The sequence below is a fragment of the Schistocerca americana genome, chromosome 9, assembly GCF_021461395.2.
Source record: "Schistocerca americana isolate TAMUIC-IGC-003095 chromosome 9, iqSchAmer2.1, whole genome shotgun sequence".
NCBI classification, from domain to species: domain Eukaryota; kingdom Metazoa; phylum Arthropoda; class Insecta; order Orthoptera; family Acrididae; genus Schistocerca; species Schistocerca americana.
The window spans coordinates 100278610-100350698 of NC_060127.1; the positions used below are offsets into that span (position 1 = coordinate 100278610).

The 72089-nt window shown below is 43.0% G+C and overlaps 1 long non-coding RNA gene across 3 annotated transcripts; it reads right to left on the minus strand.

Moving 5' to 3' along the window:
- Positions 1 to 23790: 23790 nt before the first annotated feature.
- LOC124551040 lies at positions 23791 to 59772 on the minus strand. Of its 3 annotated transcripts, none has more exons than XR_006967756.1 (3): positions 59694 to 59772; positions 33724 to 33940; positions 23791 to 26289 (listed from the first exon to the last, which is right to left on the minus strand). It is a non-coding gene; the product is annotated as an uncharacterized LOC124551040 (long non-coding RNA). The 3 variants fall into 3 exon arrangements; XR_006967758.1 differs by having other exon boundaries at positions 33712 to 33940; XR_006967757.1 differs by having other exon boundaries at positions 33703 to 33940.
- Between the last annotated feature and the right edge of the window lie 12317 nt (positions 59773 to 72089).

Genomic DNA, 72089 nt, shown 5'->3' on the forward strand with positions numbered 1-72089 from the left:
TTTACCGTATCGCGACATTGCTCCTCGCGTTGGTCGAGATCCAATGACTGTTAGCAGAATATGGAATCGGTGGGATCAGGAGGGTAATGCGGAACGCCTCGTATCACTAGCAGTCGAGATGTCAGGCATCATATCCGCATGGCTGTAACGGATCGTGCAGCCACGTCTCGATCCCTGAGTCAAGAGATGGGGACGTTTGCAAGACAACAACCATCTGCACGAACAGTTCGACGACGTTTGCAGTAGCATGGACTATCAGCTCGGAGACCGTGGCTGCAGTTACCCTCGACGCTTCTTCACAGACAGGAGCGCCTGCGATGGTGTACTCAACGACGAACCTGGGTGCACGAATGGCAAAACGTCATTTTTTCGGATGAATCCAGATTCTGTTTACAGCATCATGATGGTCGCATCCGTGTTTGGCGACATCGCGGTGAACGCATTTTGGAAGCGTGTATTCATCGCCATACTGGCGTATCACCCGGCATGATGGTATGGGGTGCCATTGGTTACACGTCTCGGTCACCTCTTGTTCGCCTTTGAATAGTGGACGTTACATTTCAGATGTGTGCGACCCATGGCTCTACCCTTCATTCAGTCCCTGTGAAACACTACATTTCAGCAGGATAATGCACTATCGCCTGTTGCAGGTCCTGTACGGGACTTTCTGGATACAGAAAATGTTCCACTGCTGCCCTGGCCAGCACATTCTCCAGATCTCTCACCAACCAGAAAACCTCTGGTCAATGGTGGCCGGCAACTGGCTCGTCACAATATGCCAGTCACTACTCTTGATGAACTGTGGTATCGTGTTGAAGCTGCTTGGGCAGCTGTATCTGTACACGCCATCCAAGCTCTGTTTGACTCAATGCCCAGGCGTACCAAGGCCGTTATTACGGCCAGAGGTGGTTGTTCTTGGTAGTGGTTTCTCAGGATCTATGCACCCAAATTGCGTGAAAATGTAATCACATGTCAGTTCTAGTATAATATATTTGTCCAATGAACACCCGTTTTATCATCTACATTTCTTCTTGGTGTAGCGATTTTAATGGCCAGTAGTGTATTTCAGAGTGCGGACTTGTGGTACTTGTGTGATTTCCGTGGCTTCTGCAGTGAAGACGTAGTACGCGATCAGAAGCCAATATCTCGCGAGCTACGTTGTTGTTCATAACTAATTACCTGAATTAGGAATCTATTGTTTCCCTGTTATTCAAATTATATTTAATGTAATTGCTGGACCATCGACACCAATAAGTGTTTTGCAGAAATATACCACATTCTCAAAAGTACTTCTACTATCGTACTCATCATTTAAAATCGTTAAGATAGTACCTGTAGATTTTATTTAATTGCAATCTTTCATTTATAAATTTCTATATTAATTCGCAATTGCCCAGTGATAGGAACCTTCGACCATTCAATTCATGTGTATATTCTATCGTATACTGTAGACTCAGCAGTATTTGGCTTCTAATGCGGCATCTACGTATCCCAGCCCCTAGACAATGAAACCAGCCAAAACTTTTAATATTGCAACTCTGAGTCGGAGGGTACGTAGTTGAGGGCCACCACCTCACATTCATTTTTTTTCTTTTGTGGAAGCCCACACATTACAGTAGGTACATATGTCATTCTGTTTGGAACTTAACAAATGTATGATGCATATAATTAGTTTATAAATAACATAGAATCAGAAGATGGAGCCCATTTTATCGCGACTATTACTTTGAACATCCCGTCACTTCTGCTTACAATGATCAGCCAAAAGATCATGACTACTGTCCACCGCGTCGTTGGATGCCACCTGGTGGCTTTGAGGGCACGTGACACGGTAACTAAAGTGTGTATCTCGATAACGGCGAAACTGGTCGAATGTTCACGTGCTACTGTCATGTGCATCTGCGGAAACAAGTAGGTCAGTGTAAGTACCACTAGGAGCTAATTGGTTGTACGTCCAAGAGTCTTCTCAGAACATGGGGTTCGGAGGCTTGTCTGCTCTGTAAAGTAGGATAGATGGTGATCTGTGGCATCTCTCCCGAAAGAGCACAATGCTGGTGCAAGCACAAGTGTTTCAGAGCACACCGTTCATGGTACATGTTGAACGTGGAACTCCGCAGCAGGTCATCCTACGGGTTCACGTGTTGACTCAACGACATCGTCAATCATGACTGCAGTGGGCTTGGGACCATCGAGATTCGACGGTCGATCAATGGAGACGTGTCTTCTCTTTGGGTGAATCACAGTTTTGCTACACTAAGTCAATGGTCGTCTGCGCAAACGAAATACCGTCATCGAGGTGAGTGACTGCTCGAACGTAGTTTCGTGAGAGCAGTATTATGCTATGAGAGACATTCTCACGCGCTTGCATGGGATCTGTGATAATAATTGAAGACACGCTTTCCCGACAACGATGTCATCTTTTGGCAGTATAACTATCTGTGTCTCGGGGGGAGTCGTGATACAGGGTTTGAGGAGCAGCACAGTGAACGCACATTGATGTCTCGACGACCAAATTCGCCTGATGTAAATCCTATGGAATCCATCTTGGTGCGGCCATCCTGATTTAGGTTTTCCATTATTTCCCTAAATCGCCTCAGGCAAATGTCGGGTGGTTTCTTTAAAAGGGCACTGCCGACTTCCATCCCCATCCTAATCCGATGAGACCGATGACCTGCGGTTTGGTCTCCCCCCCCCCCCCCCCCAACCAGTCCAATCCAAAATCCACCTTGGTCGCTATCGAGCACCATCACCGTGTACGCATATCAGTGGTCCGATATTTACGTGAATTACATGGCCTGTGCTTAGACATCTAATTCCACATACCTCCACAAACAGGCTGGCCGGTATGACCTAGCGGTTCTAGACGCTACAGTCTGGAACCGCACGACCGCTACGGTCGCAGGTTCGAAGCCTGCCTCGGGCATGGATGTGCGTGATGTCCTTAGGTTCGTTTAAGTAGTTCTAAGGGACTGATGACCTGAGAAGTTAAGTCCCATAGTGGTCAGTGCCATTTGAACCTCCACAAACCTACCAACAAACTTAGGATCCCTGATGCGTAGAATCAGTGATGTATTTCGTTCCAGTGAGTGACGAACAAGCTATTAACCCTGAGTACTGCAGACGTGATATGCCGCTGCGCTCCACCTTGCCGCGGGGCCAGCGGACGTTGTTTGCCGCTGAAGTGGGCTTTCCCGTGGGCCATGCAGACGGCATTCGCCGCGCGGCCTGGCCGGCGCTTTAGTCCTAACGACGGCTTATACCGCAGCAGGTTCCACTGCATGTGCGCCTGCGGACGTCAATAGCCGCTCAGGACTGAATGCCGGCCCGTACCAATTTCTTTTGTCCCGTGCACTCCCTGGGATGGATGTACCGTACTTATTGTTCTGTGCTGCTGTCACTGCTATCTGGGAAACACTCTGCTGGGGATTTCGCAGTTGCTGTTCAACATTCGTGTTAGGTGGTTCATGTGATCTGCATTCTGCTTCTGTGGCTAAAGCTATCTGCCGTTTCATCAGGATTTTTAGAGTACTGTCACTTTTGAGTTCCACAGACAAATGGCACATCGGCGTCGTAGCACTGACGAAGAGATACTGATACCTTCCCGTCTCCTCTATATCTTTTTATTTATTTATTTTTTTTACTCAATCTCCCTTCTACAATAACCTCATTCTCAATCTTCGCATACGCATTTAATTGCTGCTTATTAAAAGTGATTTTCTGATTATTTCGACGAAACATAGAATCTGTCGTCGTCGTCGTGGCCCTCAGTCGTTATCTGCAATAACCCAAAAATGTTCCTTACCTTTTTTTACTGTTAATGGATCGCCATCTGATTGCTACAGCGAACTGCGACATGAATATACTTACTCTGTTTTACTATACTCTATTAACTTGGCTGGGTGTTGTGTGCTGTCCTTAGGTTAGTTAGGTTTAAGTAGTTCTAAGTTCTAGGGGACTGATGACCATAGATGTTAAGTCCCATAGTGCTCAGAGCCATTTGAACCATTTTTTCTATTAACTGCTGGTGGGCTGTCATAATAAGTGGCTGTATTTATTACCAAAGCTGGCGTTATTCTTTAATAGCAAAGCTGAAGTTATTCTTTAATTAATTTGACTGAAGTTACGTAATTCATAGTTACACTTTTTCTTGACAACAAGAAAATTTTAGCAAAGTTTTACGTTGATGGTTTTTGAAATGGATTATAATCAGTAATGCAACATTGCTGGCAAAAATTAATTATATTCTGAAAACGCTTCAAATATTTACTGTTGGTAATGAAATGATTTTACAAACGTTCAAATGGGACTTACTTATTACAATAATCTTACAACTAGCATTGCGCAAACATACCTTCAGTAGTCTTGAGTTTCGCAAAGAAAATAATTCAATAATATTAGTTCCTCTTATGATAATAGTTAGTTGGTGTCTCTGTACATCCGTTTATAATCTCTTGTAAATTATAGCTGGTGGCTGGCAGGCACACCGCTCCTCTCAACCTCTCGCTTCAGACCTGCTACCGACTCGCTTCACATCTCGTTTACTACTGACTTCCTACGAACGCTAAAGTGCGGTCTCTCCTGCCAACAATGCTTTCTGGTGCAGACAATCCCTGCTACCATTACAAAATGTATCAATGCGCGGTCTTTCCTGCTCTTTCCTAAAAATGTATCCATACGCGGTCTCTCCCACCCTTTTTAAAATTATATCAATTTGCGGTCTCTCTTGCCAACAATAATTTGGTGCAGTCATTCCCTGCTACCACAATTATTTCCAACTTGACAAATATTAATTATTCCTACTTAATCCTATTAATAAAATATAAAAATCTTTCATAAATTGTGGTTTGACAATAGACAATAGAAATATACACTTCTTACAATACTGACAAATGGTTCAAATGGCTCTGAGCACTATGGGACTTAATTTCTGAGGTCATCAGTCCCCTAGAACTAAAACCTAACTGACCTAAGGACAGCACACACATCCATGCCCGAGGCAGGATTCGAATCTGCGACCGTAGCAGATACTGACAAGGAGTGACAATGACGGTGAGTGTGGCATCTTCAATGAATGTAGTGACGAAGAAGGTTCATCAGAAGATTCTCTCAGCAATGCACCGCCACGTACTTCACCTAGTAGAGCTCGCCAGGACAGTTCTTCTTCACATTCTGAAAGTGAAGACGAATCGATCCATAAAAGGTCACGCCATAGTGAGAATGAGAAATTTGATTGGCAAAAACGTGACTTCAGTCCAGCACTTCATGCATTTGATGACTCATCTTCAGGACGTAATTGCGAACTAGCGCCTGATTCAAGCGCTCAATCCTTGTTCGTGCTATTTCTATCAGAAGATCTTTTGAAATTTGTAGCACTTGAAACGAACAGTTTTTTCACTTTCACCATGGGTAAATACGCCGGAATCAGTTCGTTCTCAAGTATCCACCTGGAAATGTATTGCTTCATTGGTATTTGGCTCTTCATGGCTCGTGTTAAAAAGTTGAGCATAAAGGAATACTGGTCCATAGATGTACTTCTGAGTACTCCAATTTATGGCGAAATTATGTCCCGTGACCGTTTTATGTTACTTTTGAGAATGTTGCATTTTAATGACAACTCGGCCAATCCTGGAGATGACAGTCTGTTTAAACTTAGGACAATAATTGATACAGTTCGTGTGGTGTTCTGCAGTGCATTTAATCCAGAAAACTCTGTTGATGAAAGCCTGTTATTGTTCAAAGGTCTCTTATCTTTTAAACAACACATTCCTTCGAAATGAAGTAGATTTGGAATCAAAACATTTGTGTTGTGCGACTGTAAAACTGGATACATCTTGGATTTCTTTGTATACACAGGCAGAACTACAGAGATTGAAGACCATAATTTGGGGAAATCTGGTGATATTGTGGCAGCATCAATGAAGCCATACCTTGAACGTGGACATTGAATGTCGACAATTGGTATACAAGTCCAGTCTTGTTCCTCTGGCTACACAACCAGAGAACAGTAGCATGCGGTGCTGTACGTAGGAACAGGCGCGACTTTCCGAATTAGATTATATTAGATTAGTACTTGTTCCATAGATCATGAATACGACACTTCGTAATGATGTGGAACGTGTCAGGTTAATGAAAGGTGTCTATACAAGATATTACATTACACAAAATATTACAAGACACTCAATAATTTTTTTTGCGGAAGTTGGGAAATTACCCACTTACTATATCCAAAAATTCATCTAATGAGTAGAAGGAGTTGCCTTTCAGAAATTCTTTTAATTTCCTTTTAAATGCTACATGGCTATCTGTCAGACTTTTGATGCTATTAGGTAACTGACCAAAGACTTTTGTGGCAGCATAATTTACCCACTTCTGAGCCAAAGTTAGATTTAACCTTGAGTAGTGAAGATCATCCTTTCTCCTAGTGTTGTAGCTATGTACACTGCTACTACTTTTGGATTCGGATTGTTAATAACAAATTTCATAAGTGAATATATATATTGCAAGGCTACAGTGAAGATCTCTAGCTCTTTAAATAAGTGTCTGCAGGATGATCCTGGATGAGCTCCAGCAGTTATTCTGATTACACACTTTTGTGCAATGAATACCCTTTTGCTCAATGATGAGTTACCCCAGAATATGATGGCATACGAAAGCAGAGAATGAAAATAGGCGTGGTAAGCTAATTTACTCAGATGTATATCGCCAAAATTTGCAATGACCCTAATAGCACAAGTAGCTGAACTCAAACGTTTCAGCAGATCCTCAGTGTGTTTTCTCCAGTTCAACCCCTCATCAATGCATACACCTAGAAATTTTGAATATTCTACCTTAGCTACCGATTTCTGATCGAAGTCTATATTTATTAATGGGGTCATTCCATTTACTGTGTGGAACTGTATATACTGTGTTTTGTCAAAGTTTAATGAGAGCCCATTTGCAGAGAACCACTTAATGATTTTCTGAAAAACATCGTTTACAATTTCGCCAGTTAATTCTTGTCTGTCGGGTATGATAGCTATACTTGTATCATCGGTAAAAAGTACCTGCTTTGCATCTTCGTGAATATAGAATGGCAAGTCATTAATATATATTAAGAACAGCAGAGGACCCAAGACCGAACCTTGCGGCATCCCATTCTTGATTGTTCCCCAGTTTGAGAAATCGCCAGTTTTTTGCGTATTATGTGAAGCTATAAAAGAAACTGAAACGAGGAGAAACTGAGTTTATGTCAACTGACGCAATGCTTGCCATCAAGTGGTGCGAAAAAGACAGAAGTGTTCACGCTGACTACCTGCAGCACTTGACACTGGAAAGACAAACATGATGACTCGCGAAAAAGTAATGAAGCCGCAATGTGTTGTTGATTACATTTCAAATATGGGAGCAGTAGACCACTCCGATATGCTATTAAGCTCTGTTTCATCTGTGCGTAAATCTGTTAAATGGTACAAAAAGTTTTTTTTTCATGTTGTGGACCTTTGTGTTTTGAATGCTCACACTCTTCACAGATCTGTGACAGGGAGCAAAATATCATTAGCAGATTTTCATTTATGTCTGGTACGAGAACTTGTGGAAAAATTTACTACAGAAAGGAGAAGAGATAGGAAAGGAAGACGCTGTGACAACGAGAATCCTCTTCGCTTTACTGGGAGGCACTTTCCACATGTCATTCCGAGTGACCAGTCCAAGAAACGCGGACCATAGTGTAGATGTGCAGTCAGCTCGAAACAGAATGTGCGTCGAGAAACGAAATATGACTCGTCGAGAAACGAAATATGACCGCAAAACATGCAATGTACCTTTGTGCACTGACCCATGTCTTGAAACGTACCGCACAAATAAGAACTTTTAGCCAAGTTGTTACAGCTGGAAGATGAAATGTTCTCACTTCTGAAAAAAAAAATTCTTGAAAATTAAAATAATAAAAATAATTACAAAAATAAAAAAAAAAATATTTTTAACTTCGCCATTGCCGGTCCAAAGCCCGGATGAGAAAGAAGGATGGGAAATATAACTGTGAAAAAAGACGGAATTATACGAGCTTGAAGAGCCTCTCCAGATGAATTACTTTGCTGACAAACACCTTAGGTACGAATAAGTGAAACATCCAGTGTGTGCTGACAAACACAGACTGGATCCTTCAAATGTTCGCACAGAAGGGGCAAAAATAAAAACTCAGTACAAATTTATGGTTTCTTCCTTAACTTCTTGGTAGAAGTTAAACCTTAAACTTAGTGCAAGTATCAGAATCAAACAAAAAATTCTAGCATTATTATTACTACAAAATTGTAGCCTGGGTTGCGGTAAAAGACTGTGACAACCACATTATAGCTGTTAACAAAACCATAGAAGATGGATAGCTATCGATATTCTATGGTTTTATTAACAGCTATAATTTGGCTGTCACATTCCTTTTTGACATGGTTGTTTGAAAAAGGGCTTCGCCCGAAACTAGTCGCCGCTTGAATAAATATCTTTTACCGCAACCCAGACTACAATTTTCTAGTAATATTCAGTAACGGATTGCTGTCCCATTTTACCAAGACACTGGATATGTAAGAAAATTCTAGGCTTACACTTGGAAAGGGCGTCTCGGCACACGTTGGTCAGTTGCACACACGCGCCCATTTCTGAAGCACAAAAGGTCATTAGCAATTAAAGGTGACTTTTAATTAGGTAGTTTAGAAACTTGAGTATTTCCTTATCTATTTCTTAAACAAAAGTTATAAATCATTGTTTATTTCTACTGTACAATAACAATTGCGTCCCATATAAAACCTATTCAGAAATGTTGAATTTTTTATTCTGAAGTTTCCTTGGGGATAATTTATTTGGTTAATGCTCTCAAAATATAGTGATTAGCTTCGAAAGTGTGTCTCGGCATCCAGACACTTCCCTCAAAGGCTGTTTGAGGGCGAATTATTGCGCTAGTACAGAAATACGCGAAGGAAATTGCGCCCCTCCTTCCAGCAGTGTACCGTAGGTCTCTAGAAGAGCGTGGCTTTCCAAAGGATTGGAAAAGGGCACAGGTGATCCCCGTTTTCAAGAAGGGACGTCGAACAGATGTGCAGAACTATAGACCTATATCTCTGACGTCGATCAATTGTAGAATTTTGGAACACGTATTATGTTCGACTATAATGACTTTTCTGGAGACTAGAAATTTACTCTGTAGGGTTTCGAAAAAGACGATCGTGTGAAACCCAGCTCGCGCTATTCGTCCACGAGACTCAGAGGGCCATAGACACGGGTTACCAGGTAGATGCCGTGTTTCTTGACTTCCGCAAGGCGTTCGAAGCAGTTCCCCACAGTCGTTTAATGAACTATGGACTATCAAACCAATTGTGTGATTGGATTAAAGAGTTCCTAGATAACAGAACGCAGCATGTCATTCTCAATGGAGAGAAATCTTCCGAAGTAAGAGTGATTTCAGGTGTGCCGCAGGGGATTGTCGTGGGACCGTTGCTATTCACAGTATACGTAAATGACCTTGTGGATGACATCGGAAGTTCACTGAGGCTTTTTGCGGATGATGCTGTGGTATATCGAGAGGTTGTAACAATGGAAAATTGTACTGAAATGCAGGAGGATCTGAACGAGTTGACGCATGGTGCAGGGAATGGCAATTGAATCTCAATGTAGACAAGTGTAATGTGCTGCGAATACACAGAAAGAAAGATGCCTTATCATTTGGCTACAATATAGCAGGTCAGCAACTGGAAGCAGTTAATTCCATAAATTATCTGGGAGTAGGAATTAGAAGTGATTTAAAATGGAATGATCATATAAAGTTGATCGTCAGTAAAGCAGATGCCAGACTGAGATTCATTGGAAGAATCCTAAGGAAATGCAATCCGAAGACAAAGGAAATAGGTTACAGTACGGTTGTTCGCCCACTGCTTGAATACTGCTCAGCAGTGTGGGATCCGTACCAGATATGGTTGATAGAAGAGCTAGAGAAGATCCAACGGAGAGCAGCACGCTGCGTTACAGGATCATTTAGTAATCGAGAAAGCGTTACGGAGTCTTCTACTGGAGTTTAAAGACTCTGCAGGAGAGACGCTCAGTAGCTCGGTACGGGCTTTTGTTGAAGTTTCGAGAACATACTTCCCTCCTACGTAATTTCGTGAATAGACCATGAGGATAAAATCAGAGAGATTAGAGCCCACACAGAGGCATACCGACAGTCCTTTCCATGAACAATACGAGACTGGAATAGAAGGGAGAACCGATAGAGGTACTCAATGTATCCTCCGCCACATACCGTTACGGGGCTTGCAGAGTATGGATGTAGATGTAGATGTAGAAGAACGTCAACGTTCGGTCGTTACGGATTCTACAGCGTTTACGCTGCAAGTTGCGTACAAAAATCTGATAATTAAGTATCAGTATGCCAAATAAAACACAGATGTATACTGAGACCTTATGATGATTCTCAAGCACTAATTGCAAATGAAAGAAAGCCTTTGATGAGGAGTTACATGTTAGCCGCACAAGCAGTTTCAGTGTACATTAGGTCTGTTGAGCAATTCATCTCCAGATTGAAAGCTACGGAATAAGTATTCAGATATCCTACGTTTACCAGGTGTACTGGTATGAAATGAGCGTTTTTTTGTGAAAATGAAACACCGATTTTGAATTGAAAAGTAAAAATATAGAGTACTGACCATTGCTTTCTACAAATTTTGACCACCTTTCTGGCAGTTTGTGGACACCTCGGCAACAGAAATGTTCGTCTTTTGAAGCAAACCAATCAGACACCCAATTTTCGACTTCTTCGTAGGAATCGAAGTGTTCCTCAGCCAATGCGTATCCCATAGATGAAAACAAATGGTAGTCGGAAGGGGCCAAGTCTGGCAGATACGGCGGGTGGGGTAGCAGCTCCCAGCCAAGTGTTTTGATTGCATCCTGAACCAGTTTTGCTTTGTGTGCAGGTGCATTGGCGTGTAAAAAATTACTTTGCCATGTCTTCTGGCCCATTCTAATCTTTTTTCGATCAATGCGTAGTTTAAATTGATCATTTGTTGTCTGTAGCGATTAGTATTCACAGTTTCACCGGGTTTTAGAAGCTCATGATACTCCACACCTATCTGATCCCACCAAACACAGAGCATTGTCTTCCTGCGGAATCGATCTGGTTTTGCAGTCGATGTTGATGGTTGTGCCGGATTAACCCATGATTTTTCCCGCTTAGGATTCTTAAAATAAATCCATTTTACAACGCAAATAACAATTAGATGCAAAATTGATTTTCTTTCATATCTTTGAAGCAAAATTTGACAAATGGTTTTTCGGTTTTTCATCTGTCTTTCACTCAATCCATGTGGCACCAATTTTCCACACTTTTGGATCTTTCCCATAGCTTTCAAACGGTCAGAAATTGTTAGTTGTGCAACATTCAGCATTTCTGCCATTTTCTTCTGACTCAAAGTATCATCTTCATCCAATATTGCTTGCAATTCGGTGCCTCCGAACTTTTTTGGTGGTCTTCCACGTTCTTCATTTCTTACACCAAAATCATTATTTCTGAACCGTTGAAACCATCTTTTGTATGTTGCTTCTGATAGAGCATGATGACCATATGCCTCGACAAGCATTCGATGCGACTCTGCAACACTTTTTTTTTCAAATGAAAACAAAAAATTAATGCTTTCCGCAAATCATCACTTTCTGGTAAAAATTCGACATTGTTAACACGACGAGAACATATGATGTTGTTTCTTCCATGACTTGATGTATACTAAATATCTTTGACAGATGTCATACCCACCAAAAAAAAAAAATTAAGGCTCGTTCACAACAAATGTTCCCTATCGACATATTTGTATCCTAACGCTCATTTCATATGGTATTTGTAACGTCTGCGATCATACTAAGTGCGAGACTGCCACGACCGCCGTGGTTCCAGAAATACTCAGGCCAGGGTGAGAATGGCCGGGCGGAGAGCTCAGGCACACACAGTAGTCGAAGATATCGAAATAGACGACAGAGCGATAGAGAAACAATTAAAATCGCTTAAAAGAGGAAAGGCCGCTGGAACTGATACCAGTTCGATTTTACACAGAGTACGCGAAGGAACTCGCCCCCCTTCTTGCAGCGGTGTAAGTAGGTCTCTAAAAGAGCGTAGCGTTCCAAAGGATTGGAAAAGGGCACAGGTCATCCTCGTTTTCAAGAAAGGACGTCGAACAGATGTGTACAACTATAGACCTATATCTCTAACGTCCATCATTTTGGAACACGTATTATGTTCGAGTATAATGACTTTTCTGGAAACAAGAAATCTATCGTCAAAATATCCACGGGTGTGCTGCCGGTCTACAGTGTCCAAAGGGCACAATATTTCGGCGATCATACATGTCGCCATCATCAGGTGAACTGACGGACTGAGCTCCTGTGAACGCGCCGGATCTCCGTGCCGGCGCGTTCACAGGAGCTCAGTCCGTCAGTTCACCTGATGATGGCGACATGTATGATCGCCGAAATATTGTGCCCGTTGGACACTGTAGACCGGCAGCACACCCGTGGATATTTTGACTATCAAATACGCCGGGAGAAACTCAAGAATCACAAGAAATCTATCCTCTAGGAATCATTATGGGTTTCGAAAAAGATGATCGTGTGAAACCCAACTCGCGCTATTCGTCCACGAGACACAGAGGGTCATAGACACGGGTTCCCAGGTAGATGCCGTGTTTCTTGACTTCCGCAAGGCGTTAGATACAGTTCCCCACAGTCGTTTAATGAACAAAGTAAGAGCATATGGACTATCAGACCAATTGTGTGATTGGATTGAAGAGTTCCGAGATAACAGAACGCAGCATGTCATTCTCAATGGAGAGACGTCTTCCGAAGTAAGAGTGATTTCACGTGTGCCGCAGGGGAGTGTCGTAGGACCGTTGCTATTCACAATATACATAAATGACCTTGTGGATGACATCGGATGTTCACTGAGGCTTTTTGCGGATGATGGTGTGGTGTATCGGGAGGTTGTAACAATGGAAAATTGTGCTGAAATGCAGGAGAATCTGCAGCGAATTGACGCATGGTGCAGGGAATGGCAATTGAATCTCAATGAAGACAAGTGTAATGTGCTGCGAATACATAGAAAGAAAGATGCCTTATCATTTAGCTACAATATAGCAGGTCAGCAACTGGAAGCAGTTAATTCCATAAATTATCTGGGAGTACGCATTAGGAGTGATTTAAAATGGAATGACCATATAAAGTTGATCGTCGGTAAAGCAGATGCCAAACAGAGATTCATTGGAAGAACCCTAAGGAAATGCAATCCGAAAACAAAGGAAGTAGGTTACAGTACGCTTGTTCGCCCACTGCTTGAATACTGCTCAGCAGTGTGGGATCCGTACCAGATAGGGTTGGTAGAAGAGATAGAGAAGATCCAATGGAGAGCAGCGCGCTTCGTTACAGGATCATTTAGTAATCGCGAAAGCGTTACGGAGATGATAGATAAACTCCAGTGGAAGACTCTGCAGGAGAGACGCTCAGTAGCTCGGTACGGGCTTTTGTTAAAGTTTCGAGAACATACCTTCACCGAAGAGTCAAGCAGTATATTGCTCCCTCCTGCGTATATCTCGCGAAGAGACCATGAGGATAAAATCAGAGAGATTAGAGCCCACACAGAGGCATACCGACAATCCTTCTTTCCACGAACAATAGGAGACTGGAATAGAAGGGAGAACCGATAGAGATACTCAAGGTACCCTCCGCCACACACCGTCAGGAATGTGGACGTAGATGTAGTCCGTGGAAGTGGCTGCCAGCGCAGGTACACAGATTAGGAGACCCCAAGGGCAGCCTTGACATGGTCAGCAGCACTCAAAGGGTTAACCAGGTGGTCATAATGTTATGTGTATAGCACAAGCTTCAAAATGCTGATCACCACAAAATCGGAGGGTGTATGTCTTCTCATAAAGTTCAACTATGGCTTCCACTTATCTTCTCAGAGTAGTTTGTGTGCTCCCCGGATAACTACACTACTGGCCGTTAAAATTGCTACACCAAGAAGAAATGCAGATGATAAACACGTATTCACTGAACAAATATATTATTCTAGAACTGACATGTGATTACATGTTCACGCAATTTGGGTGCGTAGATCGTGAGAAATCAGTATCCAGAACAACCACCTCTGACCGTAATAACGGCCTTGACACGCCTGGGCATTCAGTCAAACAGAGCTTGGATGGCGTGTACAGGTACAGCTGCACATGCAGCTTCAACACGATACCACAGTTCACCAAGAGTATTGTGACGAGCCAGTTGCTCGGCCACCATTGACCAGACGTTTTCAGTTGGTGAGAGATCTGGAGAATGTGATGGCCAGGGCAGCAGTCGAACATTTTCCGTATCCAGAAAGGCCCGTACAGGACCTGCAACATGCGGTCGTCCATTATCCTGCTGAAACGTAAGGTTTCGCGGGGATCGAATGAAGGGTAGAGCCACGGGTCGTAACACATCTAAAATGTAACGTCCACTGTTCAAAGTGCCGTCAATGCGAACAAGACGTGACCGAGACGTGTAACCAATGGCACCCCATACCATCACACCGGGTGATACGCCAGTATGGCGATGACGAATACACGCTTCCAATGTACGTTCAGCGCGATGTCGCCAAACACGCATGCGACCATCATGATGCTGTAAACAGATCCTGGAGTCATCTGCAAATATAACGTTTTCCTATTCGTGCACCCAGGTTCGTCGTTGAGTACACCATCGCAGGCGCTCCTGTCTGTGCGTCGAGGGTAACCGCAGCCATGGTCTCCGAGCTGATAGTCCATGCTGCTGCAAACGTCTTCGAACTGTTCGTGCAGTTGATTGTTGTCTTGCAAACGTCCCCATCTGCTGACTCAGGGATCGAGACGTGGCTGCTCGATCCGTTACAGCCATGCGGATAAGATGCCTGACATCTCGACTGCTAGTGATACGAGGCCGTTGGGATCCAGCACGGCGTTCCGTATTACCCTCCTGATCCCACCGATTCCATATTCTGCTAACAGTCATTGGATCTCGACCAACGCGAGCAGCAATGTTGCGATACTATAAACCGCAATCGGGATAGGCTAGAATCGGACATTTATCAAAGTCGTAAACGTGATAGTACCCATTTCTCCTCCTTATACGAGGTATCACAACAACGTTTCACCAGGCAACGCCGGTCAACTGCTGTTTGTGTATGAGAAATCGGTTGTAAACTTTCCTCATGTCACCACGTTGTAGGTGTCGCCTCCGGCGCCAACCTTGTGTGAATGCTCTGAAAAGCTAATTATTTGTATAACACAGCAATTCTTCCTGTCGGTTAAATTTCGCGTCTGTAGCACGTCATATTCGTGGTGTAGCAATTTTAATGGCCAGTAGTGTATAAATTCTAACATACCATTCTTCACATGGACAAAGCGAAACGAAACAAAACTTCACAACCACTCGTACTGTCACACACCGCTGGCAACCAAACAGGCGGACATACTGTGTGCATGAACCGCAGGCAATCCATCAGGTTGCCTGGGATTTCCATGCGAGCAGCGATCAGCGACCGATCGGTGCGATTTGCCCACACGCGTGCGATCTACAGAGCGATCGGGTCGCCCTAGAGACGAATTTCTGCGATCCGTCGCTCGTCTGTGGGGCCCTTTAGAGATAAGTTCAGAGTTTTCGTCTTTTTAATGTTTATCGCGACGAAATTGTTTTCACTTTCCACTTTTCTTTAAACTTCCGATATAAGAATTTGGAGACCTGAGGAATACTTAACATTACACCAATCAAGTTTAAAATGGTTCAAATGGTTTTAAGCACGATGGGACTTAACATCTGAGGTCATCAGTCCCCTATACTTAGAACTACTTAAACCTAACTAACCTAAGTACATCACATACATCCAGGCCCCAGGCAGGATTCGAACCTGCGACTGTAGCAGCAGCGCGGTCAATCAGGTTTAAAAGAGAAACCGTATCTAAAGTGCACCAATGTACACAGTCATTGAGCGGCCGAAAATCACACTGTAGCATTCATAATAGCAAACGGTAATATTTAGCAGAATAACTTAATACTTGAAAGTTACACTCGTTGTATTCAGAGAAAAATTCCCCAAACCCTGTCTCATACGAAGAATATTGACCCCAGAACTGACACATGTTCAGTGTGTGACAAATTTAAAGCCAACTGTTCTAATCTTGATTCACCGGTGAAAGACGAGAAAGATGCATTGCCGATACAAACTCTGAATAAGCAGAAACAACATCCAACTACTTAAGGAGAACTACGTTAGATTAAAGCAAACTAGACAGCCAACAGAACAGGAAGCAGTTTAAAAATAAGTTTGGTGAGATTTGTGCTGAAGGACCCAGAACTGGTCAGTTTGACTGTGGGGGAAGCAAAATTGAAGAGCAGACATCAGCGTCCCGTGGGGAAGAAGATCAGGTTGGACACTGACAGCTTCATGTTAGAAAGATACGAGAAAACTGTTAAAAATTCTCTTTTCCGAGATTAAAATCGTTTGTCCAGGAAATCTGCGATTAAGAAGCAATCTGTCTGCATTACCAGACGAATCTTCCACTTCCTAATATTTCAACCAATGAAGTATATTACCACAGGCAGCCGTCATTATATTCATTCAGTATTCATTTGCTTTCTTCTGGGAAATCTGTATTTTATACATATGAGGAAAAACTTCCAACAAACGACATTATGAAGTGTGTTTACTGTAGTGGTCTTTCTATTCAGAAATTTTGCTTGACTGTGCGCGAGCTGAGTGTATTCTGTCACGGACCAAATTAAAACAGCTGAAGGTAATGTTTTGGGAAACTAAGATAGCGTCAAGTTTTTGACGTCATGACAACTCTCCTTACTTTTACCTCCATGATAAAATTACAATATGTTACAGCACCGCTAACGATGACAGTCTTTATTTGCGAGGTAAAAAAGGCTCTCTCCATTCTGGCTCTTCTCGCTTTATTACTATTAGTGTTTATGTATTTTATTTTATTTCATTTGCTTTGGTAATGCTCACCACAGTATTTATCATGGAGGTAAAAAATGTATCTACCTCCATGGTATTTACATTTCTTTCCAAAGGAACTTCGGTTATTGTGGATGACACACGCGGGCTATGTATGTCTGTGATGACAACACAGAGTGTATTTAGATATTTATACTCTATGGATGACACAGGACGGTAATGCTCTTTGCACAACAATTTCCGCAAAAGTGATGTCATTTTGACGTCACGCGCATGATCGGCTTTAGACTTTGTGACAAGGAAAAATGTGAATCTTATTGCTCCTCGATTAACTCGCAGCAATTTCAGCTGTTCTCTAAGGTTCCTGTCTAACCACACACTCGGATACCGCCACATATTGGAAAATAAAGAGTCAAATATTTGTGAAAAGGCAGAATATGAATTTTATTGCAGCTCGTTTCAGCCGCAGCGATTAAAACTGTACTCTTAGGTTCCTGGCTAACCAGACACTCGAAAGGCGCCACATATTTGCAAACAAACAGCGAAATTTTTGTGACAAGGAAGAATATAAACCTTATCGCTGCTCGTTTCTCTCACAGTAATTTAAGCTGTCCTCATGCGTTCCTGCTTAACCACGCACTCGGAAATTGCGAAATATATGTTTTTCATCCTTAGTTCTCAGTTCTGACGGAATGCAAATAACATTGAACACTGCAGAATATACTTGTATTATAAGAAAGCCCCAGAAAGCATTAACAAAAATTTCATGTAGTGGGATGCAAACCTACACTAGCACATTGTCTCCTGTCTTGGTTATCATATTCTGTCTTGAAGACTTACATCTTTGATACGGTTTTTTTTGTCGTCGGTCTTCTGATTGTGTAATTGGGCTGTTTAGGTTTTTATGTTGGTAACGCCACGTAGCGCTCTATATGAAAATCACAGACTGTGATGTGTGATGTGTGAAGTGTGTGAAGTCTGTGGCTGGTTTGCATTGTTGGAATATTTGCTATTGTAGTGTTGGGCAGTTGGATGTGAACGGCGCGTAGCGTTGGGCAGTTGGGGGTGAGCCGCCAGCAGTGGTGGATGTGGTGAGAGAGATGGCAGAATTTTGAGAGCGGACGATCTGGACGTGTGTCCATCAGAAAGTAAATTTGTAATACTGGATGTCACGAACATTGGCGCTCGCTGTATTGCAGTAGTTCGAGTAACGAAGATTTTTGTGAGGTAAGTACTTCATGAAAGGTATGGGTTATTGTTAGTCAGCGCCGTTTCTTTTGTAGGGAGTATTGAAAGTCAGATTGCGTTGCGTTAAAAATATTGTGTGTCAGTTTAGTGTTGATCAGAATAAGTAAAGAGAGAAATGTCTGAGTACGTTTAGTTTTGCTCAGCGGTTTGAAAATCAAATAACGTAAGAGGTTTATCAGCACAGTAACTCATTAATTTTTCTAAGGGGACGTTTCAACTGGTTTGATGCGGCCCGTCACGAATTCCTCTCCTGTGTCAACTCCTTCATCTCAGAGTAGCACTTGCAGCCTACGTTCTCAATCATTTGCTGGATGTATTCCAGCGTCTGCCTTCGCCTACAGTTTTTGTCCTCTACAGCTCCCTCTAGTACCATGGAAGTCATTCCCTCATGTCTTAACAGATGTCCTATCATCCTCTCCCTTCCCCTTTTCAGTGTTCTCCTCATATTCCTTTAAATTCTGCGCAGAACCTCCTCATTCCTTACCTTATGAGTCCACCTCATTTTCAACATTCGTCCGTAACACCACATCACAAATGCTTCGATTCTCTTCTGCTCCGGTTTTCCCACAGTCCATGTTTCACTATAATACAACGCTGTACTCCAGTCGTACATTCTCAGAAATGTCTTCCTCAAATTAAGGCCTATGTTTGATATTAGTTGGCTTCTCTTGGACAGGAATGCCATTTTTGACAATGCTAGCCTGTTTTTGATATCCTCCTTGCTCCGTCCGTCATTGGTTATTTTGCTGCCTAGGTAGCAGAATTCCTTACCTTCATCTACTTCGTGACCATCAATCCTGACAAGTTTTTCGTTGTTCTCATTTGTGCTACTTCTCATTACTTTCGTCTTCCTTCGTTTTAATCTCAGTCAGTATTCTGATCTCATTAGGTTGTTCATTCCGTTCAGCAGATATTTAATTCTTCTTCACTTTCACTCAGGATAGCAATGTCATCAGAGAATCGTATCATTGATATCCTTCAGTTCAAACCAGCGTCTGACCATCGTGATTTAGGTTTTCCGTGATTTCCCTAAATCGGTTAAGGCAAATGCCAGGATGGTCCTTAGAAAGGGCACGGCCACTTTCCTTCCCCATCCTTCCCTACTCCTAGCATGTGCTCCATGTCTAATGACTTCGTTATTGACGGGACATTAAACACTATTCTCCTCCTCCTCATATTTTTTGAGATTTGTGATATTTGTTGTGATATTTTCCAAATATTTTGTAGCATAAATTTTGAAGTTGTTTCCAGTGAAAAATACCGTATTTGGCTACTTTACATTTCCTTCATTTTGGGTGATTGTGCCCGCATATGCAATGTAGGTGACATGTCAAAATTATTTTTAAAGCTGGAATGAAAACCATATCTAACTAAAATATGGAGAAAATATAAGTTATAGTATTTTATTTGTGGTCGCTGGCACCGAGTTCGCTGCCTGAGCAACTTCTGTAGCCTGCAGTTCGGACGAGACAGTTCTTGGAAACACACACTGCTTTTTCGAGTTAGTGATCATAAAGTATTATTGTACTTATGAGTGCACGAAATGATGGAGAAGACATTCTAATTTAACAGTTACATAACAGTAAAGCTGAAACATACTATTCGTAAGAAAAAGCTTGACAAAAATTTCTTTATCAACTTATCAATCATTATTTAGTAAATAAAGATAAAGTTCTGTGAGTGCTTCACGTACAGTACTTCCCAGTTCAACTATGTCCTAGATCTGCTCAAAGAAGTTTTTGGGAAGAATTTATCGAGTAAACGTTTGTATCCAGTAACATCCGACGCAAAATTAGCCATGATGCTACAGAAAGAAATGTCAAAACAGTTTGGAAACAACAGTAGTCAGATTGCGTTGCGCTAAAATATTGTGTGTCAGAATAAGTAAAGAGAAAACTGTCTGAGTACGTTGAGTTTTGCTCAGCTGTTTGAAAATCAAATAATGTAAGAGTTTTTCAGCACTGTCATTCTTAATTTTCTAAGGGGACATATCAAAGGATATTTGACGGTACTTTTGTGGATCACTTCTGCTACCCTTCTTGTACTCGTACATGGATGTGATTAATGCTTTCTTCCAACTATTGGGCAGTGCTTTTTCTTCAAGAGATCTACGATATACATAGTTAAAATAGGGCATACTTCAGGTGCAAATTTCGTATAGAATCTGATAGGTGTTCCAGTGGACCCTAAGACCTTGCCAGTTTTAAAGAGTATGTAAACTCGTTACTGAGTGCAAAAGTTGAGCAAAAAACCTTTTTTTGTTGAATTGACAAAACCTTGCCATAGTCATTTCTCACACAATCGGAGATATTGCTTTAAATTGTGTTACAAAAGAACTCTATGGAATAGCATCTTCGGTTGTTAAGGTTAGAAGGAAGCAGGGAAGTAATTCATTTCGAAATCATGAATCCGAATTCAACAATGGTGGCGGTTCTCCCTCATTTTTTCCTACATGTTGCTTTCAGTTTTCAACACATTGCTTCTTACATACTTGCAGTATATCTTCCAGTTGCTTTAAGATGTAATGTACACTTATTGATTTCCATTATTTGATTCTGTTCTGTAGTTACTATATTTTATGTAAGATATTGCATGCGTGATTATTAAAATGTTTTGCAAACGTATTTATCGCTCTGATTCAGTTCAGCAGCTGTATCCCTCCTTCCTTCAGCCTACTTTAAAAAGTTCTTATATTCTCCATCGCCAGTATCATACAAGAAGTTGTACTTACTCACCTGTTCGATAAGTTTTCTGTCTCCATCATTTCCACTGCGTCCACTGCACACTCACTGATCCGTCAGACCTGCCTTCCCAGCTGTTAAGAGTGAGAGCGTAACAGAAAAAAAAGAAAAAAAGTACCTGCAGTGGTACACAGCTGCAGGCCGCGTTCTGTCTGGCCAGGTCTTAATTCCTTTTCTAAACTGTATATACATATATACACTGTTACACAGAACACGTTGTTAGTGTAGTTACTTTCGATACTCGATCCTACCATAAAATATCATAATTACACATAAACTTACCCAGAAACATATAGACAACATTAATATGTCTACACTTCTCTATATGGGGTGATAGAGCTACCCCTAGCAATGTCTTTCTATGCAGCACACAATGTTGTATCAGGTCTTCAGAAACCACACGTGAGATTTTCACATTCTCGATGCCAGCTGTTAGTCCTTCAGAAAATATGTACGGCACTTTCTGTAGGAAATTTAATGTATTTAAATTTGGTACTGGAATACGTTTTCGCTGGAGGCCACGGTTTTCGAGTAATTAAAAAAAATGTACAAAAATTATCTTCAAACGCATCTCCATCCCCATACTCACCCTCGCTGGTAGGGATTTCTAGTACTCTCTACTACCACTGTAGAAAAATTTCCAGTTACAGGAACTATTTTCTATACTTTACCGTTTTTTTTGTCTCAGTTGATTGGGCTGTTATGCCACGAGCACAGTGACATTGTTAATTTAAACGTGCCTGTGATGGTAATGAAAGAAAAACTACTTTCGTAAAATTCACAAAACTATTAAGTAAAATTTACATAAACGCCAATTTCACCATTTGTAAGTGAGCAACTAAGCCAGTGGCTTATTAATCCCAGTCAATGAAGACCAAAAGAAAAAAGGTCAATGTGAGAAGTACATGACGCAGTAGCAAATTTTTATACAGTTATAGGAGGGAGTGGCACGAGCAACATACTAGAAATCCTAACTGATGTGGGCTGAGTGTGGGAGTGGGGATGCATTTGAAGGTCAGTTCTGTGTGTTATGCTTGAATAACTCGAAAGCTAGGGCTGGTACAATATTTAACCACATTGCATTTCCTACAAAAAGGGTGATATTCATTTTTTCTGTAGGACTAATAGTTGGTGCAAGGTGACCGAAAGAATAAGAAAATCTCGCACGTCGCTTCTGAAGGTCAGATACAACACTGCAAGTTGTATAAAACGATAACATTAGAGGAAGCTCAGTTACCCTGTACGTACAGCTATTTGCAAAATACTTGTAAAAGTATTTCTTCAAGTCGTACTGTGCGTAAAGATCTTTCATTCGATTGGTCCCAGGATATGGGAGCAAGTACACTCCAGTTTGTGGTACATTAGTGATTTCATATGGTCCTGTGTAAAGTACACTCCAGTTTGTGGTACATTAGTGATTTCATATGGTCCTGTGTATAACATTTACAATTTTTTATTTCTTTTGCTTAGAAGAGAGGACCTTTTAGTGACTCCAGTTGACTTCTCTGGCTCCAGTATTATTATTTCCTACTGATAACGACGTGATTATTATAGTAGATGCACCAAATAGCTGCTTATAATAAGTATTCTTTACTTACGACAGACAGTTTCGATTTATAGCTATGTTCAAGTACTTGCAATTACAATTTTTGTGAGAACAGGAATGGCTGCCGTATTAAAGTAGCTGTCTTGTACTCACGTCTAGATTGATGTGACGTCCATATTGCGTCATTAGTGACCTGTTTTGTAACTGTTACTGGCATCTATACGTGTTCTCATCAAAATTGTAATTGCAGGTACTTGAAAATAGCGATGAAGCCGAAACAGTCTGTCGTAAACAAAGCAGCTATTTGGTGTATCTACTCTAACAATGATGTTATCACAAATATTATGCTGCTGGCCCTAAATAAGAAGAATTCTAATTTCTACATTCTTATTAATGTTTTTATCTTATGATAGGTTCAAAAAAATCTTTTTTTCCTCTTCTCCTATGAATGGCAGGCCTATAACCTCTTGGCAGGGCATGAATGAGTTGCCACGTGCGTTACGATTATATTCATATCCCTGGAGTACACCAGGTCTTTCTTCAAATATTTTTGCATAGCTAAATAAACCACTTGTACTTCACACTGATGACTATTTAAATATGTAGACGCTTCAGCCTTCCGTTTTATCTCCTCCTCAATACGGCAACAGTAGCTTGTTCTGGTAGCTGTTTAACAGGGAAAAACAGGGTGATGGACGAAAATCTTGCTCAAATTCAGGATTATTTTCCTCATTACTTGGATGTAGCAGACAAGTGAGGTTTGCTGGAATGAATAAAGTATACATTGAACTTTTTATTGGTATTTTTTATTGAAAATATTAATATCTTCATTGTTCAATTGGGATTTTCCCGAGGCCGCTCTGAAAGGAAGTAGATAGATGGTTGTCGTTTAACTCCGTTTGTGGTTATCTGAAACCATGAAATTAACACATCTTATAGATGTAATTTTAGTTCACTGTAGGGATTTGCAAAAAAAAAAGAAAAAAAATTTTAAAATAGCTAAGTTATAGATACCAGTATTTGGAAAAAATGGCCATTTTTGGACCACTCTTTTTTGATCAAAAAAACAAATCGGCTTTGATGAACTGAAGAAAATTCAATTTTCTTCAAGGGTGACCAAAAATCATTCAAATAGGATGGAAATTGTAGTGTGGGCGATGACAGCCCTGCCGAAAAGCAGTTTAAAGTTTGACAAGTATTTATCGTATAAAAAAGGGCGAAGCTTAAAACCTACGGGATATCATCGATGCCTGGTCCATAATAACTATCGCCCCGGCTAGCTTTCTGCTACTTTGACATAATAAGGCCTCATTTTCGTCCTCAGAGCCCTTTTCATCACTGAGCGGATCGCAGAATCGGTGCATTTCATCGCCGATTTTGATCTGAAGGGCATTCAACATGTGCGTTAATGCAGTACGGCCCACATTGAATAGACAGAGGCCAAATGTGAAGCAATGTAGACAATTCCGCTACGGCTGGACGCTATTTTCGGAGTGTGTCTTCAAGTGATACTACTGAAACATTCGTTCACATTTTGAGTAAAACTGTTCAAACAAAGCTCCAGCAAATCAGGTCTACTCAAATCGGTATAAATAGGGGTGATGGCATCGATAACGACTGTGGCAATGGCGTTTCGTGTTTATAACTTTGAAATTCACCGTTTGCTTTAGCTTCAAACGCTCACAGAATCGTTAAATTTTGGAGTTCGCACATAATATTTTGGAGAATAATGTTTCAATGTACATACATTTAAATTCCATAACTAAAAAATTTCGAGTTTTTTCTGAGAGTCACCCTGTCGTTCTCCCTTAACGATGCATTTCAATTCTCTGCCTAACATTTCGATTTTCAGGCTTTGATAGTATTTGCCATGTTCTACGTTCATTTTAAAAAATCTATCTCTACCTTTATACTATTAATCACGAACTGGCATTTCCCCTGAGAAACGTTGACTGTTGCACTCCTATATATTATGCAGTCCACACTCATGTGAATTTACCAGCAGGATCGTGCATGGAATCTTCATATTTACTAGCCTCATTGGAAGGCAACCTTGACACTACTTTCCAAGCCCTAGTGCCTAATGCTCTCAATATTCTGCAGTTACTAACCGGTAAGACAGGTACATCAATCTCTGGCTCACCTTCACAACTCCCCGTTTCCAAATAACTTTTGTTACGGTATTATCTACATACAGGTTCATGCTATATTATACCATAGTCATGTGCCTCGTATAACAAAGCACAAATCATCCCTAATGTTGGTATCTTTATCTGTCCTCTTCCGTTACAGGGCCTATACAGTCTTGGTTCGTTTTCATGAATGGATGTAGACGACTGATTTATGTCCTCCACTATATCTCTGTTAGGCTCTGCACCCCACCAGTTCCGATTAGCCTGGATATTCTGTGGTGAGTTTTGGCACTGAATATGGCTATTATGAATTTCTAGCCACGGTTATATCCCACATCCTCTTCGATTAAGTCTCTTTCATCCTAGATGGATAAAAATTCCTACAAATTCACATCTGAAACTGCGACAAATTTCTGTCAGATGTGCATTTGCAACTTTAGCTTCAATATTCACAACACATCTCTGTCTGACATTGTATTAAGTTTGTACCTAGTGTTGTAATTCTTTTTCACTAACAGAAAGGTGAAAGGCGGCACAGCCTCACACTACACAATTTACCGCGCAGTGATGTACAAGGGATGTTCAGTACATAAAACAACACTTTTTTTCTGAGAGCGGCTTGGTTTTATTCAAGATTCCAATACACCATATTATTCCCTGCTCTTTGGCTACAAAACCTTATTTTTAAACATAATTTCTGTGCAATGTGACAGCCTTACGCCATCTTACTGGGAAGGTCAGCATCATGCATGGTACTACACTACCGGTCAATGTAGGATCCGCCATCTTACTGCGTCAGTAACGTCCCTATCATCCACATACTGTTTGCTGTGGAGTGCATCCTTCATTGGGCCAAACAGTTGGAAATCAGAAGGTACTTGGTCTGGGCTGCAGGGTGGATGAGGAAGAACAGTCCAATGAAGTCATATCAGCTCCTATATGTTATGCAAACTTGTGTAAGGCCTTGCATTGTCATGAAGAATAAGTTTGATTGCATTGTTGTGGTGGTAAACACGCTGAAGTCGTTTCTTCACTTTCCTGAGGGTAGAACAGTGCACTTCAGACTTGATTGTTACACCATGAGGGAGGACATCAAACAGAGTGTGTCAGCAGTACCAACAGACACTTACAGTTGTGCAGCAAGCTGTTAATAGTGATCAGTCGATCACCCCAACTGAAAAGTGTCTACACGTTCCAACATTGCTGAAGTTGCAGCTGTGTGCAACCAGCCAGCACATTGGATTTTGGATAGGTTTGCATAACCCTGTCAGTGAGCAGCTGCTGGTCCACCAACTTCCTTGAAGTGTAGTACATGGACGGTGGTTCCAGCTCCAGGTCCATCATTACAGGGTGTGATAACCATGCCAGAACCAGAAAGAGTATCATCTTGCCAGCCAGCAGTGACTTGGTAGCTTCGACACCTGAAACCAGGTCCCACAGATGGTATTCTAGCTGTCCCTGTTCAGGCTGATGTTGACATCCATGCATTCTTTCAGCCATCGTTGTTATTGTCACATGATTGGCGTGTGTCAACGAAGCAGCTACATTTCTTCAATGATACAATTTCGATATGACATTTAGTTTGTACCTGGGTTACCAACTCAGACAACAGTCGTGGTCCCCTTCTCTATAATCGGCTATAGTCACCTGTAAATGATTGAAACAGATTAGTTAAATTCAAATCTTATGCAGGATTATTCCAGATATAATGAAATTCAACTCTCATAAATTTTCTTGCGATTATTGAATCATACACATCTGATTATAACATTAAAAAATCGTGTTACTTTACAAATTAATTATTTTTGGTGCATAATTTCATCAGTTCATATGAATCAGTTTTCATTCCTGATTTCCTTTCCACAAACCAAGACTGACGCTGATAAGACATACTGGCAGTAAGGAATACCATTTTATTCTCAGTGAAATAATAAGTTTTTTTGAGGGACATCTATCATCAGCTACTGGCGCTGCGATACTGAATGCTGACTGGATAAATGTGGTGCAGTAAGAAAATGTATGATGAGATAAAAGAAATTATTCAGGTAGTGAACGGAGACGAAAATTTAATAGTCATGGGTAACTGGAATTCGAGAGTAGGAAAAGGGAGAGAAGGAAACGTAATAGGTGAATATAGATTGGGGGAAAGAAATGAAAGAGGAAGCCGTCTGGTAGAATTTTGCACAGAGCATAACTTAATCATAGCTAACACTTGGTTCAAGAACCATAAAAGAAGGTTGTACACATGGAAGAATCCTGGAAATACTACAAGTATCAGATATATTACATAATGGTAAGACAGAGATTTAGGAACCAGGTATTAAATTGTAAGACATTTCCAGGGGCTGATGTGGACTCTGAACACAATCTCTTGGTTATGAGCTGTAGATTAAAACGGAAGAAACTGCATAAAGGTGGGTATTTAAGGAGATGGGATCTGGACAAACTGATTAAATCAGAGGTTGTACAAAGTTTCAGGGAGAGCATAAGGGAACAATTGTCACAAATGGGGGAAAGAAATCAATAGAAGAAGAATGGGTAGCTCCAGGGGATGAAGTAGTGAAGGCAGCAGAGGATCAAGTAGGTAAAACGACGAGGGCTAGAAGAAATCCTTGGGTAACAGAAGAAATATTGAATTTAATTAATGCAGTAAATGAAGCAGGCAAAAAGGAATACAAACGTCTCAACAATGAGATCGACAGGAAGTGCAAAATGGCTAAGCAAGGATGGCTAGAGGACAAATGTAAGGATGTAGAGGCTTATCTCACTAGGGGTAAGATAGATGCTGCCTACAGGAAAATTAAGGAGACCTTATGAGAAACTAGAACCACTTATATGAACATCAAGAGCTCAGATGGAAAACAAGTTCTAAGTAAAGAAAGGAAGGTAGAAAGGTGGAAGTAGGTATATAGTGTGTCTATACAAGGGCGATTTAGTTGAGGGCAATATTATGGAGATGGAAGAGGATGTAGATAAAGATGAAATGGGAGATATGATACTGCGTGAAGAGTTTGACAAAGCACTGAAAGAGCTAAGACAAAACAAGGCCCCAGGAATAGACAACACTCCTTTAGAACTAATGATAACCTTGGGAGAGCCAGCCCTTACAAGACTCTACCATCTGGCGAGCAAGATGTATGAGACAGGCGAAATTCCCTCAGACTTGAAGAAGAATATAATAATTCCAATACCAAAGAAAGCCGGTGTTGACAGATGTGAAAATTACCGAACAATCAGTTTAATAAGCCACAGCTGCAAAATACTAACGCGAATTCTTTACAGACGAATGGAAAAACTAGTAGAAGCCAACCTTGGGGAAGATCAGTTTGGATTCCATAGAAATATTGGAACACGTGAGGCAATACTGACCTTACGACTTATCTTAGAAGAAAAATTAAGGAAAGGCAAACCTACATTTCTAGCATTCGTAGACTTAGAGAAAGCTTTTGACAATGTTGACTGGAATACTCTCAATTCTAAAGGCGCCAGGGGTAAAATACAGGGAGCGAAAGGCTATTTCCAATTTGTACAGAAACCAGATGGCAGTTATAAGAGTCGAGGGACATGAAAGGGAAGCAGCGGTTGGGAAGGGAGTGAGACAGGGTTGTAGCCTCTCCCAGATGTTATTCAATCTGTATATTGAGCAAGTAGTAAAGGCAACAAAAGAAAAATTCGGAGTAGGTATTAAAATCCATGGAGAAGAAATAAAAACTTTAAGGTTCGCCGATGACATTGTAATTCTGTCAGAGACAGCAAAGGACTTGTAACAGCAGTTGAATGGAATGGACAGTGTCTTCAAAGGAGGATATAAGATGAACATCAACAAAGGCAAAACGAGGATAATGGAATGTAGTCGAATTGGGTCAGGTGATGCTGAGGGAATTAGATTAGTAAATGAGGCACTTAAAGTAGTAAAGGAGTTTTGCTATTTGGGGAGCAAAGTAACTGGTGATGGTCGAAGAGGAGAGGATATAAAATGTAGACTGGCAATGGCAAGGAAAGCGTTTCTGAAGAAGAGAAATTTATTAACATCGAGTATTGATTTAAGTGTCAGGAAGTCGTTTCTGAAAGTATTTGTATGGAGTGTAGCCATGTATGGAAGTGAAACATGAACGATAAATAGTTGGGACAAGAAGAGAATAGAAGTTTTCGAAATGTGGTGCTACAGAAGAATGCTGAAAATTAGATGGGTAGATCACATAACTAATGAGGAGGTATTGAATAGAATTGGGGAGAAGAGGAGTTTGTGGCACAACTTGACAAGAAGAAGGGACCGGTTGGTAGGACATGTTCTGAGGCATCAAGGGATCACAAATTTAGCATTGGAGGGCAGTGTGGAGGGTAAAAATCATAGAGATGAATACACTAAGCAGATTCAGAATGACTTAGGCTGCAGTAAGTACGGGGAGATGAAGAAGCTTGCACATGATAGAGTAGCATGGAGAGCTGCATCAAACCAGTCTCAGGACTGAAGACCACAACAACAACACAAGAAAAATAAGTAGTAGTATGCAGGACAGAGACAAATGGGAAACCATTACATCGGTGATACAGGCTGCAATATGGACAATTCACTGATACGCGGTTTTCACAAACAGCAGATTGTTATGGCGCAGCATGTGGGAATGAGAATCTCTGAATCAGTGAAACCGGTTAGTTGTTCATTTTCTACTGTCCTATCTCTGTAAAGTGGTTGAGAGACAGTGAAAACGGATTGAACAATGGTATTGCCGCTACGTCCATACTGTGCAATAAGAAGCGATGCTGCGAGAATTAACTGTTCCTTATGCCTGTTCTGTGGCGCCTTGACCACCCCCTTTTTCCCAGGACAGGAAAAGTTGTCACCCAATTTCTCCTTGTATGAGATAACGAGACATTTCTGGCTCAAAAAGTAACCAATTGTATGCTTCAGAGAAGAAGATTCTATGTAATGCAGAAAGATAAAGAGAGCCACTGAGAAAACCAAAAGAATGGACAATCTCAAGACATTGCACTGTCATCAATTTCTCTACAACTTCTATATGGATTATCCGTCTGTTCTTCCAAATACAAATGTGACAGTCCAATGGGGAAACTTTGAGGAAGCTGTAGTCAAAGTAAGGACCATACATGAAAAGTTGGGAAAGTATTATGGTATGAAACACCTCAGGCCCACTCCAATATGTGCTTTCCACTTTAAAATCTAGACGCTAAAACAACATTGAGTATTAAGTGAAGAGGATCGGAAATTCACCATGCTGACACTATAAAATACCTAGGATTACTCTGCACCACACTATGTTTTACAACGATGAGGTTTCAAAGAAAAAAATCAGCAGTAGAGGAAATATCTTAAGAAATCTGACAGGTTTTGTGTGGGGAGCACACCCCTAAATTCTCCGGTCAGATATGTTGGGACTCTTAATTCTGTACGACAGTATGGAGCACCATTCTGAGGAGCATTGGTCCACACTAGGTAGGTGAATATGGCCTTAAACGAGGCAGTCCGCTTAGTTATGGGAGGCCTTAGACCAACTCCATTCCCAAAGCTATACACCTTGGCCAGCACTGCATCTCCATCCATAAGACGCAGTGGCGGTGGAAATACAACGGAAGGAGAAGACTGAAAACGCAAAACACTTGATATCCAATTAGATGCCGGCAGCATGTCTCCTTAATTCCAGGTTTTTCTCCTTTTTTTCCAGCAAAAACATTACCTTTTGACGTCAAACCAGATGTTAAGACATGTTTCAATATAGCGAAGATCTCCTGAGCAAGGAGGGCATCACTCCAAGGAAGTTAGCACCTACCCTATTGTACTTGGAAAAGCTTTAATAGATTAAGAAGTTTCAAGATAGAACAAACGAAGTCTCTTGGGGGTGTGAGCAGGACGTTACTAGTAGATGCGAAGCAATTCTGACAGTTACCTACCAGTACGCCAAAACACGGATTAATTATGTAATCAATAATATTTTTTTTTAAATACCACTGTAAAGACTATAAAGGTTGCGGAATTTGGAGAAGAAAAGTGTGATGTCTTCCTTCATACGAAGTCTTTGCTGTTTACTTCCAAGAACCCCCTCTCTTTGCCGAAATGTTTACAAATCTATGCAACCATTTCGGCAAAGAGAGGATTTCTCAGAAGGTTTCTTGTGATCCTGTTGAGACCACTGATGGTTCAGATGCTTCCCCTCGGCCAGTGGTGTGTGAAGAAATCTTCTAGATCCCATTTACTGAAATGCTCCAGAGAGTCTGCCGAAACATCAGTCTGAGCCTCCATGATATGCACAGTTGCTGCCCTTATCACCAGAATATTGCCCTGCTTTGGTGACAGCAGAGGCAACACCTCAAGAAACTTGTTTACGTAATATGGGCATACTTCATCACAGCTGTCCACGAAAGAGAGAACTCGTGGGGACTGTATCAAGGCGTGGTGAAACACAGTGCATTCCAGGCTGCCCGGTTCGTGCTTGTTAAGACTGTCCCTCGTAAAATGCCTTCTGAAGCACTCACACCACAGTCACTATTACCGAAAACTGTATAAAACAACAGATTAACTCTTAACAGACAGCAGGTATACTCTATTTATTGTACTTGCTTCCCCATGTCGCAGCATCTCCGACTTGCTCACTCCTGGTCTCCCTTCACAGCTACTGCATTACTGGCGGTGTAATGCTTCAAGCCGCTCTTCCACCTGCTCTCTTGCCTACTATAGTTCGTATCTGTGGGTATGCAAGAGAGCAGGAGAGAAAGCAGCCCAAGAATTCGTCTGTCAGCAGCCACTGGTCCACATGTTTCCTGGGCGTGAAGTATGTGGGCAGAAGTTCCAGCAACTGGAAAACATAAGAAGGGGCAGGATGATAGGACATGTGTTAAGGTATTAGGGAATCACTTCCATGATGCTAAAGGGAGCTGTGGAGGGTAAAAAGTGTAATGGAAGAAGAGATTGGAATACATCCATATATAAATATAAAATACAGTCTTAGAAAAAAAAACCGCACCATGAAGAGGGAATTACCCAAATTACACAGAAGTCAGTAGATGTGATGTACATGTACAGACAAACAAATAATTACAATTTCATAAAAAATTGGTCATCTACACAAGACAAAAAGCTTCACAAACCGGGCAAGGCCTTATGCAAATTGTTATTGAGCTTGGAATTGATTGATAAGAGTTGCTGGATGTCCTCCTGAGATATATTGTGCCAAATTCTGTCCAATTGAAGCGTTAGATCGTCCATATCCCGAGTTGGTGGAAGGCCCTGACCATAATGCTCCAAACATTATCAATTGGGAAGAGATCTGGTGACCATTATCTTGCTGACATGAAAGCCCATGTTGGCTTGCCATGAAGGACAACAGAATGGGGAGTAGAATGTAATGTTTTGCTGTAAGGGTGCTGTGTATCACAACCTACAGATTTCTGCTATGAAAGGAAATGGGACAGCAGACCATTATTCCTGGTTGTCGAGCCATATGGCAGGCAACACTAGGTCACTATCTGCTTGCTGTCCTCAGCGTCTCCAGACATCTTTGCTGCTAACTGGAGCTCACTTGGATGTGCAAATCATCACTGAAGATAATTCTACTCCAGTCAATGAGATTCCAGGCAGAAGACATGTCTGGGGCACCCCAGACAGTGATAGGGTACCAGCCTGATATTCACCCGCTATATGACCTGAGAACCAGGAGTGATGACCTGGGGTGCCACTTCTTTTTATAACAGAATCACTTCAGTTCTCATGTGCAGTGGCACCCTTGCAGCACAGTGGTACATTGACAATAATCTACACCCTGTTTCGTTGCTTTTCATGGCAAGCACCCACACAAGGCAAGAGTTTCCTCTACTTGTCTTCATGCTTTCCCAACAATAACTCGGCCAGCAAGGTCGCCAGACCTCTCCCCAATTGTGAAAATTTGGAGCATTATGGGCAGGGCACTCCAACCAATCGGGATTTTAATGATCCAACCTGCCAATTGGACAGAATTTGGCACAACATCCCTCAGGACTACATCCAACAACTCAATCAATGTCATGAATAACAACTGCTTGCTTAAGGGAGGGTGGGGGGGGGGTGTAGGACGTTAAACGGGCCGTCTTGGAGCAGGAGAGACACCACAGGACTTTTTAATTCCCACTGTCTATTCTTTTACGAATAAATTCATAAAACTTTGTCAGCATGACCAGGAAGGATTCAGGATTCACACTCATAGCAGTGAAAGTTCAAAAACATAAAATTAATTTTGTTTTACATGTGAAAATTCACCATTTTTTCACTTACTATTGGCTGCGTTTGTTGCTGTAGGTACACATTTCTTCACAAGTAAGAGAGATTCTTCGATGAATTTTGCACAGCATACAAACTATACTTACAGGTGTATGGAACTCTAGAAATTATTTAATTTATGAAAAAATGAAGGTGCTGCTACATTTTAAACTTGATGTTTAGAAAAAACTTAAATTTTAAGGTTTATTATCTCAATTTTTACCACAGTTTCCAATAGATTTGGAAAATTCTAGAGCTTTGTACACCTGTAAGTATGGTTTGTATGCTGTGCAAAATTCATCGAAGAATCTCCCTTACTTATGAAGAAAAGTGTACCTATAGCGACAAATGCAGCCAATGGTAAGTGAAAAAAAGGTCAAATTTCAAATGTAAGAAAAATATATTTTCTTATATTTTTGAACTTCCGCTGCTATGAGTGTAAATGCTGAATCCTTTCTGGCCATTTTGACAAAGTTTTATGAATTTATTCGTGAAAGTATAGACAGTGGAAATTAAAATATCCTCTGGTGCCTCTCCTGCTCCAAGTCATCCCGTTTGACGTCCTACCCCCCTTAAGGGCTAGAGATGGACCAACATATTACTGACTTGCTCAATTTACGAAGCTCTGAATAAATCATTTTTTTGAAATTCTAACCATATGCTTGTCTATACATGTACATCTCATCTACTGATTTCCGTCGTCCGTGGATAATTCCTTCGTTGTGCATATTTTTTATGTGTTGAGTATCTATTTTTTGTGACTATCACAGAAAAGATTAAGTGTACAATGAAAAAATTAATCTCTTTCATACTGCCATCACCCTAAAACGTACCAGCCCTCAGCAAAATGGCCCCAACAGTGGAGAATCTGGTGTCGCAGCTCTCTGAACTTGTCCACAGTGGCCATGATGTGTGTATCATGTGTCACCACTTGGTGGATCTTTGCAGCAGAGAGAGCAGCTGTTGTCCTTTCTTGAGGACTCAGTCGCGCCAGGTTGCAGGACTACATGTAACCCCCAACATCGTTGTCTGGTGGTCTCCATCGTCACGCTGCAGAACACAATCAATAGAAGAAAAATTACATTCAAATTATTTAGTAAACATTTCTAATCGTGTCTGATATTGCACAATGAATTTAAGCATAAGAACGATTAATGTTATTCATCAATTAATTATCTGCTCAGACGGACAACACAACAATACATCGTCAGTTACTGGTACATATACAGCCACCGAGGTGACACCCTGCAGTGTCAGTATTGGCTCTTGATCAAGAATGCCACTGTCCTAGAGGAAGCAAGCAGATCTTTAAACTGGGGAAATGGAGAGGGGATACGTATTGAAGGAACACAGCAGATCATCAGCTAAATCGTACTCCGCCAGCCAGCAAGCCACCTAATGGTGCGTGGCAGAGGGTAATTCTGGTACCGCCAACTGATTCGCCCCCCCCCCCCCCCCCTCGTTCCACTCGCGAATGGAGCATGGGAAGAATGATTGTCGGTAGGTCTCTCGAATATTATCGTCTTGTCGTCTTGGTCATTTCGCGAGATGGATTAGGGAAGAAGTAGTATGTTGTCCGACTCTTCCTGAAAAGTGCTCTCTCGAAATTTCAGTAGTAAATCTCTTCATAATGCACGACGCTTCCTTGTCACGTCTGCCAAAGGAGTTTGTTGAGCATCCCGGTAATGCATTCGCGGCGACTAAACGAACCCGTGACGAAACGCGCCACTCTTCGTGTCAGTCCTACCTGGTAGGAATGACATATTGACGAACAGTATCCAAGAGTCGGTTGTACAAGAGTTTTATAAGACACTTCCTTCTATTTGTATTATGTGATCATTCCATGTAATGTCGCTCCAGATAGTTGCTCCTTGATATTTTGCAACAGATACTGTTCCCAACAGTTTCTCATCAATATTGCAGTTGTACAGTAGTGACTTTCTTTTTTCCTACATACGCGCAATACGTTACATTTATCTACGTTCAGGGTCAACTGCCACATCCTGTATCACTATCAATCCTCTGCAGATTCTGCAAACCGATATTGCCTTCAGTCTTAAAGAGCATCTGACGCTTTCTGTGGTGTCACCGCCAGACACCACACTTGCTAGGTGGTAGCCTTTAAATCGGCCGCAGTCCGTTAGTATACGTCGGACCCGCGTGTCGCCACTATCAGAGATTGCAGACCGAGCGCCGCCACACAGGAGGTCTAGAGAGACTTCCTAGCACTCGCCCCAGTTGTACAGCCGACTTTGCTAGCGATGGTTCACTGACAAAATACGCTCTCATTTGCCGAGACGATAGTTAGCATAGCCTTCAGCTACGTCATTTGCTACGACCTAGCAAGGCGCCATTACCAGTTACTATTGATGCTGTAAAACATGTACCATCAAGAGCGATGTTCACCATTTATGGATTAAAGTTAAGTATTCCACAGCTACGTCCTTTTTTGCTAGTCTAATTCCTTGACCTGTTCCAGACCTCACGCCAGCCGGCGTGAGCTAAAACACATGCCTTTCGGCTTCCTCTCATAGTGGGTTGGCTCTCTTGCCAATCCACAACATTTTGGCGACGAGGCAAATTCGTGTTCGTAACTATACTGCCCTGATTTACTAGTGTAATGGCTTCGCCACAATCTCCAGATGTACTGTCCGAATTTTATCGCTTACACAACCAGCAGACGCAGGCCTTGCTGGATGCCCTTGGACAGCTCGTCCAGGGTCAACGTGCAATGCAAAACGATGCGGCGGCCGCCGCTCCACCGCTACCGCAGCCACAACACGCAGTTGCACCACCTTTTCGACGTTTTGATGCTGCACTGGAAAGCAGGACGGAGTGGTCACGCCAATTTGGATTCCATCTCGCCGCCTACAGAATTCAAGGTACCGAGCGTCAGCCTTTTTTGTTAGCATCCGTCGGCGTCCACACGTACCGTGTGATAGTCAAATTATTTCCCCGACGCGACGTAGCAACTCTGGCCTACGAAGAAATTTTGTCTGCCTTAGATGCATATTTCCAAGACTCAGTCAATGTCGTTGCCAAACGGTATACCTTCTTTCGTACAAAGCGTACGGCCGGTCAAACTAATAGGGAGTGGGTTGCAACCTTGCAGGGACTTACTAGGGACTGTGTTTTGAGTGTCAATGTGGACTCCCTTATTCAGATACTATGGTACGTGATGCAACTGCACAGAACGTTTCTGATGTTCCTATAAGGGAACAGATTTTGTAACTAGTCAATCCTTCCCTTCAACAAGTGATGGATATATTGGATCGACAGGATGCTTGACTTTGCTCAGGAATCATTTGAAACTTCACCAGGCGTGTGTCACATTAACCGGCCCGCCGGGCGAGCTGCACGGAACAGTAAACAGCCCTCGCGCCCGTCCGCGCAGCTGCCACCAGGCTCTCAGCCATGTGTGCCGTGCAGGCTAGCAAATGCAGTGCTAAAATCATGCCCACGGTGTGCTACTAGACATTTGCGTGAGAATTGCCTGTCACGTCAGGCTATTTGCTTTTTCTGTAATAAAAAAGGACATGTTCAGAGTGTTTGCCAGAAAAAGCTCAGATCGGACACTCACAACCATTCCAGGCCCTTTGCTTCGCGCCGGAATCGGAATTGAACCAAGGAGACTCCGGCTCGTGAAACTTCGCCCATGGAAATTCATGTAGTTCATTCCACTCCGCCCAGTGCCACTCTCTCTAACAGTGACTGTTCGTCCCACAAATAGTGTGCGTCGACATCAACTGAAATCCCGTCATGTCACAAGTGATTTTGCACCAGTGTCAGTTCACGTTGCACGAGACAGTTGCTCGTCATCAGCAGGAAAATATACTTTTTGTAGACTTGGACATTAACGGCAAAGTGATACCATTCCAGCTCGATACCGGAGTTGCAGTTTCACTGATCAATCAAGACACGTACAAACAGCTGGTCACACCTCCGCTGCATGCCGCAAATGTTAAGTAGTTATTCAGGACAAGCGATCCCTGTGTTAGGACAGTGCAGCCTTCTTGCAACACACAAAGGACAAACAAAACTTGTGTCATTTTACGTCCTTCATTCTTCTTCTGCAGTGAACTTGTTTGGTTTCGACTTGTTTCAGTTGTTTAACTTATCTATAGTCAATCAGATCCTATCAGTGAACCAGACTGTGCCGTCAGACAGTGTTTCTCGTCTATGTGAAGAGTTTGCAGACATTTTTGCACCGGGCCTTGGTTGCGCTAAGAACTATAAAGCACGTTTGGAACTGAAGGCAAACGCGCAACCGAAATTTTTCAGAGTGCGCAATGTTCCCCACGCATTGCGTGATGAGGTCGCAAAAACATTACACGATTTGGAATTACAAGGTGTAATTGAACGTGTGCAGGCTTCTCTCTGGGCATCACCCTTAGTAATTTTGCCAAAACCTTCCGGAAAATTGAGACTATGTGGGCTTCAAGGCAACAGTGAATCCACAACTAGTGACTGCAACTTTTCCTTTACCCCACCCGGAAGATCTTTTTGACAAACTGTGCCCGGGTAAATATTTTTCGAAGTTGGACCTAGCAGATGCATACTTGCAAATACCGGTGGACGAAGAATCCCAGTGCGTTTTGGTGGTTAACACGCATCTTGGTTTGTATCAATTCAAACGACTGCCATTCGGGTGTGCATCTGCCCCTGCATTGTTTCAGCAATAACTGCAAACTGTTTGTGCGTCGGTCCCTATTGCAGCAAACTATCTGGACGATATTGTGATCTCCGGACGGACGGAAGAAGAACATTTAGCCAATCTCAGAACATTATATCAGGTCTTGCGACAAAATGGTCTGCGCTTGCGGAAGGACAAATATGTGCTTTTTTGCTCGCGACTTACCCTACCTGGGACATGTACTCAATGCCCAAGGCATACATCCCAGTCCCGAGCATCTCCGTGCCATACAAGACTTGCCTTCGTCGCAGAATTTGAAGCAGCTACAGAGTGTGCTGAGAAAAATCAATTATTATCGTCGCTATGTGCGTCACGCCTCTTCCCTTTCAGCTCCGCTTCATCGCTTACGCCGTAAAGGTGTTCCGTTCGTCTGGACGACGGAATGCGAACGCGCCTTTCGCCAGTTGAAATCGGCGTTGCTTTCCAATACTTGCCTTACGCCATTCGATCCCCAGAAACCCTTTTTGTTGATGGTGGATGCATCGGATTTCGGGATCAGTGCTGTGCTTGTGCACAAAGATGGATCGCACGATCGCCCTATTGCCTTTGCGTCCAAATTCCTCTCGTCTGCGCAAATAAATTATTCACAGATCGAGAAAGAAGCATTGGCTCTCGTAATTGGTGTTACTAAGTTTCCTGATTTCTTGTATGGTCGTCAGTTTACCATCATCACAGACCACAAACCTTTGACATCGCTTTTTCATCTGAACAAGCCTGTACCTCCACATACAGCGCAGAAATTCATTCGCTGGTCTCTTTTCCTCTCGCAGTACCGCTACGATATCTTGTATCGGTCCACTGCTAAGGACGGAAAAGCTGACGCATTGTCCCGTTTGCCTGTTGCTGAGGATAGAGCATTCGATTCCTCCGAACTTGCTTGCATGTTCATTGATGCGGAAGCCGATGACGTGGTCGAATCGTTTCCGATTGATTTTCGTCGTGTAGCTACAGCCACAGCTGCCGACTCTGTCCTTGCTACCGTTCTGCGTTTTGTTGCCACGCAATGGCCCTTGTCAAAGTCACGGATCGAGGATCCGTTGGTTCGCCGATTTTTTGCTCACAAGGAGAGACTTTTTGTACAACGTGGTGTTTTCCTGTTGCGTTCCGATAATGATCGTTCCAGGGTCGTGGTCCCCCGTTCGTTACAGTCCTCTGTCTTACGCCTTCTCCACCAAGGACATTGGGGTATAGTGAGAACGAAACAACTTGCTCGTCAACACTGTACTTGGTTCGGAATCGATGCTGCGATTACGAATATGTGCTCTTCTTGCATGGCGAGTGCCAAACAACAATCCGCACCACCGCGGAAATTCTTTGCATCGCCAAAAGCCACTTCCTCTTAGCAACGCTTACACATCGATTTTGCTGGTCCATTCTGGAATGCTCGATGGTTGGTTGTGGTAGATTCATTCAGTAATTTTCCTTTTGTTGTCCGGATGTCTTCCACGACGTCATCTGCCACCATCCAAGCGTTATCTGCTATCTTTTGCATTGAAGGTCTGCCACAGACTATTGTTTCCGACAATGGCCCACAATTCATGTCCGTAGAATTTCAGTCATTCTGCAAGGCCAATGGTATTCAACATCTGACATCCGCGTCGTTTTCGCCTCAGTCAAACGGTGCCACTGGACGATTGGTCAGGACTTTCAAGTAATCAGATGTTGAAGTTGAAAGAGTTGTATTCTCGGGAGGACGCGTTATTGCTCTTTTTGTCCTCGTTTCGCTCTCAGCCCCGAGATGGTCGCTCGCCGGCTGAGTTGCTCCATGGTCGTCCTCATCGAACCTTGATGTCTTTGCTCCATCCGCCGCATCAGGTTCCCGTGCAGCGGCAGACACCTGCTTTTGCTCCAGGCGACGTTGTCTCCTATCGTCACTATCGAGGTTCACGGCGTTGGCTCAAAGGGCGTGTTCTTCGCTGCCTCGGGCGCGCTATGTATCTGGTTTTGGGGGCCTCTGGTGAGGTGCGCCGGCATCTCAACCAGCTGCGCCTCTGTCGTCGCATGGGATCTGCCGCTCGCCGTCTGCTTTCAGCGACGGTGCCGTCCGGTCAGCGCCCTGGGGACCCATCTACTGCCTCGCCTCAGCCCCAGGAGTTACCGACGCTTCCTTCCATTTTGCCCCATGGCGACGCGCCGCCGCCGCCGCCGCCTGTTCTCCCGCCGGCGACGCCCGCAGTGGACGCGTCGCTGCAACCGCCGGGCGCCTCCCTGCGTCACGCGCCGCCGATCGCTTCCTGTGACCAGTTGTCCTCCGACATGGAACTCTTGCCCGCTCCGGACCATATGTCGTCTTCGCCCGTCGGGTGCCCCGGCCCGATGGAGATCGACCCTTCGGCCCCTCCTGTCTCTCTGCGGGCGCATACACCGCATGTTGGCGTGCACCCTGGAGCCAGTTTTCAGGCGTTTCCTAGCTCCTCTCGGACCGAATGGCAGGGTGCGGGTGGCACAGCCTTGTCTGTTGTTAGGCTCCCCACCTCGTCGCATACGTCAACATGGGGTCCTCCCCACGGCGGGCGGAAGCCTTATAACACCACCGTGCGCCAATTTGCGGGGGAGGAATGCGGTGTCGCCGCCAGACACCACACTTGCTAGGTGGTAGCCTTTAAATCGGCCGCGGTCCGTTAGTACACGTCGGACCCGGGTGTCGCCAATATCAGTGATTGCAGACCGAGCGCCGCCACACGGCAGGTCTAGAGAGACTTCCTAGCACTCGCCCCAGTTGTACAGCCGACTTTGCTAGCGATGGTTCACTGACAAAATACGCTCTCTTTTGCCGAGACGATAGTTAGCATAGCCTTGAGCTACGTCATTTGCTACGACCTAGCAAGGCGCCATTACCAGTTACTATTGATGCTGTAAAACATGTACCGTCAAGAGCGATGTTCACCATTTATGGATTAAAGTTAAGTATTCCACAGCTACGTCCTTCCTTGACCTGTTCCAGACCTCACGCCAGCTTGCGTGAGCTATAACGCGTGCCTTTCGGCTTCCTCTCATAGTGGGTTGGCTCTCTTGCCAATCCACAACACTTTCTACTAGACCATTTATAAATATTTTAAACAATAACTGTCCTACCACACTTCCTTGCTGTACTCCGGAAATTCTTCCGTTAAGAACGACGTGTTGAGTTCTGTCTACGAGGACGTCTTGAATCCAGTCGCAGAGCTGGTCCGATACTCGATAAGCTCGCATTTTTTCACTAAACGGTGTAAGGTGCCAGGACATGGGCACTTAACACGTTAGCTTACCAACATCAGTATTAATAATAAAGGGACTGGCAACGGCATCAGATCATGACTATTGAATTATGATAAATATGAGGCACTCTCGAGCAGTATTCCCTGCATGTCTGCACGATTAAGTCACCAACTTGAAGCGTTGGTGAAAAGTGTCGGAAGTTGAGAATTGTCGAATATAAAGTCTGCAGCTGGCCTTAGGTCACCGGGCCGCCGTGGGCGGCAGGTAGCGGTCACCGGAAACGAGGGACAATACGGCGCTTTTGGGGTAGCCCGGAATCCGGAGCCACCTGTGCTGGGCAACACGTGGCGAAGACGGGAATTTCGTTTGCCTAGGGGCGTTATGACCTACTCGATCATTGGCTAGGTTCTCTGAAATGCCGTTCCAGGGATTTCGGCGATGATAGAGCGTTCGACATTGGCCGAAACTGAGTATTCTTCCGCGGCGTTTTCGTACGCGTAGAAGACGGGAGAATTGTGGAGAGAGAGGACTTCGCCTTCAGCCATAGAGCGGTACGGACTTGGAGACGGCATCTTGACCATCGCCTTCGAAGGGAGCAGCATTGCAACAACGCTTGTTCCTAACAGAGGTCTGCGGTTAGAGCTCTTTGTGTGCTCAGAAGCGAGATTTTCACCAACGCTTAACCACTTCCAACAACTTACCTAACATTCTTGTTCTGGTAGTTATCCTTGCGAGGTGCCGAGTATTCTTTGCCGGTAATAGGGGCGCGTAATTGCAAATTGTTGATGTGCCATTCTCAGGAGTGTGTGGGTGGACAAAGAAATTCACATTTTTTTATAAATTTTGTCGGTTGTGGGGGATATCAAATTAAAACGCCAGTATTACAATCGAATTGTCGACTTCATTGTAGCTAGCATTTACCCCGTCCCAGTAAGCTTTACATGTACTCTAGTCACTGCACAGCTTGCCCAGACGGGAAGGAAAGAAGGTTTTCAGTCTTCTATGTCAGCGACGGACAAATAATCTAAAAACGGCAGTGCGGGACTGTGTTAAATGCCTTCCTGAAGTCAAGAAACACGGACGGCATCATCCTACAGCGCTATGGACGTCATGCAGTAACAGAGCGAGCTGAGCTTCGCAAGATCTCTGTTTGCGGAATCCATGTTGATTTTTATGCAGCAAGTTTCGTTCTCCAAAACCGTCGTAAGTCTTGATCATAAAACATGTTGCATAATTGTACAACAGCTTGAGACGTCAACGGTATAGGCCTATAATTGTGTGCATCTGTCCTGAGGCCCTTCTTATAAACGGGAATTACCTGTGTTTTTGCTGTAGCTAGGTAGCCTTCGCTGTTCCGCCGATCTACGATAAATTGCCACTGGAATAGAAGCACGTTCTTTTGACTGTTTTCGTTTTGCTGATGAAATATTGAAATTAAGACAAAGTCGATTGAAGTAATGGTTTGAGCGCCAACATATCGTAGTAGGTAGAGTTGATGATGTAGAACGGACAGAGAAATAAATACCTATAATTACTTAAGAAGAAAAATCACCTCAGGCAGACAACGTTCAGCCGAATAAAAGAACAGAGCTACACTAGTAAGGGCAGCCTCTTACAGCAAGAAAGTGCCGCTTACAACAAGAAACCTACATTCAGAGACTGAAAGGAGACATTTATAAGAGCTGCTTCTGCAGGCTGACTTTCCGTGGTTGAAACATGTGGACTGTGTGTGCGACAAGAGGCGTCTTGAGGTGCTGGATGGGGGTGGAAAACATCTAGTCAACACCGAAGTTTGCAAACAGAAGAAATTATTAGAAGAATAGCTGAAAAAGGTCTGTCTACCAGTACTACGGAAAAAGACTACAGTTTTAATTTATTATTTTATTTTTATTTGATGGCCAACATTGGACCACATTAGTCAATATTATGAACTAGGTTCTTCTGTTTTTTGCTAGCGCAGTGTTTTTTCATTCTTTCAGATCATGCCCTTTTCTCCTCAGGCGAAATCACCCTTCCCATTCCCTGTTTGTTAACTTTTATTGGCAGTGTGATGTGTTTGTACTGAAGTATCTTGAATGCGTCTGTCTTGCCTTTTAAATCCTCCATCGCAATCTGTAATCGTGTCCTCCTTGATCTCTGTGATCCATCAAATTCCGCTCTTCCTATTCCGTAACTTCTGAAATATTCTCCTGCTAGTTCTATTTTCTGCTGTCCTCATCCAGCGTTCTAGGAAAGAGATCAGTTTCTGTACCTTTCACTCGTTCCACTTCTTTATAAACTATTTTATTTAAAGCTGTTCTCAAATTCTTGTCTTTTTGGTATTTATTTATACATGTTCTGACTATCCGTCTTTCTATTTTGAGTAGTCTCTCTGCTGCCACAGTGTTGGTTGTTTTAAATATAGTTTCGCTAGCATATGTTATTTGCGACTGTGTGACTTTTATAGTGTTTCAGTTTCGTGGACATTGAGAGCCACTTTTTGTTATATGCGTTCTTGGTAACATGATGTGCATTAACCAGTTTGTTTATTCTACTCTGCCATGGTTTCTCATTCAGGTTTTTGTTATTATTTCTCGTGTTCTACATGCATGATGCGACAGTTTTTGGCGCATATAATTGTTTATGACGTCATCTCTCCTGTGCTACGAGTCGTACAACAATATAACTTTGCACTTACATCAGGGATGTGTGTGTAAACTATCTCTAAGCTTATTCTCGAATACAGCTAACAGTAAAGAGCTATTAAATTATAACGGCCATGCGTCTTGCGCTACTTTTACTGTATAAACAGAGGGCAAACAGAAAGCGATAAACTTTTTCCTTTCGTCGTTTTGTGACAATCCTCAGCAAGGGAAAAAATATGGCAAAGTTTTGAAATTATGTATAAAGTTTGTTGCAAGTCGTTAAGTGCTCTTATTTTCAAATACTGAATGAATAAATTCTAGGAATTCACACGTCGCGGGGTACGCTTCTTTTTCACCCCCCCCCCCCCCTTTCGGCGCTCATGGGTTTGGATTTCTTACCCCCACAGCGATGTGGCAAATTAGATAATGGTCTAAGGAAAAGGCTTGTCTGGAGTGTGGCACTATATGGGGCAGAAACATGGACGCTGAGACGAGAGGATGAAAAAAGGTTAGAAGCAATTGATGTGTGGATGTGGAGGAGAATGGAGAGGATAAGCTGGACGGAAAGAGTGAGTAATGAAAGAGTATTGGAAAGGGTTGGCGAGAGAAGATGTCTGCTGAAGGTTGTAAGAGAAAGGAAAAAGAACTGGTTGGGACATTCATTGAGAAGGGAGTGCTTGCCAGTAGATGCTTTGAAAGGATTGGTTTGTGGGAGAAGACTGAGAGGAAGAAGGAGATACAAGATGATAGACGACATAAAGGGAAGAGGAAATTACGTAGACCTGAAGAGGATGGCAGAAGACCGGACAGCCTGGAGAACTACCATGTGAAAACCTGCCTTTAGGCAGAACACTGATGATGATGATGATGATGATAACAGCGATTGTTGCACGACAGTAAGGTGCAGGTGTACCAACTTTGGTTGAAATCAGTCCAGTGGATTAACAGGAGATGTGGAAAACACACACACACACACACACACACACACACACACACACACACACGCACACACGCACACACATTTTTATAATATGTATGGATTACATATTGGTCGCTCACTGGCGCACTGCCAATATACATAATTATCACTGTTAATAGTTTCACATAGACATTGTTAAAGTAGTTTCACAGCCTCTAAACTGTTTACTTCGATTTGGTTGTGTTGTGGAGGTTTTCGTGCTGTTGTTCCGTGAGGGGGAGAGACTTGAGATTGTAAAATCCAGAAAACCAACACTTTATACTGCATCGTAAAAAACTGTTTTCCGCAAAATATATAGCTGAGTATACGTACCGATGTAAGTATATTAAATCATAATTTCGTTCAAGATAAAGTTCTCTATTGGGTCGTATGTGCTTACAACAAAGATCCGGCTGTTACGTTCGTAAAATCATGTTTTTCGATACTCTAGTACGGGTTGTTCAAAAAGTCTATCCGCAATGTCGTACGATTCTTAGCCGCGTGTGCCGTATGCCGCAGTGAATATACCGAAATAAAACTCAGTGAAGTACAAATTATTAATTAGTTGAATATTCATTTTCACTTGCAAATTTTCACATTAATTGTTGAAAGAGTCCTCCCCTGTAACCGAGGCAGGCGAACAATCATACGGCACGCGCAGCTAACAATCATACGGCACCGCGGAGAGACTTTTTGAACACCCCGTGTAAGTGCAGTATGAGTCGGGCACGACTCCATAACTTGGCAGTTTCGCCGACAGAGAATAATGTAGCTAAAAGTATCGATTTTGATGACGCACTTGTTCAAAATTTCCGACAAGAAAAGCTACAACGAAGAGATTCTAAGCTACATGTTAAAGTCACCCATCACTAGAAAGATAGTTGGTTATTTGCACTGATTTATTAATAATCATTTAAACTGTGCTACTTATAAAAACGCGTTTTACTTATTTACATCTACTAACAAAAACTATTTACAAGTCAGTTAACATTATCCTTTGTCAACTCGCCCACTTGTCTCAGAAAAGAAAACAATTAATGTAGATGTAATGCAATTTCGAGAATACATTTTTCTAGGTAACATACGAGGCTCACTCCAAAAGAAATGAACTCTCTTTTTTTAAAATCCATCTTTTATTCTACATGTTTGAAAGTTTTACAGCGTGTAGATACAACCTTTAGGAACAATATTTTTATTTCTCCACATAATTTCCATCCCTCTCAACTGCCTTACGACATCTCGGAACCAGAGCCTGTATTGTATACCTGCACGGTAAAATTCTGGACCAACGTGTTGGAGCCACTGTTTGGCAGCGTGCAAAAGGGAGTCATCATCGTCAAACCTTGCTCCACGAATTGAGTCTTTCAGTTTCTCAAAGAGATGATAGTCACACGGAGCTAGCTCAGGGCTGTAAGGCGGGTGTTTCAGTGTTGTCCATCCTAGTTTTGTGATGGCTTCCACGGTTTTTTGACTGACATGTGGCCGTGCATTGTCGTGCAACAGCAAAACATCCTGCTTTTGCCGATGTGGTCGAACACGACTCAGTCGAGCTTGAAGTTTCTTCAGTGTCGTCACACATGCATCAGAATTCGTTAACCCTCTGCACATTGTCTGGAGTGTGTGCAGTACGAGGCCTGCCGCTGCGAGGACAAACCTCAATATTGCCGTGCCCGCTTTCATCACGTAACCTGCTTGCCCACCGACTAACTGTACTGCGATCGACACCTTTTTCAACTTCTTGTGGGTGTTCCCACTGTCTCGTTTCCAGAGCACAGGAATTCTATGAGAGCACGTTGCTTCTGACGTCAGGTGTAGCCGCTATCTTGAAGACATGCTGTGACGGCTCCACTCACGGGAACAGGTTGAACTAAGTTTGAAAACAAGCGGGAAGGATGTATCTACACACTGTATAACATTCACACATGCAGAATGAAAACTGTATTTTTACAAAGATAGTGCGCATTTCTTTGGAGTGACCCTCGTATTTAAACGGTTAACGTTGCAGGATCACAGGTAAATGTAAGCGCGAGGTAAGCCATTGCAATTGTGAAATACTGGTACATTAATAACAGGTGTAATCGCCAGAATGTTGAAATCAGGCATGCGAACGTACATGAACTGTGTTGTACAGTTGCAGCATATCAAATGTGAGATGGAATTCCACGCCTGTTGCATTTCGTCGGTCAATGCAGGGACGGTCAGCGCTAGTTGCGGATGACGCTGGAGTTGCGTACGATTTTGTCTCATATATGCTCGCTTGGAGACAGATCTGGTGGTGGAACAGGTCAAAAGCAACGTGTCGATATTCCGCAGAGCACTGTGATGGTACGTCACATAAATGGACATTTGGAGAGAGGGAAAGGAAGTATTTGTTACGAGACGTGTGATTTATAAATTATTTCAAGACTGTGTACGCGTGCGCGATGTATAACAAATGGTAAGGAACGTAAGTTATTAGTATCAAAACACAAATATCGATTTAATTAACAAAACACAATTTTTTGTGTAATCTCTGTGTAACATAGGCCATGAAGATCAGAGACAATGCTTTGATTGAACTAGCTCTCCTGTTTTGTTTCGTCTAGCGGTAGGCCGCCATTTTAGTGCTGTCTGATAATTAACGTAAGTTTTATCTGTATTTTGAAAAATGTAATAGAAATTGTGTATTATTGACTTCGTTGTCACCTCTTATGATTGCAACCATTAATTATAATTAACAAAGTTTTTACAGGACTTCGCAGTACAGGGAGCTCATCTCCCCTAGCAGGATTTAGTTGGCCATTACGCTGACTGTATTATTTAATTAAAATATCATGTCATAATATTAAATGTAAATGCGACAGACTTCTCAATTTTGATCTTTCATTAATTTCAAAGTTAAAAAGAGTGAAAATAGATTTCGTTCATTAATATTATTAATATTAATATTATAAAATATCATGTCATAATATTACATGTAAATGCGAGAGACTTCTCAATTTTGATCTTTCATTAATTTCAAAGTTAAAGAGAGTGAAAATAGATTTCGTTCATTAATAATACTAATGAGCGAAATTATTTTCACTCTTTTTAACTTTGAAATTAATGAAAGATCAAAATTGAGAAGTCTCTCGCATTTACATTTAATATTATGACATGATATTTTAATTAAATAATACAGTCAGCGTAATGGCCGACTAAATCCTGCTAGGGGAGATGAGCTCCCTGTGCCGCGAAGTCCTGTAAAAACTTTGTTAATTATAATTAATGGTTGCAATCATGAGGGACAACGAAGTCAATAATACACACTTTCTACTGACAATTTCTGTTATATTTTTCAAAATACAGATAAAGCTTACGTTAATTATCAGACAGCACTACAATGGCGGCCTACCGCTAGACGAAACAAAACAGGAGAGCTAGTTCAATCACAGTATTGTCTCTGATCTTCATGGCCTATGTTACACAGAGATTACACAAAAAAAACTATTTTGTTAATTACATCGATATTTGTGTTTTGATAATAATAACTTACGTTCTTTACTATTTGTTATACATCGCGCACACGTACACAGTCTTGAAATAATTTATAATTCACACGTCTCATAACAAAAACTTCCTTTCCCTCTCTCCAAATGTCCATTTAGGTGACGTACCGTCACAGCATGCTAGGATACAACAGCGGTATGCAGAGAAGCGTTATCCTGTTGGAAAACACCCCCTGGAATGCTGTTCACGAATGGCAGCACAGCAGGTCGAACCACGTGACTGACGTACAAATTAGCAGTCAGTGTGCGTGGGATAACCTCGAGAGTGTTCCTGCTGTCATACGAAATCACACCCCAGACCATAAGTCCAGGTGTCGGTCCACTGTGTCTTGCACGCAGGTTGGTTGCAGGCCGTCAACTGGCCGGCTCCTAACCAACACACAGCCATTACCGGCACCGAGACAGTACCAGCTTTCATCAGAAAGCACAACAGACCACCAGCCTACCCTGCACTGATCTCTCGCTTGACAATACTGAAGTTGCAAATTGCGCTGATTTGGAATCCACGCTATAGGGCGTCTGGCTCTTAGCTATGCTTGAAGTAGCCGATTTGTAACAGTTCGTTGTGTCATTGTGGTGCCAACTGCTGCTCAGATTGCTGCTGCAGATTAAGTACGATGCGTCAACAGCCATACGCCGAACACAGTGGCCTTCCCTCTCGGCATTGCCACATGGCCGTCCGGAGCACGGTCTTCTTGCGACCGTACATTCCCGTGACCACCGCTGCCAGCAATCACGTACAGTGGCTACATTTCTGCCAGGTCTCCGTGCAATATCGCAGAAATACACTACTGGCCATTAAAATTACTACACCACGTAGATGACGTGCTACAGACGCGAAATTTAACCGACAGGAAGAAGATGCTGTCATGTGCAAATGATTAGCTTTTCAGAGCATTCACACGAGGTTGGCGCCGGTGGCGACACCTACAACGTGATGACATAAGGAAAGTTTCCAACCGGTTTTCATGCACAAACAGCAGATGACCGGCGTTGCCTGGTGAAACGTTGTTGTGATGCCTCGTGTAAGGAGGAGAAATGGGTACCATCACGTTTCCGCCTTTGACAAAGATCGGATTGTAGCCTATCGCGATTGCGGTTTGTCGTATCGCGACATTGCTGCTCGCGTTGCTCGAGATCCAATGACTGTTAGCAGAATATGGAATCGGTGGGTTCAGGAGGGTAATACGGAACGCCGTGCTGGATCCCAACGGCCTCGTATCACTAGCAGTCGAGATGACAGGCATCTTATCCGCATGGCTGTAACGGATCGTGCAGCCACGTCTCTATCCCCGAGTCAACAGATGGGGACGTTTGCAAGACAACAACCATGTGCAGGAACAGTTCGACGACGTTTGCAGCAGCATGGACTATCACCTCAGAGACCGTGGCTGCGGCTACCCTTGATGCTGCATCACAGGCAGGAGCGCCTGCGATGGTGTACTCGACGACGAACCTGGGTGCACGAATGGCAAAACGTCATGTTTTCGGATGAATCCAGGTTCTGTTTACAGGATCATGATGGTCGCATCCATGCTTGGCGACCTCGCGGTGAACGCACATTGGAAGCGTGTATTAGTCATCGCCATACTGGCGTATCACCCGGCGTGATGGTATGGGGTGCCATTGGTTACACGTCTCGGTCACGTGTTGTTCGCGCTGACGGCACTTTAGACAGTGGACGTTACATTTCAGATGTGTTACGACCCGTGGCTGTACCCTTCATTCGATCCTTGCGGAACACTACATTTCAGCAGGATAATGCACTGTCGCATGTTGCAGGTCCTGTACTGGCCTTTCTGGATACAGAAAAGATTCGACTGCTGTCCTGGCGAGCACATTCTGCAAATCTCTCACCAACTGAAAACGTCTGTTCAATGGTGGCCGAGCAACTGGCTCGTCACAATACGCCAGTCACTTCTCTTGATGAACTGTGATACCTGTATACGTCATCCAAGCTCTGTTTGACTCAATGCCCAGGCGTATCAAAGCCGTTATTACGGCCAGAGATGGTTGTTCTGGGTACTGATGTCTCAGGATCTATGCACCCAAACTGCGTGAAAATGTAATCACATGTCAGTTCTAGTATAATATATTTGTCCAATGAATACCCGTTTATCATCTGCATTTCTTCATGGTGTAGCAATTTTAATGACCAGTAGTGTAACATCCAGCTCCTGATAGCCCTATTACACCATCGCTTTGAAACTCAGGTGTTGGTAATGGCGTCTCACTCGCCTTAAAAGGCATTATTGGCACACACCAACCCACGATGTACATTCTCGGAGGTAAGTGACGTTCACGACGTGACAGCCGTGTATTTAAAGCAAACCTGATTTGCATCCTCATATTGGCGCTACTGGCACCTCTCTCATGCGACTGGCGCCAGTTTTAACAGACGTCATGGCCGGCCGAAGTGGCCGTGCGGTTAAAGGCGCTGCAGTCTGGAACCGCCAGACCGCTACGGTCGCAGGTTCGAATCCTGCCTCGGGCATGGATGTTTGTGATGTCCTTAGGTTAGTTAGGTTTAACTAGTTCTAAGTTCTAGGGGACTAATGTCCTCAGCAGTTGAGTTCCATAGTGCTCAGAGCCATTTGAACCAATTTTGAACAGACGTTATGATTCATGTAGAAACACGCCTCCCAACTCCTTGTTTTTTTTCTTCTTCCGTCAGTGTGTCTGATGTTTTTATTGGGTTGGCGGCGGTGGGGATTTACAAGCAAAATTCTGCACCGCGCGTAAAACCACCTAGTTACACCTCTGCAATGCGTCATACCACGTCGGAAAATGCGGAAACGGAAAATGTGAAGGACCAGAGCCTGACAATAGGCTTTACAACTTGACAGAACAGTGTCGCGTGGTGCCGTCATCAACTGTGGCAGTCAGGCATCGCAAACGGGACATGGTGAATGACGATCGGGGTCTGCTTGCAAACATTTGCGAAAAGTTTCTTGCCAATACTTTGGCACTAGATGAAAGTGTAGAGATCACCCGACTACGCATTTGTATCAGAACGTAAACACTGAACATAAGGTCAGAGAAGAGCTCTCTGCCTTAGCAGCAATGAAAAACACAACTCGATGTGACATCTTTAGCAGCGTTTAAGAAAAGGCAGAAAACGTGCCTTTATTACGAAGTTAAGTACGTTATATGCCCACAGGCGGAACGCCATCCGTGTTGCGAAATAAGTCACGATTCTTAGCGCAACTGTATGAGGAAATAAATAGCTTACAGGGCCCGATTAAATATGGTGTGTTCACTGGGTATTTCAACAGGAGTGTTTACGTCCTGAGACTTTGAAAAGTGTAATGAGTATTACTGTGGTACAGCACGGGGACAGTTGCACCGAATATGGACGCTCTAGCAGAAGGGAAAAAGAGCAAGACGATCGATAGCGAGGGACTTAATTAAATATCGTTACGTTCAAATTGCTCAAATGGCTCTGAGCACTATGGGACTTAACTGCTGAGGTCATCAGTCCCCTAGAACTGAGAACTACTTAAACCTAACTAACCTAAGGACATCACACACATCCATTCCCGAGGCAGGTATCGAACCTGCGAGCGTAGCGGTCGCGTGGTTCCAGACTGTAGCGCCTAGAACCGCTCGGCCACCCCGACTGGCTCATCGTTACGTGTCTAATGTCTCATTAGTAAAACGAGAAATACAGAAAGGCCCTTTAAATGAGCAATTGACTATTTTTCGATGTTTTAAATACGTTTATATGAAACAGATAAGGGGAAAAGAAAGGGAAGAGAGAGATGGAAATTCTTGACTTGCAGGCGTACAGGGCATTGTGGTAATGCAATGGCGGAAGTTGAAAACTTACTGTAGGAAAATCTGAGAGACGCTATCTGCAAGGACACGCCAACTGTTGTGTTGGCAGAAGAGCCAACACCGTGTTACAACTGGAGGCCCAAATGCATGCGTTTTAGCTCACGCAGGCTGGCGTGAGGAGTGAAGAACTGTACTAATGTGAGGTCTGGAACATGACAAGGAATTAGAATTCAGAAATCGGACGTAATTAGTTTGATACTTAACCTTAATCCATTAATGATGAACGTCGCTCTTGACGGTACATGATTCACAATATTATCTGTTCAGAATACATTCATGAAAAATATGGCGCCTTGCTAGGTCGTAGCAAATGACGTAGCTGAAGGCTATGCTAAACTGTCGTCTCTGCAAATGAGAGCGTAATTGTCAGTGAACCATCGCTAGCAAAGTCGGCTGTACAACTGGGGAGTCTCTCTAGACTAGACCTGCCGTGTGGCGGCGCTCGGTCTGCAATCACTGACAGTGGCGACACGCGGGTCCGACGTATACTACCGGACCGCGGCCGATTTAAAGGCTACCACCTAGCAAGTGTGGTGTCTGGCGGTGGCACCACACCAACTACACCCGATGATCTGCAACGCCGTGCTACTGCAGCCTGCTCGGACATCTCCACTAAAATGCTAGCACGTGTGTAGTAGTTGTTCCGTACCAGACTTGAAGCACGTGTTGCCGCTGATAGCGGTCATTTTGAACTCCACCTGTTATGGTCAATTGTCTCGTTACTGGTCAGAATCTACATAACTAATGTATGCTCTTGTGGTGTTCCTTAGTGTGTGCTACCACAGGCAATGACAAGTGTCGATGTGTGAACTTTTCAAAATACCGTATCTCGTAAATTTCTCGCACTAGAATCCTGCAACAAACACCAGTGACATTCTCATTTACCTTATCTTTAGTCTGTTAATGTCAATAGACATCTCTCCATTTAGAAAGTTGTATGTTTGCACAAAACATATACTACTGGCCATTAAAATTGCTACATCTAGAAGAAATGCAGATGATAAACGGGTATTCATTGGACAAATATATATAGAACTGACTTATGATTATATTCTCACGCAGTTTGGGTGCATAGATCCTGAGAAATCAGTACCCAGAACAACCACCTCTGGCCGAAATAACGGCCTTGATACGTCTGGGCATTGAGTCAAACAGAGCTTGGATGGCGTGTATAGGTACAGCTGCCCATGCAGCTTCGACACGATACCACAGTATTGTGACGAGCCAGTTGCTCGGCCACCATTGACCAGACGTTTTCAATTGGTGAGAGATCTGCAGAATGTGCTGGCCAGGGCAGCAGTCGAACATTTTCTGTATCCAGAAAGGCCCGTACAGGACCTAGAACCTGCGGTCGTGCATTATCCTGCTGAAATGTAGGATTTCGCGGGGATCGAATGAAGGGTAGAGCCACGGGTCGTAACACATCTGAAATGTAACGACCACTGTTCAAAGTGCCATCAATGCGAGCAAGAGGTGACCGAGACGTGTAACCAATGGCACCCCATACCATCACGCCGGGTGATACGCCAGTATGGCGATGACGAATATGCGCTTCCAATGTGCGTTCACCGCGATGTCGCCAAACACGGATGCGACCATCATGATGCTGTAAACAGAACCCGGATTCATCCGAAAAAAATGACGTTTTGCCATTCGTGCACCCCGGTTCGTCGTCGAGTACACCATCGCAGGCGCTCCTGTCTGTGATGCAGTGTCAAGGGTAAGCGCAGCCATGGTCTCCGAGCCTATAGTCCATGCTGCTGCAAACGACGTCGAACTGTTCGTGCGGATGGCTGTTGTCTTGCAGGGATCGAGACGTGGCTGCACGATCCGTTACAGACCAGGCAACCCCGGTCAACTGCTGTGTGTGTATGAGGAATCGGTTGGAAACTTCCCTCATGTCAGCACGTTGTAGGTGTCGCCACCGGCGCCAACCTTGTGTCAATGCTCTGAAAAGCTAATCATTTTCGTATTACAGCATCTTCTTCTTGTCGGTTAAATTTCGCGTCTGTAGCACGTCATCTTCGTGGTGTAGCAATTTTAATGGCCAGTAGTGTACATTTTATAAGTATTATGACAATGTGTTGACTGGCTAACAGTACGAGCTCCTGATCACCGACCCATTATGTGAAAACCGTACTATCTGCGGTCCAAGTTTTAAGGGATTCACCCTGTATATTTGAGTGGTGTGGGTTCTGTCGGACCCTGGCAGGTAGTGTCTGCAACCCTTGCCTGGTCGCTCCAGTACAGTGTTAACAAATAGTTGTGGGACACAGTCCACTGCTCGAAACAACTGGTTATTGAATGTAAACGTTTTTCTACACCCAGAGTCTCAGCGCAGCATGAATTTAATTTAAGTATGACACTTGAAATATTTTTATCATTTAGGTTCAAGAACTGTACCTACATGTGCTACATTTTCAGTGTTATGGAAAAATTGTGGAAACAATGCTAACTACTACTGTTAAGGGACATCAAAGCAAGAAAATGGTCTTTTTATTTCTATTGAGCATTCTTTCACTAGTACGCTGTCGCTGAAGCATTTCTCATCGCCTGTAAATTTTAAGCAAAACGCGTACGATGTGAAACTTTTTTCTTTTAAGACTCGATGGTTCTCATCCACTGAAGTGCATCGCTCGTCATGGAAGTAACGCCCACGTGTGGCTTCTTGGAGCGAAAAGAAATGTCGAGCAACATTATATCGTTGATTTAAACATTTTTTAACTTGCTCATACTGAGCGATATTGGACGATCTGTAATTATTCATCTTGCAGGAAGACAACTTCTCGGTCAATATCGCATTTGTCAAACCTTTGCACGTCATGCGTATATCTATATTCCTGTTATATCTAACTCTTTTAGGGACTCAGTGAATTTTCCTTGTCGCTGCTGCCATATTATTATTTTCGTTTGGAGATTTCTCTTTGCAATGGTCGTTGAGAGTCCACAAACATACGCAGAGCTCGGACTACGTATCATTTTGTATACCTTACAACCTTTTTCGTGCAGATGACCTCCTTCACGGCTACAAGTATATACCAAAGACAATGATGTTGAAGTGTTTTATGAAGAATTGCCTCTTCGTCACCTCCATAATGAGCTACTTCGTCTACTAGGTTTCTACTATGCAAGCATACTGTTGATAAATATTACAGTGCGATTATTTTGTCTCGTATCTGACGTACAGAAAGTAGACTTAGGTTGCAGTCTCAAGGACATTTTCTTTCTTTCGACTTAGTGCTTTACCTCTACATGGCTTCATATGCTATTTGTGTCTAGAAAATATTTTAGTTTTTACCTGCTACAAATAAATTGTTCTGCACCGCATATTTATTGAAATTACAAATTGACATTTGCGACTGACATAGGCTGCAGTCTTAACATGTCTTTTTTTGACTTATTATTTTACGTCTGTATGGTTGCGTATACTCTCGCTGTTCTAGAAGATGTCTTAGGTTCTACCACCTACAAAAATTTTGCACTTTAGACCAGTTACCACATTATTAGTATTACATATTTATATTTTCAACTAACAATGGTTGGGTCGTTCAGTTGTAGAATTATTTTATCTTTTGCTGTCACAAAATTTTACAATTGTATACCAGTTACCATAATTTGCAACTGACTAATTTATGAACGACTTCTAGCGGCACTAAATGTCAATTTTTTCTAGCAACTTTCCCCACACGTTAGCGCAGCACCGACCCTCTATCAGTGATGTACTCCGTTACTTGTAGTATGGAACAGATGCAATTGGCGAAATATATTGTACATGCTGGTTTTACCTTTGCCATACCAATGCATCTTACGTCAACTATCCAGCTAAGTAAGATATGGAGCACATTTAGATCGCAAAATGGGCGCTTGTATTAACCTTTACCGAGACTGTGTAATAACAATTGACTCTATGCATTATATTTATGACATTCTACGCAATTTTTCATAATGTAACATCTCTCTCTGCCCGAACAGGTGTAGGAAGAACCAACGTCACCGACCGGCCGCCGTGTCATCCTCTCACCCCAGGGGCGTCACTGGTTGCGGATATGGAGGGCCATGTGGTCAGCACACCGCTCTTCCGGCCGTATATCAGTTTTCGTGACCGGAACCGCTACTTCTCAGTCAAGTAGCTCCTCAGTTTGCCTCACAAGGGCTGAGTGCACCCCGCTTGCCAACAGCGCTCGGCAGACAGAACGGTCACCCATCCAAGTGCTAGCCCAGCCCGACAGTGCTTATCTGCGGTGATCTGACGGGAACCCGTGTTTACCACTGCGGCAAAGCTGTTGGCATAATCTAACATCCTTTACACTTTTCGTACACTATTCGCAGATCAGATGACGGCGACGCTGTTTACCAAAACCGGTCATCGTAAACAAAGGTTTTACAAAAGCGATCATGGCTGAGAAGTTGCATTCCTTCAAGTTGGTTAAACATTCTTTTACGTATAAACATCAACGTTCTTCATCGGAATTATGTACAAAAAAAAAAAAAAAAAGAAAAGTAAAGAAGAAAGAGAAAGAAAAGAAACAAATACCTATCTCCTACTCCTAAATGAAAACACGATTTTTCAGTATTCTTCCTTTTCGAAATTCTGAAGAATCGCAATAGAAATCTAGCCACTGTAATAAACTAGAATCTAAACCAGAACAGCAGCCACAGTAATACCTAAAATGCCAACCTGGGGCGGTAGGAGGAGAGTATAAGAGGATATGTCGTCTACGAGGATCAGCGAAACAGCTATGCCTTTTCGAAGTCTGAGAGCGGGTAAATGTCCACCAGCCGATGCTTCGAGTAAATAGAGGAAGAGACGTTGATCCTGCGGCTGCTGCTAAGCGCCGAGGTCCTGACCGCACCTTGCGAGCAGACCTGGAAGGGAGGGAAGGGGGGGGGGGGGGGGCACCATGGAGGGGAACGGCTAGCGAGCCACGCTTCGCCACGTCTGTTGCCTCTCGTGTTGGTAAAAGCGATAACCTCTAGCGGAAGCAGAGGGCACCGTGTTATCAGGGACCGACGGAAGGCACCACGTTATTCTCGGTGGAATAACTGTTAAAACTTGAAAAGAAGACACTGAAATACCAAGGATAAAGTATTTACTGGTCATAGGCCACAAAAATGATCAATTATGAAAAAAAAAAAACAATTTCTTGATTGTTAATGGAAATGAATTAACCCATTAATGACTAGCGTTCATTAATGGTACTAGTGACCGGACTGGCCTTTTATTGATCTTTTGACAACAATGAACATTTTTGTTGTACTTATTTAAGGATTGTCGTATCTCTATTCTTCTAGTCGAAGAGTAGTATAGTGAGACGCACTCCACTGCTGTGGTCAACTGGCAGTTGAATTTAAACATTTTTTTCTACACCCAGAGTCATCACAGCGTGAATTTAGAATAAGTATAACAATTAACATATTTTATCATACAGGTTCAAAAACTGTAAATAGTTCCTGAATAAACCAACAATCCAAAGCCATTTATTGAAATTTATGCAATAAAACTTGTATCGTAGGTACATGTGCTCCATTTTCAGCGTTATGAAAAACAATGGTAACCACTAATGAGAGCACTGGAATAATTTTTACTTCTATAATATTTTGACACTGGCAATGGCAAGGAAAGCGTTTCTGAAGAAGAGAAACTTATTAACATCGAGTATTGATTTAAGTGTCAGGAAGTAGTTTCTGAAAGTATTTGTATGGAGTTTAGCCATGTATGGAAGTGAAACGTGGATGATAAATAGTTTGGACAAGAAGAGAATAGAAGCTTTCGAAATGTGGTGCTACAGAAGAATGCTGAAGATTAGATGGGTAGATCACATAACTAATGAGGAGGTATTGAATAGAATTGGGGAGAACAGGAGTTTGTGGCACAACTTGACTAGAAGAAGGGATCGGTTGGTGGGGCATATTCTGAGGCATCAAGGGATCACCAATTTAGTATTGGAGGGCAGCGTGGAGGGTAAAAATCGTAGAGGGAGACCAAGAGATGAATACACTAAACAGGTTCAGAAGGATGTAGGCTGCAGTAGGTACTGGGAGATGATGAAGCTTGCACAGAATAGAGTAGCATGGAGAGCTGCATGAAACCAGTCTCAGGACTGAAGACCACAACAACAATATTTTGACAAGATTTAATCTGTTGATTTTTCCTTTAGAACAAAGTTTTGGAGGTACGGATTGAGAGAGAATAATCATATACCCCAAAATTTACCCTCTTCCAAAGAACGAGGCAATGGAGAAAAATGAAAGAGGTACTGATTATTCTGCCATACAAAAGAAGAGTCGCAAGTTTCTGTGTAAATGGCATCAAATACAACTGGCATGATCCACGTGGCTAAAGTTGAAAGATATTCTCATTAGTCAAGGCACCACATCAATGTTCTTTGACCTTCCATCCTGACAATGCAACAAGCATGTGGGTGGAACTGATAAAATGGACCAGAATGTGAATGAGCACAGGATAAATATCCATAACAGGAAATGGTACGCGGCTGTTTTCAGTTGATAATTGGATGTCATTGCACAGAGTGCTTGGACATTCTCCCACAAAAACAGAAATACAATCCTTCATGTAAATTTTCAAAGACAGAGTATGCAGCTGTGCTGGGGAAGGTATGTGACGTCACCGGAAGCATCTGGTCTAACCCCGTACACCAGTATTGCAGCAAGCGAGCAATAAACTGTATGCTGACATCAGCCCATACGCAGTGCAACAAATGTAATGTGACACTGTGTGTTTAGTGTTCTGCTGCTTATCATAACAAGTAATTTGTTTCTTGTTTTCGTTCTCTAATTTGTACTCTAATTTATTTCATTCAATACAAAAATATGTTACCTTTCCATACAAACTATGTTTTGCTCTCAGTAGTGCTTAGCGTTACAGATTATTAAAACTAAAAAGGTAAAAAATTGCGTTTTCACTTTAAATGCTTCTTTTTCAATGTTAAAAACCAGGTAAAAGTGTAAAAAAAAAAAAAAAAAAAAAGAATTAACTTAGGCACTAATGAGAATGTCGAGACACTCTCTGGTGTAATATTATGTTAAAGGTACGTAGTTACCCTTAGTAATCGTGTTTTAAGGAAAATATAAAGCAAAGGACTGAGTTTGCGTGTTTAAATTGATCCTATGCACACCTTATAATGTTCGTTATGCTATTGCAATATACAGTGTAGGAAGTAGCCACGAAATATAAGTGAAGCTAAACTTTTTTTTTCATTCCAAGCAGAATGCGATTCTGGAATTATTTTCTGCCATCATTTTGCAGGCATTATTTCAATAATGAATAATATGCGTTAGATATCAATGAGAAAGATAAAATGACTCCGATAGAGGCAGGATTACATTTTAGCAGTGCACGGTTTACTTTTCTTGTGAAAGTGACGCCTTTCAGCTTTATTAGCAAACAAATAAAGGAATAAATAACTTTTCCACGTTTCACATTGATGGTAACTGATCGATCCCAATACAATAAAACACTTCACTAGCACATAACGAAGGCATACGGTTTTTTAAAAGTTCTTTCTCCATGTAGCAGGCAGAGCCGCACGCGAATATGTATAAAAACATCGTTTCTCTTTTACTCCACTGTCATTTACAAGACATTTTGGTTTGGAGTCGAGACGGAAAAGTGCAGTCTGATGTCATCAATTGTTATTCGTAACGCAGATATAGTTACACAGGTAAATGAAATGAGAATCCTATTAAACAATAACGTATTCATCCAGTGAAAGATAAGAGGTACCTATGTTCATTAGCGTTACTTTTCTTTCTACTGAGGCTTTCTCTGTACACGTTTTGTGGTGGCTGCCTCTTAGATTTCGTAATATCCTGCTGCTTGTTGTTTAGGCGACAAGTCTCTGAATATTAAATCTGCGATTCAGTTTACGAGTACTCTTTAGACGTATAAGCAGGCACATAAGGACATAGAATGAAGTAAAAATCATGTTGCATGCAGCGGACTTACATTTCGGTGAGAAGCCAGTCTTGCCATGTGGCGCAGACGTCGCAGACTCACGCTATTCCTGTTCCAGATAGCGTCAACGGAAACACTCTGCGCATGCGCGGTGTCGTTCACTCTTGCGTGGTCTCAAGCTGAAGGTCAGTTAACGACTGCTGGCTCATTGCGTCATATTAGCTGAGAGCGAGGCCCACGTGACAGATAGGCCGCAGACAGAGCTCTTATATAACATGCTGAATCGTCCGCCATGTTTTCCCCATCTCTGAGGAATCGGCAATGTTTACCTTGTACTGGTTAACCTATTAACGCAACCATTTGCCGTATTTGTTACTAAATATTTGATACTGCAAGTACGAAGTGAACCAAAAAGTAATTAAGGTTTATAGAAATATTTAGAATGCTCTTTTCATACAACAGAAAAATTGAGATGTAATATTACATGGCTACAGAAGTGTTGGCGCGGAACTAGCGTTGCTGTTGTTGTTGTGGTCTTCAGTCCTGAGACTGGTTTGATGCAGCTCTCCATGCTACTCTATCCTGTGCAAGCTTCTTCATCTCCCAGTACTTACTGCAACCTACATCCGTCTGCATCTGCTTAGTGTATTCATCTTCTGGTCTCCCTCTACGATTTTTACCCTCCACACTGCCCTCCAATACTAAATTTGTGATACCTTGATGCCTCAGAACATGTCCTACCAACCGGTCCCTTCTTCTTGTCAAGTTGTGCCACAAACTCCTCCCCAATTCCATTCAATACCTCCTCATTAGTTATATGTTCTACCCGTCTAATCTCCAGCATTCTTCTGTAGCACCACATTTCGAAAGCTTCTATTTTCTTCTTGTCCAAACTATCTATCATCCATGTTTCACTCCCATACATGGCTACACTTCATACAAATACTTTCAGAAACGACTCCTTGACACTTAAATCTATACTCGATATTAACCAATTTCTCTTCTTCAGAAACGCTTTCCTTGCCATTGCCAGTCTACATTTTATATCCTCTCTACTTCGACCATCATCAGTTATTTTCCTCTCCAAATAGCAAAACTCCTTTACTACTTTAAGTTTCTCATTTGCTAATCTAATTCCCTCAGCATCGCCTGACTTTATTCGACTACATTTCATTATCCTTGTTTTACTTTTGTTGATGTTCATCTTATATCCTCCTTTCAAGACACTGTCTATTCCATTCAACTGCTCTTCCAAGTCCTTTGCTGTCTCTGACAGAATTACAATGTCATTGGCGAACCTAAAATGTTTTATTTCTTCTCCATGGATTTTAATACCTACTCCGAAATTTTCTTTTGTTTCCTTTACTGTTTGCTCAATATACAGATTGAATAACATCTGGGAGAGGCTACAACCCTGTCTCACTCCCTTCCCAACCGCTGCTTCCCTTTCATGTCCCTCAACTCTTATAGCTGCCATCTGGTTTCTGTACAAATTGTAAATAGCCTATCGCTCCCTATAATTTACCCCTGCCACCTTCAGAATCTGAAAGAGAGTATTCCAGTCAACATTGTCAAAAGCTTTCTCTAAGTCTACAAATGCTAGAAACGTAGAATTGCCTTTCCATAATCTATCTTCTAAGATAAGTCGTAGGACCAGTATTGCCTCACGTGTTCCAATATTTCTACGGAATTCAAACTGATCTTCCCCAAGGTTGGCTTCTACTAGTTTTTTCCATTCGTCTGTAAAGAATTCGTGTTAGTACTTTGCAGCTGTGACTTATTAAACTGATAGTTTGGTAATTTTCGCATCTGTCAACACATGCTTTCTTTGAGATTGGAATTGTTATATTCTTCTTGAAGTCTGAGGGTATTTCACCTGTCTCATGCATGTTGCTCACCAGATGGTAGAGTTTTGTCAGGACTGGCTCTCCCAAGGCTGTCATTAGTTGTAAAGGAATGTTGTCTACTCCCAGAGCCTTGTTTCGACTTAGGTCTTTCAGTGCTCTGTCAACCTCTTCGCGCACTATCATATCTCCCATTTCATATTTATCTACATCCTCTTCCATTTCCATAATGTTGTCCTCAAGTTCATCGCCCTTTTATAGACCGTCTGTGTACTCCTTCCACCTTTCTGCTTTCCCCTCTTTGCTTAGAACTGGGTTCCCATCTGAGCAGTTGATATTCATTCAACTGGTTCTCTTTTCTCCAAAGGTCTCTTTAATTCTCCTGTAGGCAGTATCCATCTTACCCCTAGTGATATATGCCTCTACATCCTTTCATTTGTCAACCCCTGCTTAGCCATTTTGCTCTTCCTGTCGATCTCATTTTTGTGATTTTTACCGTATTTGTTACTAAATATTTGGTACTGCATGTATGAAGTGAACCAGAAAGTAATTAAGGTTTGTAGAGATATTTAGAATGCCCTTTTTATATAACAGAAAAATTGAAATGTAATATTACATGGCTACAGAAGTGTTGGCTCGGAACTAGCGTTGTAGTTTGTAAGTATTAAATGTAATGAGTTAAGAACCTCGCACTAGTGTCTTCAAATATGGGTGTTATGCAGTAACAACCCCTGTGGCTATTTATTAGTTTTGCCTGTATGCAGGGTGTTTCTGTAGTGACGGTCACTACTGAGGGATGACAAGAACGATCACTAGAAACAATAAAGTCAAGTAAACAAGGACTCTAAAATGCGTACCTTAAGAGCTATGAGCAGTTCTTGATCTTCGACACTGTGAAACAAATCTCTTCTACTGCAAGCTCTTTGCTTTCCATATTTTGGGATGTGGTAGTGTGGACCAAAATAAGAGAAATGTCCAGTAAATATGTACTCTAAAACACATACCTTAAGAGCTATGAGCATTTGTTCATCTTTGATATACAGTTCTTCTAATGAACAGTGGCTCATAACTTTTAAGGTATGCATTTTAGAGCACATTTTTACTAGACCTTTTTCTTGTTTTGGTCCATACTACCACTTCCTAAACTATGGAAAGCAAAAAGCTTGCAGTATAAGAGATTTGTTTCAGAGTATCGAAGATCAAGAATTGCTCATAGGTCTTAAGGTAATGTTTACTTGATTTTTTTGTTTCAAATCCCCGTCATGTCCCTGAATGTTGACCATCACTTCTGAAACACCCTGTATAGCCACTTGTAAAAGATCTTTGAATTTTTCTCCAGTCAGTTGACAGTTTCTGGTTGGACAGATGACATCACAGTTACAGGTAGTCTGCGTAAACCAGTAATGTTGGCCACTGATGCGTCGTCGTCTGTATTGTTCGTGATAACCCCTTCAGCATGAACTAAGGCCTGAAGATAATGCACTGAAGAGCCGAAACTGGTAGCTACACAATAAATGACATCTTAAGGGGAGGTTTGCCATCTTTGGCCCGAAAAAAGCATGTTCTTTGAGAAATTTTTTCTCAGGATGTGTTATAGATATCAATGTCAAATTTGGTCAAAATGTTTATTGATATTTCCTCTACGAACTGAAATTTTTACGACCGAAAATGTCGAAGAGCAAAGGCGGAAGTGCCGTCGGAACGAAACAAAATTTCGATGCAGACCTCCACGTGCGGTATGTCACAGGTCAGCCGGCTCGTCTGAAATCAAAATTGAGTTGACGTTAGCGACGTATATAAGATTCTTTAGGAGTTGTACCTCGCATAAGTTATTTGGACGATAGGTAATAAAATGGCGGCCATCTGATAAAAATAGGGTTTTTTTTCATCAAAAATGTTCAAATGTGTATGAAATCTTATGGGACTAAACTGCTAAGGTCATCAGTCCCTAAGCTTACACTCTACTTAACCTAAATTATCCTAAGGACAAACACACACACCCATGCCCGAGGGAGGATTCGAACCTCCGCTGGTACCAGCCGCACAGTCCATGACTGCAGCGCCTTTGACCGCTCGGCTAATCCCTCTCGGCTTTTTTTTCATCGATTTTTCACTTCATCGGCCAAGTAAAAATATTTATAGTTGATGGATCGGAATAAAAGGGGTACAACGTCTAGACAATTTAGTTAGCTTTGTCGGAAACATAGAGTCATGCCAATCGGTTCAGTAGATTTGAAGTTACCATACCGCGCGATAAAAAAAAGTCGTTTCGAGAAAAACGCGTCTGAAGTTTTGACTACATATAAATGCAATATTATGCATCTTACGTTCAATCTGCTATTCCGGGTCTATAAACTAGTCCTTCCTCTTCCTCATAGGGGTCGTTCTGCTCGATCTGGGCCATCCTGCGCTGCTCCAGAGCCGCTCGTACGGCCGGTGACAAGCGGTTTTCGGCCGCTTGAATCCGGGGGTTGTCCGAATGCTTGGCGAACTGCGTCGAGTAGAGTCCCAGGGTGACGTCCATCGTTGTCGCTGTCTTCAGAATTGCTGAATGCCCTTCGTTGAAGCTGCTCAGTGCCAGGACAGTCGCAATCTCCACAGTCTTCACACCAGAATGCAAATGCTTGGGGGCTAACTTCCAAACACACTCGCTCAGACTTTCATTTGAATTTTGTGTTTCCTCCCAAGCACCGGTACAAAAACTCGTCCTCCGAAAGAAAAAAACTGGTGCGTGAAAAAGGCCGATTTCAGGGAGGTGCATTTTTTTGTTCAACCGCGAATAGCAAACATTTCCGTTCCGTATTCGGAAAAACCGTTTCAGTGACTTTTATGAATCCAAAAATGGAATTAAAGAAATCGATTTTTCAAGAAAAAGATAGTAAATCTCCCCTTAAGGACTGCTGTAAGTGTTTAATTTTCTTACACTTATGAAAGAGGTGTTTATTTTGCATTCAAAATGAGGTACTTTAAGAAATAGCACTTTCTTACTGTAGAGAAGAAGGGGAAAGTATAGTTTCATCTTACAGTGAAACGAGTTTTTATGAATAGTTTCATCTATGGGCTGGCAGCAGTATATACGCTGCTCTTCAGCCGAAAGACATAGAACAAATAATAGAAGACGGTGAAAAATATACAAAGGAGAGAATATGGGGAACATAGATATAAAAAAGGGGGAGCATCATGGAAGGCAGTAGACAAAAAAAGGGGCGACTGTAAAATGGAGATAAAAAACTGTTTAAAAGTAGCGCACACAAAAAGCCACACACTGCGACAATTAAAAGAACCCAAGGCACAGTATGACTGGAGCATAAAAAGTATTGACGGATGGCATAGCACATAACAAACACTGACGGCGAACCTCAAGGCAGTACACAATTAAAATCACACCTCTTGACGCACAGGAGAAACAGCACTAAACACAACACTGATGTGGCACACAGACGATGATCAAAACGGAGGATCTGCCAGGTGCAAGGAGATGAGGGAGACCAGGAGAAGGGAGGGAGGGAGGGGAAGAGAGGGGGGAGATGGGTGGGGGGCGCGCTGAAGAGGGCCAGGTAGGGATGGATGTGGGAAGGAAAGAGGCAAGGATGGGGTGCAGGGTCTCAGGGAGGAGGGAAGGAGGAAAATCCGCTGGGAGAAGGAGGGGAGAGGAAAAAGGGGGCCCTGGGGAGGGGGAGGGGAACAAGGCCAGGTTATAGTTGGAAGGAAGGGTAGATGTCACGGCGACGTTCGTCATCTGGAAGGGGGAGGTGCTGGAAATTGCCCTGATGAAGGAGATGGATGGTGTGGAGGTGGAGAGAGGGAGGGATACAGCGATAGAGGCGCAGCAACAGGCGGGGGTTGGAGAGGAAGGAGGAAACCAGAGGGTGGGGGGGATCAAGCCTGCGGACAATGTAAAGGATGCGGAGATGTTGGAGGAACAGGAGGAGGTGGGGGAAGGGGATCAGTTCACACAGGAGCCGTGTGGGGGAAGGAAGGCGGATACGGAAGGCAGGGCAGAGCGCATGGCGTTTAAGGATTTGGAGGGCCTTGTAAAAGCGGGTGGGGGCAGAGATCCAGGCAACGCTGGCATAACAGAGGATAGGATGGATGAGGGATTTGTAGGTGCGGAGGATGGTAGAAGGATTCAATCCCCATGTCTGGCCAGACAGGAGTTTAAGAAGGCGGAGGCAGGAATGGGCTTTCTGCTGGACGGTCTGGAGATGAGGGGTCCAGGTGAGGTGTCTGTCTAGGGTGAGGTCAAGGTATCTCAGGGTGGGGGTGAGCTGGATGGGACGACCATAAAGGGTGAGGTAGAAATCACAGAGGCGAAAGGAGCGAGTGGTGCGGCCTCTGATGATTGGCTGGGTTTTGGAGGGGTTGAGACGGAGGAACCAATGGTTACACCAAGTGGTGAACTGGTTAAGGTGGGTTTGGAGGGTACATTGGGACCCTTGAAGGGTAGGATAGAGAGCCAGGAAGGCGGTGTCATCAGCATACTGGAGAAGGTGGACTGGTGGGGGTGGCTTGGGCATGTCAACCGTATACAAGAGATAAAGGAGAGGGGAGAGGGCAGAACCCTGGGGGACGCCAGCCATGGGATAAAAGATACGGGAGTTGGTGTCGTGGAGGGTGACATAGAAAGGACGGTGCGAGAGGAAGGAAGCGACCAGATGGACAAAATTAATAGGCAAGGCGTAGGTTTGGAGTTTAAAGAGGAGACCGGGATGCCACACACGGTCATAGGCATTTTGGAGGTCAAGGGAAACAAAAATGGCGGAGCGACGGGAGTTGAGGTGGAGGGACAGAAGGTGAACGAGGTTTAGGAGTTGGTCTTCAGCAGAGAAGGAGGGTCAGAAGCCACACTGGGCAAGAGGGAGTAGATGGTATTGAGTAAGGTGCTGATGGATGCGATGGGAGAGGATGGATTCAAAGACCCTACTGAAGATGGAGATGAGGCAGATGGGACGATAGGAAGAGGCGGCAGAAGGGGTTTGTTGGGTTTGAGGAATAAGAGGATGCGGGAGGTCTTCCACAGGTCAGGGTAGAAGCCAGTAGAGAGGATGACATTATAGAGATGGGTGAGGACAGTCAGGAAGGAATAGGGGCTTTCTCGAAGGTGGCAGTAGGCGACACAGTCGTGACCAGGAGCCGTGGTGCGTTTGGACTGGAGGATAAGTTTAATGACTTGTGCTGTGATGGGAGTGTTTATGTCGGAGGGGGGCAACTGTTCCAAGTACTGGAGACTAGGACCAATTGGAGCGACCGAGGTATTGGCACGTCCCATGACGGTGGGGAAAAGAGAATAATCAAAGTGGGGATCATCTGGGATGGAGAAGACCTCGGAAAGGTGGGAAGCGAAGTGGTCGGCCTTACTGAGGTTGTCAGGAAGTGGGCGATCGTTATCGAGAAGGGGTTGCTTGTTGAGTTAAAAATATCTCGAGAACGAAGTCTTTCGCGACGGCACTTATATGTAAAACATTCTCGTTTTTCTTGCCACGTCAATTCGGGATAAAATCTCAAGCTTTCGACGATAGCCTCCATCGTCATCGTCAGGAGAAACTGTCTTCACTGCTGCTGTGGTGGCGTTTTTAGCCTGTGGACGGCTTCTGATTGGTCGGCTTGTGATTGGTTGGCTTGTGATTGGTCGGGGATTACGTACTGCTGTCGCAGACGGTGTCAATGTGTGCGCCGGTGGCTCCACCGCTTCCGTTGGAACGTAAACCTTGGAAGGAACGTCTCTGCTGCTTCTCTGCATCAAGCACTCTTTTCCATGCACAGCTCAGATGGTATCCGCTTTCACGGTGAAAGTTGTTCTCGCTCATTCTTATTTCAACAGTCTTCTTAATAACAGAATCCCAGTATGTGGAGGCGTGGGACAGAATTTTTGTTTCATCGAACAGTATTTTATGTCCGTTCGTGGGGCTGTGCTCCGCAATTGCCGATTTCTCTAGTTCTCTTTTTTTTTATATGGGGTTGGTGGCTGCACAGCGGTCGGAAACGGCACGAATTGTCTGACCTATATAATTGCATCCACACTCACAAGGTATATTATAAATTCCAGGGACTGTCCTTAACAGAGCGCATCATCTCCTTAATTTTCTTAGCAGGACGAAAAATCGGCCTTATACCCCGTTTACCAAGGAGTCTTCCTACTTTGCTAGAATAGCGCCACAAAACGGAAGAACCGCAATGGGTGTTTCATCCTGAGAGTGTCTAACATTTTCACGTTTCCTTTTCTTGGAGAACGCAGCCATTATATCGCGTGCGCCATAGCCATTCTTTCGGAATATGTACTTCAGATGGTTAATTTCGGACTTCAAGTGCTCCTCGTTTTTGCTCTATATACCAACGTGTTCAAAACGGCTCTCTTCTGAGCAGGATGATGGAAACTCTGTGCATTCAGGTAAAAATCGGTATGCGCCAGACTGGATCAGATTACCTACTTTTTCAGTGTTTTCATCCGTTTTTGATGTTGAATGACGTCCCAGGCGTGAGTCATCATCAATGTCTTCTCGGCCATCTTGGAAGCGCTTCAACCATTCAAAAACTTGCGTACGTTATAAACAATCTACCCCACACGTTTCTTTTAGCAAAAGGTAGGTTTAAGTAGCAGTTCCACGTGGAACTTCACAAGAACTCGTTACTCTGTTGTTACACATAACAAAATAACAGCTCTTACACAAAAGAAGGCCACGCCCACAATGTTTTGTCTACAAACACGAAAGATGCTGCATTCGACTGAGAAGGTTTCACGTTTCACAGCTATTGGTGGTTCATCTTTGGCATATGCATACTTATTCTATGACAGCATCAGTCCCATCATTTTATAAGCACACCTTATTTGTGCTTGCTGGTTACAGCCAAATAAAATATACCAGTCCATTCCTGCAGAATAATGTCTTTCAGTCTATCTTTTGTAACACCCCACCCGTTGCTTGTCCGATTATTGCGTGTGTTCGCGCCTGACAAACAACTTACAGAGAAATTGGGAGTGGAACTGTACGCAAAAATGGATAACGCTAGATTTAAATGTGGCCCTGTCACCCCTAATTAATCTGCGGTGGTAGTGTTGATGGTAAATCACACCTATTTTCTTACTTCCAAACATGAACGATCACGAACATTTAGGGTGTTCAATGACACCAAACACGTACACAAAAATAAAATAAAGCGAAAGGGTGAATTCAGGATCAACTACAGAAAGTAAAGGCTCTACTGAATCACAATAATTTTATTATAACCTTCATATCAATGCTGAATAAAACACAATTAACAATTTACAAATTATCCTCCTAACTGTGTTAAAATCGGTCCAAAACGCGATCTCTTATAAGAATTACTACACTCCAAACTACCGTGAAACCTCTGTGGAAACAGCATTTGCAACTGATCCAACTATTTAACGTTACTCCTAACGCAGGTCGAAGCGGGATCGATCTCACCGTAGTATTCCTGTTGTAGCGGCGGTCTCCGACGGCGACGGCGCGGCTGTGCTGTTGGCGTGTGGCGTCTCGGAAAGTACAATCCTACAGTATTCTAACACCAGACTGCTGTCCGTAAACTTCTCTAATTTGCGACGATGTTTCCGTCAGCAATGAGCTGGCGCGGCTAACGTCCTCTCAGAACGAAAGTCCAAGAGGGGAGACGACTTGGCTAACGTCCTCTCAGTACGAGAGCCCATAACGGAAGACCTCTACCGAGAGTCCAGCAAGACCGCTCTTCACCTCTGTTTTCTCACCTCAACTTTCACCGAACGAATCACATCACTAGAAGCTCTCAAAATACCCAGTTTTCCAGTGTCGACCAATGTACGTACTGGGAATAGAACTCTTTCCCACAATTCTTTTATTTCTACAAAATTTCACTCCACCCTCGCCGGCTGGGAAGAACCACAGCTGTGGGCAATAACACGTTTACTGGAAGTTTTCTCCCAAGAGACCACTCGAGATTCCTCGTCGTAGCGAACACAGGTTCTTGCCTTGAATGTTTGTTATTCGGAACTCCTGGCCTGCCCCACTTGAGTTACTCGAAGGCGTAAAAGTAGTGGGACATAGGCTAGAGCATGCACAGGAACCCGTCCAGCTATCCACTGCTCTGTTTTGGTAAACACTTGAACACCTGCAGCCGCGCGTCCCTCAGAGGTTGGCGGTCGCTGTGGCCTCTCTAAGCGGATAACAGAAATCCCCCAGTTGACCATTCGTACCGTCAGGCTGTCGCCTTCGGCGGCTAGCCGGGGACGTAGCCGAGCTCTATCTCGCGTACTGTCTCTCCGCAAAATCTTATAATTACAAAATCGCGGAATTCTCGCGTGACGAAGCGTTTCCACATAGATTTCCAACACCGTAATTTAGAGTATTACTCCAACAAAACCTAAAGTGTCACGTTAAATGGACTCATGTAAGGTGCAAGGCCGTTGCCACCTTACACTTTAGTTGTGGTGTTTTTTTCCTGATCTTATCTTTAGTTACTGTGAGATACTCTCAATCGGGTTCCAGCTGGGCCATTGAGTTGAAGTTTTGAGTCTGTTTAGTGTTTCGTTGGCGACCCTCAACCTAGCAGCTGCAGAGGTATGCTTAGATTAGATTATATCAGATTAGATTCAGCTTTCGTTCCACAGACCCAAAAATGAGATGATTCTCGTGGACATGGAACATGCCAGAAAATATAACATAAAAACATAAAATATATGAATATAATACACACTACCCAGATCATTTGTCAGGAGATTGTCAAAATACGTGAATACATTACAGTAAACTGGAACAGCTCATATTTACAAAATTCAGGTTACCTTTCATTCGGAAAGTGGGTGCACTCAGAGACTGTTATGTGACTGATAAATTATAGAGTGCAGCAATCAGTTGTCCTTTTTTAGATTTCATTACGCAAATCCAGATTTCGGCTAGTAGCTAGCCATTCTCAGTGCACTATTTTCTATTCTCAATGCATGTAAGTTCCTCATGCACTGAGAATAAAAAATAGTGCATTGAGAATGGCTAGCTACTAGCCGAAATCTGGATTTGCGTAATAAAATCTGATAAGGGCAACTGATTGCTGCACTCCATAATTTATAAATTTACAAAATTAATACACTGTCTGAATGAAACGTAGTTCTAATAAATTTATCATACACAAAATACCTACTCTTGACTTGTGCCCAAGTGCTGTCAAATCTGAAATTTAACAGACATATTTACTTAAACTGGTCTAACAGTCCCTGTATGAAGATATTCATCTATGGAGTAGAAGGAGTTGCGTAACAAAAAGTCTTTCAAACTCTGTTTAAGCTGTACTTTATCTGAAACCAAGTTTTTAATGGCTGCTGGCAATTTATTCAAAATAAATTTATTGAATATTGGACCCCTTTATGGACCAAGGTAAGTGATTTTAGGTCTTTATGTACATTGTTCTTACTCGAGGTATATTACTTGCAACAAATTTCATTAAGGAATGAATGTACTGAGCAGCAGTGGTTAGAACACAAAATTATTTGAACAGGTTTCTACATGGTGTTCCTCAATTTACACCACTAATGATAGTTATTACTCACTTTTGCACAGTTTGACGAACTATCACATAATATGATCCCGGATGACATAATAGAAGGAAAGCGCTTTTTTCCAGCGGTGGGACATTCCGCCTTGTTCCAGACTCAAGAAGAATAACAGAACGCTGCAGAAACAATCCTCAATATCTTCTGTGCCTCTTTTTCGTACAGCCCTTAGGGCCCTGCCACACTGGGATGCCACGGCAGGTCTGCTGGTAGAGAAGCCATGCAGAAGCGTTGGACGCAATGGAGTCTTCCGCTCCTGGCTTCTACACTATGTGATCATAAGTACCCGGACACCTGGCTGAAAATGACTTATAAGTTCGTGGCATCCCCTATCGGTAACGCTGCAATTAAGTGTGGCGTTGGCCCACCCTTGGCCTTGATGACAGCTTCCACTCTCGCAGGCATACGTTCAATCAGGTGCTGGAAGGTTTCTTCAGGAATGGCACCGCATTATTCACGGAGTGCTGCACTGAGGAGAGGTATCGATGTCGGTTGGTAAGGCCTGGCACGAAGTCGGCTTTCCAAAACATCCCAAAGGTGTTCTATAGGATTCAGGTAAGGAGTCTGTGCAGGTCAGACCACTACAGGGATGTTATTGTCGTGTAACCACTCCGCCACAGGCCGTGCATTACGAACAGATGCTCGATCATGTTGAAAGATGTAGTCGCCATCCACGAATTTCTCTTCAACTGTGGGAAGCAAGAAGTTGCTTAAAACATCAATGTAGGCCTGTGCTGTGACAGTGCCACGCAAAACAACAAGTGGTGCAAGCGTCCTCCATGAAAAACACGACCACACCATAACACCACCGCCTCCAAATTTTACTGTTGGCGCTACACACGATGGCAGATGACTTTCACCGGGCATTCGACATACCCCCACCCTGCCATCGGATCGCCACAGTGTGTGCCGACGTTTGTCACTACACGCGACGTTTTTCCACTGTTTAATCGTCCATTGTTTACGCTCCCTGCATTTACAGGCGTGGTGTGTGGGTTATGAGCAGCCGCTCGACCATGAAATCCAAGTTTTCTCACCTCCCGTCTAACTGTCATAGTATTTCCA